At 43.2% G+C, this 72,089-nt stretch overlaps 1 protein-coding gene across 2 annotated transcripts; it reads left to right on the top strand.

The window, feature by feature from the left end:
* The first annotated feature begins 34,692 nt into the window (after positions 1-34,692).
* Positions 34,693-41,084, top strand: LOC147436510 (uncharacterized). Of its 2 annotated transcripts, XM_086489379.1 has the most exons (11): positions 34,693-35,015; positions 35,095-35,126; positions 37,115-37,196; positions 37,359-37,443; positions 37,660-37,726; positions 38,146-38,216; positions 38,478-38,537; positions 39,380-39,511; positions 40,275-40,373; positions 40,591-40,675; positions 40,804-41,084. In XM_086489379.1, exons 1-11 carry the CDS (start codon positions 34,989-34,991, stop codon positions 40,937-40,939), a joined length of 876 nt encoding a protein of 291 aa, XP_086345505.1. In that variant the 5' UTR covers positions 34,693-34,988; the 3' UTR covers positions 40,940-41,084. The 2 variants fall into 2 exon arrangements, 1 of the variants encoding a protein (XP_086345505.1); XR_015185198.1 differs by lacking the exons at positions 40,275-40,373; positions 40,591-40,675; positions 40,804-41,084 and having other exon boundaries at positions 34,730-37,726; positions 38,146-38,541; positions 39,380-39,725.
* The last annotated feature ends 31,005 nt before the right edge of the window (positions 41,085-72,089 follow it).

Below are 72,089 nucleotides of genomic sequence, written 5' to 3'. Positions count from 1 at the left end.
AAAGTATGTTTCTAAATGTGTGGTATGCCAAAAGATGAAGTTTGATAGAGGGAAGCAACCTGAATAGCTTCAACCTGTTACCATATACATGTGGTAGTGATGTGTGTGAACACACTAGGACCGCCGGGGCATTTTTTCCCTCTTTAGGAGTTTTTTTCCCCCGTGCATTGTATATACGCCCATCACTCTAGGGCTATCTATCTTTCCATTGCACACTAAGGAATACACTCTCTATTGTGTACCTTGAGCTTCCTTCGTCTTCTCCAAGCTGTGTGTGTTTCTCTGCAACCCTAATTCCAACAATTGGTATCAGAGCAGGTCACGTCCTCCCGGGCTTAGTCGCCAGCTGCTCCAGCACACGCCTGCTCACTTTCTCCGATTTCAGTGAGCTTTGGCAAGCGTTCGCAGGTCGACAAATATTTTGGGAGAGCTCGAAGAGCTTGGTCTGCTCAGAATTCTGATTTGGGCTCATTTCGGCCTCCGTTTCCACTACGGGCAGTACTGCACAGGTTATTTCGTCATTTTGTGCAGATTTTCAGTCAGTGCCGTTTTCTGCATAACAGGTGCCTTATAGTCTTCTACGGTTTGTGCTATATAGCACAAGTTGTTCCCGCTCCATTTCTCCTATTTTCGGGCAGTTTTCACATCAGGTGCAGCATTTACCATGGCTGACAACAACAACACAGATGTGTTCAAGATGTTTGCTGCTGAGGACAGGTTGGATGGGGACAACTACCCTATGTGGGCTTATATGATGCAACACGTTCTTGTGTCAAAAGGTGTCTGGAACATTGTGCAGGGCATTGATGTACGTCCTGGTTCTGAAGATGTAGGCGATATTGAGGATGTTGCAGGTCTTGCTGCAAGGATTGCAGCTGTTAGAGTTGTTTTGCCTACAGCAGAACAAGCTCGTTGGGATGTTAAGGATGCGCAGGCTCATGCATTGATTGCGTTGTCTGTGAAGCGCACCATTATTCCTCACATCCGTTCAGCAAAATCTGCAAAACAGGCTTGGGATATTCTAGCAGGTCTTTATGCAAGCCGCAATGAGGCTAAAATTGCTTTGCTGCGTAAAGAGCTAGAGTCGAAGATTATGCATGAGGAAGATGATATGGACACTTTCCTTGCTAGTGTCAAGGATATCAATGAGCAACTCATTTCTGCAGGTGAAGTCATTTCTGACAGTTCCCTTGTGCAGACTGTTCTTGATGCCTTACCAGATTCCTACCAGACTTTTGCTAGTACTTGGAGACTGATGACCCAAGGAAATCCTGAAGTTGTCAAGTTTGATGCATTATGCACATTGCTGTTGCAAGAGTCACTTTCTAGAAAAAACAGGACTAGGCAGCGTGCAGTTGAACAGGCTTTTATTGCTTCTCAAAGAAAGGGTGGTAACAGTAATGCAGCCACTTCTTATGGTTCTGCTACGAGTGGCAAAAATTCTGTTCCTAATGCTTCTGCTGGCAGCACTTCGTCTGGAAATTCTGGTGATAAGGGCAAAAAGAAGATGCGTTGCCATTATTGTAAAGCCAATGATCACTTGATCAAGTCGTGTCCTAAGTTGAAGGCCAAAGAGGCTAAGAAGAAAGAGGGTGGTTCCACTGCAAATGCTGGTTCCACTACAAATGCAGCCATTGTTGAGTCTTCTGTGAAAGGAGATTGTGATGCTGATGTTGATGCAGAATGGGCTTTTAGCGCAGAGTGCACTTACAATCCTGCTGTCCATGATGCATGCTTGTCAGTTGCTGCAGATTCACATGTGTGGTATTTCGACAGTGGTGCTACAAAGCACATTACCTCACATCGTGAATTGTTTACCTCTCTCGAGTCTGTCCCTCATGGGAATTCAGTCACTTGTGCCAACAACGCCTCTTATCCAGTTCAGGGAGTTGGAAAGATTGTGCTCACTGCTGCTAATGGCAGTTCCTTCACACTTGTTGATGCACTTTATGTACCTGGGATCAAGAAGAATCTCTTGTCTGTATCCGCACTTGCTAGACTTGGACTTGTAGTCAAATTTGTGGATGACAGATGTACAGTTCATGATCTCAGTTTTGGTGATGAAATTGTTGCATCTGGGCTTTTGTGCCGTGGGCTGTATAAGCTCACTTTGTATGACAAGTGTGGACAAAATTTTGCAAATGCTGTTGCAGATTCAAGGGCTATTTCAGATGCAAAACTTTGGCATGCACGTTTTGGTCATCTGAATTTTGCCAGTTTGCTGCGTTTGCAGAAATCTGATATGGTTGCTTCTTTGCCGCCTCTTGAAGCACCTATCAAACATGTTTGTGAAGGCTGTATTCTGGGTAAAATGCAGCGTTCTAAGTTTCCAAAGGATGGTTCAGTTAGGGCCACATGCAGGTTGCAGCTTGTGCATAGTGACGTTTGTGGGCCCATGCAAACTCCGTCCTTGGGCAATTACCTGTACTTCGTGACTTTCATTGATGATTACTCCAGGCATGCGTGGGTATTTCCGCTTAAAGCGAAGTCCGAAGTTTTTATGTGCTTCAAACAATTTTTGGCTATGGCTGAAAATGTCTCAAAATGTACTATGGGCACCCTCCGTTCCGATCGAGGGGGGGAGTATATGTCTCATGAATTTAATGCATTTCTGGCTAGTCGTGGGATAAAACACCAATGTACAGTGCCTTATACACCTCAGCAAAATGGTGTTGCTGAGAGGAAAAACAGGTCACTAACGGAAATGGCACGATGTATGGTCAAAAGTCAAGCTTTGCCGCATTCTTTTTGGCTTGAGGCCATCATGTGTGCCACTTATGTACTTAACAGGTGTCCTACGAAAGCTTTGCAGTCTATTACTCCATATGAAGCATGGCATGATAGAAAACCTTCTATTGAGCACATGCGTGTTTTTGGCTGTTTGGCATATGCTTTGGTGCCACAAGTGCAGCGCAGAAAATTGGATGATAAGGCTGTCAAATGTATTTTTGTTGGTTATAGTGCTGAAAGCAAAGGTTACAGGTTGTATCATCCGCAAACAAAACGTATTTTGGTTTCACGGGATGTAGTGTTTGTGGAAGATTCTGTTCAACCCTTGCTGTCATGTACTAGAGACAGTAATGTAAGCTCACAGGACATTTATGACACTTTGTTGCCTCTTTTCAGTGGTGGAAATACGAATGTAAGTTCCAATGAGGCAAATGTACAGCCTATGGGGGTTTCTGAAAATGTTTTAGAACAGCCTATTACTGATGCAGATGTACATGATGTACTTGATGAGGAAAGGGCTGAAAATGAGCAGGCTAGAGGTATGCCAAAATGGCTGGTGCACACTTTGCGTGACAGTAAATTGGATGCACCTTTATCTAGTCGTACTCGTTCAGGCTCTCGCCATGCATCTTATGCATCAGATTGTTATGCTTTGGCTGTGTCTAGTTTACATGATGTTGAGGAGCCTCTGTCTTTTGATGAAGCACAGAATTCAGAAAATTGGATTGCTGCCATGAAATCAGAATATGATGCACTTATAGAGAATGACACATGGACTTTATGTGATTTGCCTCCTGGCAAAAAGGCCATTGGTACCAAGTGGGTTTACAAGTTGAAACGCAAGCTGGATGGTGAGATCGATCGCCATAAGGCTCGACTTGTTGCAAAGGGTTATGCACAACAAAAAGGCATAGATTATGAAGAGACTTTTGCTCCCACTTGTCGTATGACTACTGTGCGTTTTCTATGTGCATTGGCAGCTCATTTTGGTTGGGATGTACATCAATCAGACATTGTTACTGCTTTCTTGAATGGTGACATATTTGAGGAAGTTTATGTAACACAGCCTCGCGGTTTTGTCATAAAAGGACAAGAGGACAAAGTGTGCAAATGTAAGAAGGCTTTGTATGGGTTGAAGCAATCTCCTCGTGCTTGGTATGAGAAAGCTGACACTCATTTGGTTAAACGAGGCTTTCGTAACAGTCCAACAGAAAGCACATTGTATGTAAAGCGTGAGGATGATGTATTTCTCATTGTGGTTCTTTATGTTGATGATTTGCTGATCACTGGACCAAATGAGAGACATATTGCTGAATTTAAGGCTGATTTGAATGCTACTTTCAAGATGAAAGATTTGGGGCTGTTGCATCATTACTTGGGTATACAGTTTAAGCAGTGTGATGGTGGTATTGCCTTGTGTCAGAAAAGTTACATAGAGACATTGCTATGTAAGTTTGGACTTGAGGATTGCAAACCTATTGCCACTCCCATGGAAACAGGTTTGAAGTTGAGTCTACATGATGCTGGCGACCCTGCTGATGTCACTCTTTACCAAACTGCTGTTGGCTGCCTCATTTATGTATGCAACACGAGGCCAGATATTCAGTTTGCAGTCTCGCAGGTCAGCAGATTTATGCATAGCCCAGGGTCTAAGCATTGGCAGGCTGTCAAGAGGATTTTCCGCTACCTTAGTGGCACTTTACATCTTCGCTTGTTTTATCCCAAGGGGGGATCATTGCCGCCAGACTTACATGCTTTTTCGGACTCAGATTGGACTGGTTGTTTTGACACGCGAGTGTCCACAAGTGGTTTTTGTTTCATGCTTGGCAGTTCATGTATATCATGGTTGAGCAAGAAGCAACCTACTGTGGCCACTTCGAGTTGTGAGGCTGAGTACAGGGTAGTCTTCACAGCTACGGTTGAGTGTGTATGGCTCAGACGCCTTATGGCTGACTTGGGTGTTGGACAGGACACTGCCAACACTATCTACACTGACAGTCAGAGCGCATTGGCAGTTGCGAGGAACCCAGTTTTTCATGCTCGCACAAAGCACATTGAGGTGCATTACCACTATGTCAGGGAGAGGCTCTCAGCAGGAGAGATCAGCTTGGCTTATGTGCCAACACAGGACAACCTTGCAGATCTTTTCACAAAGGCATTGTCTCGTGAGAAGCTTGAAGCTTTCCGCAAAGCTTTGGGCTTACTCCCCTTTGTGGACTGATCCTGTCCTCAGGGCATGGCACTTCCCTTTACTCATGTGCCAGCTCTCGTTCACCGCATCACTCCAGGGGGGATTTGTTACCATATACATGTGGTAGTGATGTGTGTGAACACACTAGGACCGCCGGGGCATTTTTTCCCTCTTTAGGAGTTTTTTTCCCCCGTGCATTGTATATACGCCCATCACTCTAGGGCTATCTATCTTTCCATTGCACACTAAGGAATACACTCTCTATTGTGTACCTTGAGCTTCCTTCGTCTTCTCCAAGCTGTGTGTGTTTCTCTGCAACCCTAATTCCAACACAACCTTTACCAATGCCTAATTCGCCGTGGGAGATCATATCCATGGATTTTATCTTTGGATTGCCTAAGTCTATCCATGGGAATATGGGCATATGGATGATAGTAGACCGGTTCAGTAAACAAGATCATTTTTATACCTGTCAAAAAACTATCAAAGCCCATCAAATGGCAACCCTGTTCATTACACAAATCTTCAAGTACCATGGCTTGCCAATGTCCATAGTGTCAGATAGAGATCCTAGAATGACTAGTAATTTTTGGAAGGGTCTCTTTGAGAATTTAGGAACAAGGCTAAACTTCTCTTTGGCCTATCACCTACAAACGGATGGCCAAAGTGAAATAGCTAACCTAACAATTCTTGATCTACTAAAAGCCTATGTAACGGAAGTGGATCAAAGATCCCAATGGGAGAAGTACTTACCCTTAGTGGAGTATGTCTACAATAACACTGTACATACTTCCATGGGAAAAGCACCTTTTGAGGTAATTGAGGGAAGATCAAAAAGTCCCTTGGTACTTAAGGTACACGGGAAGATCTTTGCTGCAAATGAGTATAGCCGAGACCTACAAGAATCTTTCCAAAAGATTAAGGATGCTATCTCTATCTCCCAGCAAAGGCAAAAGGTTGCTACAGACAAGCACAGAAGAGCCCAAGCCTTTTAAGAAAATGATTGGGTCTTACTCAAATTTCCCAAGGCTCGATTGACGGGCAAGAATCCTACGGGACACCAAAAGTACTATGCTAAGTTATCAAAAAGGTACTATGGTCCCTTCCAAATTCTTAGGCCAATCCATGAGATGGCCTATCAATCAAGTTGCCCAACCATTGGCTCATACACAATGCTTTCCATGTGAGCCTACTAAAGCCTTACAAAGGAGAGCCACCTCAAGAACCAACTATTGAAGACCCACCGGAGATCGAGGACCAAGAAGAGATGCTGCAGCACGAGTCCATTCTCCGAATGAAGACAAGGTACTAAGAGGTGGTAAGACTAAATTTAAGAATTATCCTTTTGAAGATGCTAGATGGATGCAAGGCATACAATTAAAGGATAACCTAAACCTTGTCAATGCTTACAATGCTTCCCTAGAGTAGCAAATGTACAAATGTTAAAAATGAACAAAGTTTTTGTCTTATAAGACTCTCTTTTTCTTTATTGTGCACAAAAATGAAGTAGTATGCATGCTTAGATCAAGTTTACGGAGACGACGTCTCCCAAACACCAAGTAGAGCTTGTCACTCTACTATGGAAGATTGATAGGACTAATGTGTAGACATGCTTGCGGCAGCTTTGGCTCTCAAGCGCCAAATGGACTAGTCATCCATTCGAGAAAGATGTCGTAGGGTAACATAGGGACCCTCTACCTGCTAGGAAAAGGACTAATGAATATGCTTTATCTTCTCTACCCCATAGTCGAGGATGACTATGCCATTTCAAGAGAGAGGTAATGTCATAATAATCAATATCTAATTCTCCTAAATGATTTTCTCATGTTAAACTGCTCATTTAATATGGGGAAGTGCCAGGGGAGAATAAGCTAGAATATTGGTTAAGCTAGCAGACCGGCCACATTAGGGATCCAAAAAAGGGAAAAACAGGGATCCAAAGGGGGGGCCATCTGCAAAAGAGCTATGTACAACAATGGGCTCAAAAGACCCTAAGGTTCATCCCATTAACACTTCCAAAATTCAAAGGTTGAGTCCAAAGGTCAAACATTAGGGGAATTGGATGCTTTGTGTGTGTCCCAAAAAGTCTTTGTCAAGCCCTACATAGGAGGGGGCGAGCCCAAGAAGTAGGGGATGAGAGAGAAACACCCACAGACACTCACAAGCTTCATTTGTACACAAGGGGAAAGATGGACACATGTCAGCTCCCTAGGCCAGATGCCCACAAGGTGTACTCAAATCCTATTGGATGGCCATGGAGGTGGACCAATGAGAATTAGGCTAGAGTAAATCTAGTTTAATTAATTTAAAAACACTTAATAAAAGAACCAATAAGAATTAAGCTCTCTAGAAGACTATTGGACAGTCTCCCAAGGAGACCAATGAGCATTCAGCAGCCCCATGGCTTGCCTAATTCCTATTGGCCAGGAGGCAAAGGGGTCCAATGAGAGTTTAGTTGCATTTATTAATTACCTAAAGCTCTCACAAAAGGGGAAAGGGGGACACATGTCAGAAGGCTATCACTTATGCTGCTTAATTTCCATTGGCTAGGCCTGGGGAGGTCCAATAGGGTTGTAGCATGAGCATTTAGCAAGGGGGGTCGACCAAGAGAGAGAGGGGGGGCTGATTTTTGCAAGGCATTATCACACACACACTCACACAATCTCATGTGCGAAGCAAAGAAGACTCTCTTTCCTTCTCAAGATTTAATGGAAAGCTTACCACCTACTCCAAGCTTGTGAGAAGGGATGCCTACACCAACAACTCTTGGCTTTGTGATGCAAATCCAACCGAGAGCCAAGCTTCAATGCATGCTCATCTCCTCTATCATGCTAATTACTAAGCTAAGCTATATTGCTAATATGAGTGAATATGTGAGGAGATGTACATCTTTCTCGTAAGAATACTCCTTCTTTCTCTCAATCTACTCTCATACCCCGCTAGCTCTCACCATCTTCGAAGGTGTATGAGGTCTTGGGTCTGAGACCGTGAGGGAATTGATGTTGTGTTTGATAAGTGTTTTGCTTAGTTCATGAAGTTTCCATCTTCAGTGCACTAGCTAGTATTGAAGGAACACAAAGAATTGGATTGTAAAATGTCTCTCTTGATGGGACAAACCATAATACAAAGCCTTTTGGAGGGCGGAGCGGCTCCATGCAAATCCGGTCCTCAACTATTGTCAATTGCTTAATTTCTCTCTCTTTTGAAGTATTGTTCATGCTATTTAACTAGGTGTTATGCTTTTTGTTGCTCTCTCCACCCCAAGCACTCTTGTTAATCTCATTAGGAATCTATTCTAATGAAATGCTCACTATGTTCATGCTATTTTCCGCTACACACAAGTTACTAGGCCATTAAATGTTACACTCCCTCTCTATCTCTCCCTTTCTCTCTCTCCACTCTCCCACTCTCTCACTTTGTCATACTCTCTCTCTCTCTCTTTTAACTCTCTCCTCGTGCCTTGTCGCTTACTCACACACACACACACACACACACACACACACACACACGTAGCCCACCCGTCTTGTCGTGTAGCTCTGTAGCGCGCCGTCAAGCAACTCTCCCTCTCTCTCTTCCCTTGCACACGTGCACGCCTTGCCAGGTCAGCACGTCATCGCTGCGCTCTCTCACTCTCTCGTCCCCCTCTGTGAGCGCCAGGTTGTCTGTCAGTCCCGCCGTCCTTGACGCTGACAAGACCCGCAATCAATGCAACTCCAACATCGTCAGCGCTGTCAAACATAGGTAAGTGACAGGTAAAAAAATATTATTTTTTGTTTTTATTTAATTTAGTTCTTATTTTTTTAAAAGGGAAAAAAGAAAAAATATATATATATATATAACATAAATAGAAAAACCACATAAAATTTTCAAAAACTAATAGAAAAATCAATAAAATTTCAAAAATTCATTGAAAAATCAGAAAAAATTCCATTAAAATTTTGAAACTCATGGAAAAGTCATAAAAATTTAAAAATTATCCCAAAAAAACAAAATAAATCACAAAAAGAGTAAAAAACTCAAAAAATTAATTGTCCTGAAAAAATAAAAATAAATCAAGCAATTCATAAAACCTTCAAAAATCCCAAAAATTTTAGAAAAACCTTTATTTTTATTTTTATTTTTTCAGGAATGTGCATTTATGATTTATGCTTTTATGATTTTAATGTTTTTTTTTGGAAGGTTTTGATTTTTTATACCTTCCAAAAATATAGTATAAAAAATCAAAACCGTCCAAAAAAAAAACATTAAAATCATAAAAGCAAAAAATTTAGAAAAATAAAAAAATGAAGAAAAGTAAAAAGAAACTCGTCGAAAGTACCAAAAAGAGCCAGAAAAAGACGGAAAAATCCAGAAAAGCAAAAAAATCACACGCCGAGCAAGTAGCACAACGAGCAAATCAAAAGCCGGAGAAATTAAACACCGCAAACCGAGCAAACACTGCAAATCGGGCAAAAACTATGCCAAAGCAAATGAGATCAACCAAAAAAAAGAAGCAAAACAACCAATTCGAAGCAGTAGAGGGAAATTCAAAAATTTTGCATGCGAGAAACGAGCAGGTGCAACTGTGGTATTGCAATTGAGCTTCCACGAACAGGGCCACAACTCACAAGTCTCCAAGTGAAAGATTGTTAAGTATGGAGCCTAATTTATCCCTTATAATTTTTTGTATTAAAAATGCACATTTGTAAGGCCCCTGTTATGAGGAGAAGCCATCGTGCGTGAAGAAAAATTACTCACCGAAAACCAAAATTTTCACGGCCACCACAAGGTCAGGAGAGTGTTGGGCAATATGAAAGTCTGTATAGAGACTTAAAAGAAGATATCCCTCTCACATGCGATATGACAAAAATAGAGTTGTGGAACAAACTATGGGAGGAGCAGAAGGTCAAGATGAAGCGGGTGAAAAATCTCAATATCACACTTCCTTACCCAAGAGATTGAAGATGGCCCAAGATGCGCAAGTGGCTATGGATGGTCAATCAGATGCCAGCAGCACTGGCACAATCATGCGCACGGTGTTGAATGCCAAGTGCGCTCATCTGATCGGCATTCCCCACGAGGCCCTAGTGGAAGGTGCAAGGGTTGGAGCAGGCTCTTTTGGTGTATGCACATTATACATCATCAAAGGAATCTCTTTCTTTCCAAAGCACATTACATATCTAGGAAAAATGCTACAAGGAAGGGAGTGAGGCAAATTTTAATAGATTTCAGACAGAGCAAGGGATGCAAACACTTCACCCCTCCATTGTAAGATGCATTAGCTTTACCACCGAGGCTCTCTAGACCACAATCTTTGTTAAGTATGGAGCCTAATTTACCCGTTGTAATTTTTTGTATTAAAAACGCACATTTATAAGGCCCTTGTTATGAGGAAGTGCCATCGTGCACTATAAGAGGAGTTGTCTATAACTGCTAACATTGCTGCGGAAAAACAAAGAAAAAAGGAGAGAGAAAGATTTGCGGGGGCAGCAATAAACGTGGCTATGAACGCGGTAGTGGTTTCTCAACAATAAGCGCGGTAATAGTTGCGGCAATATACCCGCTGCTATTACCGCGACCTTTGCCGTTGTTATTACCGCGCTTATTACCGCTACACGCCAATTCAAAAATAAAGGTGCTCATTTGGGTGGCCCAAATGAGCACCTTTATTTTTTATCTGCATAAAACAATAAAACATCAATTGTTTTTTGGAAGAGTATAAAAAATACCAAAGAACTAAAATTGAATTTACTTTACCTTGACAATTAAAAATGTAAAAGGTCAACTATTTAAAAAAGTTACAATAAAAAGTAAATAGTTGTATATACATTGTGCCACATTGGGACTTTACAAAAGTTTGAACAAAACATGTTTTTATCTAATCTTCATCGTCGTCTAGAGGCACGTATGTTGGATCACTTTGACTCTACATAAACCCAAATCAAATTAAACAATTATCCACAACTCAAAACAATTGATACAAAATTACTTGTTTAGACTTACCACTTGTAGTGGTCCAACCGCCCTGTCAAATTGCTCGCGAGAGATGTGTTTGTTTTCGAGCAACCATCGTCGTGTATCAAAATTTGTATGTCACTCCCGATACTTGACTATCTCTTTGGTTGGTCGAGAGAGAGTGGCATTTTCCTAAGTTAGCAATAACAATAACAAATCATCAACTACAATCTTTATAATCACCGATCGACGTAATAATTCAAATAATCTTACATATTTATCCTTCCAAGCTCCCTTGCCTCCTGGGCCATAGTGCGTGGGAGTTTGTCTTTGCGTGGGCCTCGCGTTGTTGTTTGTATGATGAGCCCGTTGCAGCTTGATCGCTCTTCTCTTGAATTGCCCACTCCCACTCCGCGTCTGCCATATTGCCACCATGGTAACTCCTATCTGGATCTCTGACCTGGATGGCCGCTGCGCGCCACACACTCGATTGCTTGTTTTGAAGAAATGTCTTTATGTAGCCCTCCAACCATTGTTGTGAAAAACGTTGATCAGGGGCGTTTGGAAATCTAGCTAACAGAGCGTCCTCAATGTACCCTGCATGATCGGACAGTTGGTCTCTAAACTTTATAGAACAATTATTATACGTTGAATGTATAAGAATTTGTAGATAGCGTCGAAATGCCCTGCCCTATGCTGTGCCAAAATCCACCTCCCCGCCATATTCACTACAACATAATCCAAAGTTATCGACGCTTTATATATCGACGCCCATGCCTTTCCACGCTCATATCGACGTACTTACAGTCCGTCGATATACGCGTCGATACCTACGTCGATATGACTGCGGATATATGCGTCGAAAGGCTAATTTTCCTACGCGTATATCGACGCAGATATCGACGGAAGTAATTTGGGGAAAAAAAGCCGAATCCACGCGAAGGGGCCATTTTCGTCCTCAACGCGCGCGTTCTCAGATCTTGGCCAAAACCTGCTGCGAGGTATTATGACACTCTTCCCCCCCTAAACCCCCCCCCTCTCTCTCTCTCTCTCTCTCTCTCTCCACATCGTGTGTGTGTGTGTAGGAAAGAGATAGAGAGAGAGAGAGAGAGAGAGAGAGAGAGAGAGAGAGAGAGAGCGGTGTCTGTGTGTGTGTGTATATGTAGGAAAGAGAGAGAGAGAGATGTGTGTGTGTGTGTGTGTGTGTGTGTGTGTAGGGGAGAGAGAGAGAGAGAGAGAAGTGTGTGTGTGTGTGTGTGTGTAGCAAAGAGGGAGAGAGAGAGAGAGAGAGAGAGAGAGAGAGAAAGAAAGAAATGTGTGTACGTGTAGGAAATTAAAGAGAGAGATAGAGAGCGGTGTGTGTGTAGAGGAAAGAGAGAGAGAGAGAAGTGTGTGTGTGTGTGTAGGAAAGAGAGAGAAAGAGAGAAGTGTGTGTGCGTGTAGGAAATTAAAGAGAGAGATAGAGAGAGAGAGAGAAAGAGAGAAGTGTGTGTGCGAAATCAATCTAGGTATCTGTCCTTGCGCATAATCCTGCGCTGTTAGCCTAGAGGGTATTAAACCTCTTTTGTCCTCCCACATAGGCAATGCCCAAGTCATAGAGCATTAAGCTCGATGTCTTTCTTTCACAAACAGAGTTTGCGATAACATTAAAGAAGGTTTTTGTTTCGGGCTGTCGCTCAACATAGGCAGACGGTTCCAATCCGAAGATTCCTTGTGCACGGCGGCACTTCCTTCCAATCTTTTCCTCCTGCGAGTTATTACCACCAGCAGTGTTTTCCAGACGCCCATTAGAGTCTCTTCCTTACAATATCATAAAAAATGATTCACCTTGCGAGCATCAATGACGCCTTGCAAAATCTCAGGCGGATAGGATTCTAGCCATAGCATTTTCTGAACGTACGTTCAAACCTCGTTCACAATAGAGTGAACCCTCTTTGATTCTCAGGGATGTTCTCCCATATGTAATTTTTACCATTTTGAAACGGTTGGTGAACTATATTCTTACGAACATAATAGTTGGAATTTTCAACAACGTGTAAATGCTACTTGACCTACTCATGGAGAAACATTACGTTGCTACTGTAATGGTAAAGGCACAGAGCGTACTCAATGATCAACGACCATCAGAAAACCTCTTCTCCGTAGAAAAAATCAAATTCCTTCTACCAAACACATCTCAAATAGATATTCTCGTGTCGGAATATCCTTGCGTGCAAAAAGGCGCTCCAGAGAGTATAACAAACTCTCGTCCAGTTCCTTGACATAGGTCTGCATCTTCGTGTGTTATCCATGTACTCAAAAGTGTACATAATTCTTACGTTGTGTTAGAGTTTCAATGAACCTGGGAAATTACCTTCCCTTCGTAAGATCCTTAGAGCAAAGACACTCAACCTGATGATCTCTTGGCTCAATCTTAGAGCAAAACCCGCTCATCAAATAATCTAGGATTTCAATCCTTGGATTCCTCGAGCACAGGCCGTAGTTGTCACTTGTTCCTTCCCTCGTAAAGAGAGTGTTCATTCACTTGTGCGAAAAGCACTACCATGTCTTCCCTGACCGGGTAGGGGGTGTGGGCTTAAAGAGTATTCAAGCTTGATGAAAGCTTTTCTTTGCTGGAAAGCTCAGAATGGTTCCTTCATAATTTTCCTACCCACAGTATAGCAGGTAATCTATTCGAGAATTACCGGATACCATATCAATAGTTGACCTTCCGGCTAGTTAAGCAAACCAATTCATCTCAAAAAACAATGTTTCACTTTGATCCTGCTCTCATAAACAATCGAGAGTGGTAGTCTCGGTTAGACATAACCATATCTTGTGCAAAAGAGCAAACAAGCACATTGCACTTTATGATTTCCTCAAAGATGTAACTTTGATTGAAAACCTACCCTCTCACTTAAAGTTCGAGGGTCTTCTATTCAAGAACTCAGGAGGTTAGATTGAATTCCCTTACTCCAAACTTTCTATGTTCAATGATTCTCATCCCACTACGGGGATTGGATTCTATGTACACTAAGGTGTACACTTTCAGCTTTTATTGTTGACTCTACCATCTGCTGCAAAGTATTTTGCAGATGCGTCTCCAAAATTCGGGCAAAAGTCCTTTGTTGAATTTCTTCATCTTTCCTTCCTCAGAGAGGATCGAAAGTGGAGCTACCTTGGCAAGAGTGAACCACTACTTGCTTTGACTCACTCGTGTTCCTATTAGGCAAACCCATCCCAATCTTCTTGGATGCATTCCTCAAAGGGTAGAGGAAAAAAAATTTGTCGAAAAATTCAGCCTTGAATTGAATCCAAGTCTTGTTGTAAGTTCCTTGCAGAGCTTTGGTGCAATCCCCTTGAGGTGTTTAATCACATGCCTCATCTTCGACGCTTTTTCAGAAATTGCCGTTTGCAAAGGCAACTTCAAACTTGTCGAATCAAAGCGGTAGCTTTCGGAGCATCTTCCCTTCCGTCAAAAGTATCAAACTTGACTGGAAGTGTTCCTAGGTCTAGAGACCTTCTTCACATCTTTCACAAACGGGAGCGCATAGCAATATAAAATATACTCAGATAAATAAAATTTATCACTTAATATTGAAGCCAGAGGATATAGAGAGAAATAGATAGAGAGTGAGAGAGAGAGATAAAGTGAGAACATCGACACAGTACTAGGGACCAAAAGATGGGCTGGTCCCCCCCCCCCCCGTAATAGTATCTTTATTACTGAGGAGAAGTCTATACAAGCACTTGAACCGAACGTATTACCACGTTCGTTCTAGAATAAGACTTGATGGTTCCCGGAAGCCTCAGCTTCCGATTCCTAGCGCAAAACCCTATTCCAAGGAACTTCCATTCCTTATTCCAATTCCTCGAGAATCAAGGTTCTCGCCCCTGGATCTCACCTTCCAGACTCAGGGCATGGCTCCTTGCAACTCTTTTCCAACTCTCTTTCCAGAGTCCTCTTCCCGCAGAACAACTCTGCTTTCCCGGACACGAAGTCCTTACTTGGGAATCCCAACTTCAGGATCACAACTTGAGAGACTACCTCTCTCCTATCCGTGGATCTACTTCCCAAACTCGGGTACAAAACCCCTGGGCTGATCTGGCTCTAGTTCCTCAGAGCGCTTTTCTCCTGCACAGGCTCATACCTTCCTCTTCTCCTACTCCCTCACTAAGAGGAAGTACACCTGCAAAAAAATACTCAGAGTTCATAACATGAAAATTGTTACCTTCAAAGTCTCGACGCTCGAAACGCAACTCCGTTCTCGAAAAGCAATTCCCCGGAAGAGATCTCTCCATATAAAATCCTCTCTTCCAATCCTACACATAAAAGAGGTGTGTTCTCGGGTTCCTTCTCGTAAATCAGCCCCGTCTGCGACGTTTATGGGCTGAAAACAGAGAAAAACAACAACTTGTCGCGATGGAAGCACGCTTCGTAGGCACTTCTTTGCGAGGGAACTCGCGCACTGGGTCTTGGCGACATCTGGTACACTTGGGGCAGCCATGGGCATCACCGGCAACGTCTTCTTTACGGCTGAAATCTGCAACAGCATCTCCTCCTTGCAAAGATTGGTCCTCCCCTCTGAGTGAGGGCATGTGATGCTTTTATAGCTCTAGCCACGGGCACGAATAGCTGCTCGCGTAGAGATCGCAACCGTTTTTTTTTTCATTTTTTTTTAATGTTCTGCCAGAAAGAGAGAGAAAACGCTGGCTGAACTGTTGCCTTATTTATCAGATGGCTACCCACTTATTTAAGTGGGTGGTCGGCGTATTTTTAAAATAGTCTGAACCTGCCCAAAAACTCAATAAAACCTTATAAGTTAAAAACGATGCTTTCACAGCACTTCCCAGGCGTCCCTGGATGCAATCACATGCACAGTTGCAATGCAGACATAGACTTCCTCGCGGGAAAGCATCTGCTTTCCCGAAAAGCAATCCCGCTTTCTCAAAAAGCATTTGTTTTTTCCTCGAAGTTTCCTCTGAACCCATCTTCATTCAAGTGCTTGCTTTTTCCTTGTGCACAATTCTAACACAATTCGGAATTTCCTCCCGACTATGGATATTCCCTTTCTGATGCACCCATCACCCAGCTTGTGACGCATCAGGAATACCCGTCACCTAGTCCTTTCCTACCGAACTTACGGTACAATCTCCTTCACGATGCTCTATGTCACCCATCCTATGACGCATCAGAGATGTCCGTTTCCAGATGGTCGGATACTTCTTTCCGATGCTGCCTATCACCCATCCGATGTGACGCATCAGAAGTACCCGTTCCTGGTGGCCTTACAGATATTCCCGTTCTCAGTGTTTTTGTCATTACTTTAAATGACGCACTAGAAATACTCTGTACTCGGATGTCTCCAGTGAGAAAAGCCCTCTCACTTAAAATTCCAATAATTCATTTAGAATTATTTTTCCTTGGTGTTCCAAGCGAGAAAACCCTCTCACTTATAAATCCAATAATTCATTTAGAATTATTTTTCTGTCAGATAAAGCCAATTTGGAAACATCCCTCTCACTTATAAATAGTTTTCCTCAACTGTAGAGGTCCAACTGAACTGCCGGGGAGAAACCGGAAAGATTCCAAATCTTGCTCAATGGTGAGTTGAGCTAGTCCTTTCTCAAAAGAGAACTTAAAAATTTAATTAAACAAAAATTCAATAATTCAATACTTACCTTACCGGTTCATGTCTTTCCTCTAGGACCTCGAGGATATCCTTCACCTTTCATTAAAGTTACGAGCCATGTAAGAACTCGTCATTCGCGTCTTTCCATCAGATTGGAAGTTTCCTCATCCGAGAATCTGTTAACTCAATTCCACCTTCTCAATTCTGAGAAGAATAAACCTCCTAGAAATCAATCTAGGTCTATGTCCTTGCGCATAACCTTGCGCTATTAGTCCTGAGGATATTAAACCTCTTGTGTCCTCCCGCATAGGGCATGTCGAGAGCATTAAGCTCATGTGAATCTTCCTGTGGCAGACAAAGTGTGCCACCTTACTAAAGTAAGTTCTTATTCTGAGCCTTTGCTTCGGTAGGCCAATTGTTCTGATCCAAAGTTTCGTTATCCGAGACCCTGTTAACTTGATTCCGTCTTCTCAAATTCAAGAAGAATAATCTTCCTAGAAATCAATCTAGGTATCTGTCCTTGCACATAATCCTACGTTGTTAGCCTAGAGGGTATTAAACCTCTTGTGTGCTCCCACATAGGCAATGCCCAAGTCATAGAGCATTAAGCTCGATGTCTTTCTTTCACAAACAGAGTTTGCAATAACATTAAAGAAGGTTCTTGTTTCGGGTTGTCGCTCAACGTAGGCGGACGGTTCCAATCCAAACATTCCTTGTCCACGGCGGCACTTCCTTGCAATCTTTTCCTCCTGCGAGTTATTACCACCAGCAGTGTTTTCCAGACGCCCATTAGAGTCTCTTCCTTACAATATCATAAAAAATGATTCACCTTGCGAGCATCAATGACGCCTTGCAAAATCTCATGCAAATAGGATTCTAGCCAAAGCATTTTCTGAACGTACGTTCAAACCCCGTTCACAATAGAGCGAACCCTCTTTGAATCTCAAGGATGTTCTCCCATTTGTAATTCTTACCATTTTGAAACGGTTGGCGAATTATATTCTTACGAACAAAATAGTTCAAATTTATTCCAGCAGCGTGTCAATGCTACTTGACTTGCTCATGGAGAAACATATACCACAACCAAAAGTTGCTATTGTAATGGTAAAAGCACATAGCGTACTCAATGATCAACGACCATCAGAAAACCTCTTCTCCGTAGAGAAACTCAAATTCCTTCTACCAAACACATCTCAAATAGAGATTCTCGTGTCGGAATATTCTTGCGCGCAAAAAGGCGCTCAAGAGAGTATGACAAACTCTCATCCAGTTCCTTGGCATAGGTCTGCATCTCTGTGTGTTATCCATGTACTCAAAAGTGTACATAATTCCTAAGCTGTGTTAAAGTTTCGGTGAACCTGGAAAATTACCTTCCCTTCGTAAGATCCTTAGAGCGGAGACGCTCAACTTGATGATCACTTGGCTCGATCTTAGAGCAAAACCCGCTCATCAAATAATCTAGGATTTTAATCCTTGAATTCCTCAAGCACAGGCCGTAGTCGTGGCTTGTTCCTTCCCTCCTAAAGAGAGTGTTCATTCACTTGTGCAAAAAGCACTACCATATCTTCCCTTACCGTGTAGGGGGTGTGGGCTTAAAGAGTACTCAAGCTTCATGAAAGCTTTTCTTTGCTTCAAAGCTCAGAATGGTTCCTTCATAATTTCCTACCCACAATAGCAGGTAATCTGTTCGAGAATTACCAGATACCAGATCAATAGTTGACCTTCCGGCTAGTTAAGCAAACCAATTCATCTCAGAAAACAATGTTTCAGTTTGATCCTGCTCTCATAAACACTCGAGAGTGGTAGTCCCGGTTAGACATAACCATATCTTGTGCAAAAGAGCAAACAAGCACAATGCACTTTATGATTTCCTCAAAGATGTAACTTTGATTGAAAACCTGTCCCCCTCACTGAAAGTTCGAGGGTCTTCTATTCAAAAACTCAGGAGTTAGATTGAATTCCCTTACTCCAAACTTTCTGTGTTCAATAATTCCCGTCCCACTACGGGGATTGGATTCTATGTATACTAAGGTGTACACTTTCAGCTTTTATTGCTGACTCTACCATCTGCTGCTACAAAGTATTTTGCAGATGCGTCTACAAAATTCGGGCAAAAGTCCTTTGTTGAATTTCTTCATCTTTCCTTCCTCAAAGAGGATTGAGAGTGGAGCTACCTTGGCAAGAGTGAACCACTACTTGCTTTGACTCACTCATGTTCCTATTGGGCAAACCCATCTCAATGTTCTTGGATGCCTTCCTCAAAGTGTAGAGGAAAAAAATTTTGTCAAAAAATTCAGCCTTGAATTGAATCCAAGTCTTGTTGTAAGTTCATTGCAAAGCTTTGGTATACCACCAAGTACTTGCAATCCCCTTGAGGTGTTTAATCACATGCCTCATCTTCGACGCTTTTTCAAAAATTGCCGTTTGCAAAGGCAACTTCAAACTTGTCGAATCAAAGCGGTAGCTTTCGGGGCATCTTCCCTTCCGTCAAAAGGATCAAACTTGACTGGAAGTGTTCCTAGGTCTAGAGACCTTCTTCATATCCTTCCCGGAATGACGGGATTTCATGGCTATAGTTTTGGATTGACGTTCATGGATATTTTCTGGATTCTGAAGAATCTGGAGCATTCCGCTCCTTGTATTCTCTAGGTTCTTGAGCATCATGCTCTTGTCGCCTTCTCAGAGAATCCCAAGCCTTGTGTTGACTTCTTGCAGAGAGAGAAAAAAATTTCCAAATCTGCGAGCTTTTCCTTGTAGGACTTAGGGTTCCGCCTGCTTACTTCTCTCTTGGCTTGTCATGGCTTCTTCCCGTATCTTCCCAGAGTCGTCCTCCTTTACAGAGAAAGAGAGGAGACCATGCTCTGATACCACTGTCACAAACTGGAGTGCATAGCAATACAAAATATACTCAGATAAATAAAATTTATCACTTAATATTGAAGCCAGAGGATATAGAGAGAAATAGATAGAGAGAGAGAGAGAGATAAAGTGAGAAGATCGACACAGTACTGGGGATCAAAAGATGGGCTTGTTCCCCCCCGTAATAGTATCTTTATTACTGAGGAGAAGTCTATACAAGCACTTGAACCGAACGTATTACCACGTTTGTTCTAGAATAAGACTTGATGGTTCCCGGAAGCCTCAGCTTCCGATTCCTAGCGCAAAACCCTATTCCAAGGAACTTCCGTTCCTTATTCCAATTCCTCAAGAATCAAGGTTCTCGCCTCTGGATCTCACCTTCCAGACTCAAGGCATGGCATCCCTGCAACTCTTTTCCAACTCTCTTTCCAGAGTCCTCTTCCCGCAGAACAACTCTGCTTTCCCGGACACAAAGTCCTTACTTGGGAATCCCAACTTCCGGATCACAACTTGAGAGACTACCTCTCTCCGATCCGTAGACCTACTTCCCAAACTCGGGTACGAAACCCCTAGGCTGATCTCGCTCTAGTTCCTCATAGCGCTTTTCTTCTGCACAGGCTCATACCTTCCTCTTCTCCTACTCCCTCACTAAGAGGAAGTACACCTGTGTGCACTCCTTGCCGCACTGTCGAAGCAAGGGACTTGCCGATACACCGTGTACGAGCCGCAGACGGCTCCAAGCACACAACTAGTTTAACTAATAAGCTCAAAGAGGGCAATGGTGTGTCACTCACCGCCTTATGCTCCTGCCGTAGAGGATTCCTCGCCGCGAAGAAGAGGGAGACGCCGCTACGCCGCACTCAACCGCCTCGCCGCCGTCGTGCCGCCACAACCGTCGATCGCACACACACTCTCACTCTCTCTCTCTCTCTCTCTCTCTCTCTCTCTCTCTCTCTCTCTCTCTCTCTCTCATGCACACACACAAGGAGATGGTGAAGGAGAAGGTGGAGATGGAGCAAGAGCAGCTTCTATTGCACAATGAGAGAATGACTCAATTTTAGGTTTAATTGGCTTTTATGTGAGCTCACCCCATTCACACTTGGGCGCCCATGCTTAGCCAACTAACCCTAGCATGTTCGTGTTAGAGTGCGCCTCTCATCGGCGATCACTCTACCTTTCCCTATTGGACCTAGAAGCCCGGTGCCTGAATCTACTTAAATAAATAATACGGTTACAGTGTCCGGCGTAGGCGATAGGGTGTCCGTGAGCCACGAGGGTTAACATTGCCCCCCTTCCTGATGTAGATTCCGTCCTCGGAAGCTATTGAGTTGAAGCTTGGTATGTCCATGTTGTAGAGCATCTAGATTTGAATCTGCAAGGCAAAGTCACTGTTTTAGCAAGCGGAATTATATTGCCATAAATCATGAGGGGAATGTAAAGTACATGTGGAAATGAGTAAATGCAAGATTTATGAAATGTTAGACTGCCATTAAGGACAAATAAATTGCACTTTGAGTAAATTAATTAATCAAGAGATTTGAGCTTATGGGTGAGTCTATCAATTAGTTAGCTATGACTAAGGTTAAAACAACTACTCTAGTACTAGCTAAGCTAAGAAGATTATCTAAATGCAAGATTCCCTAATTATGCTTTTCAGCTTTGATTAGCCAACTCGCTCTCACAACTGCAAACAAAAGCTTGAAATGTTAACTGTAAGCTCAATGGAAGTCTTTTAATTTTTTATTTTTATTTTTTAATACTTTTTTACTTTGGGTCACAATCATGTGACGTGTGTGCTTATTTTGTATGTCCGGGGTTTTTTGCTTCTCAAGGAAAAGCGCCCACACTGGGAACCTCTAGGGCTCTAGTACCATAGACAATACATGTGAGTGAAGTACCAATTCAAGCCAGGATTTCTCTTCCAGCGTAAGATTTTTCATTTGTGGCACTTATGTTTTTTTTTTTTTTTTTGCTTCCATTTCCTTGGTATTCGCACTAGTGTTTTTTGTTGTTTGAGTGAGCAAGCCTTTCTCTGCCTAAAACATTCCTAAGGTCTCAAATACTCGGATAATTATATTAGCTAGGCCTAGTGGTCAAGTAAATGAGTTAACCTAAAGTCACGGTCTCCTAATCTCCGTGCTTCTTGCAAGATATACAAATATTCATCCTCGCGGGCACAACGCCTAAGAATATCATCCTTGCCTAATCTATACAGAGTTCCGGCAATCAAACAATAGGGTTCACATTCTTTTACTAGCCTTCGAGCGATATCCTTACGAAGTTCCTTGGGTGGAAAACCATTAACTAAAAAGTTAACAATGTTCTCACTCCATTCAGGCATAGTTTCAACTATGAATAGGGAAGTATCGGGTAATTCATCATCAACTCCTGTAGGGGCTTCACCATTGGGTATGCGAGACAAATGATCATCCATGACGTGCCTTTTACCGGGTCTCACTACAATCGTGAAATCAAACTCCAGAAGAATTAACAACCATCCTGTGATTCTTCCCGTGGAGCATGGCTTGTTTACCAGATACAGCAACGCTTGATGGTCCACATAAAATACAAACTTGTTTGCCAGAAGGTAGTAGCGAAATTTCTTTACTGCATAAACCATTGCCAAACCTTCTCGCTGTGTAGTGGTGTAGTTCCTTTCAGCATCGTTCAATTGACGGCTTGCAAAGCTAATGGGATAGTCCAATTTATGTTCTCCTAGTTGAGTGAGAACACACCCAATAGCAAAGTTTGATGCATCAATATGCACATGGAAAATGACATCCCAATTAGGTGTCCTTAAAATCGGAGCACTTGCTAGTGTTTTCTTCAATTGTTCATAGGCCTGGTCACACTCTTCAGTCCATTTAAATTCAATGAGAAGCTTGTACAAAGGACGTGCTATCTCAGCGAAAAATAAAATAAACCGTCGATAATAACCCATGTGTCCCATGAACCTTTGAACTCCCTTGTAATTGGTTGGTGGTGGTAACTTTAGAATCACTTTAATTTTGCTCTCATCGGTTGAGATACCATTCTTGGATACTATATGCCCTAAAATAACTCCATGCTTGACCCAAAATTGGCATTTGAACGGGTTCAATGAGATATGAGATAACCTACACTTTTCAAACACCTTCCGCAAACATGATAGATGTTCTTTCCAAGAAGAGTAAACACAAAGGTCGTCTAAGAAAGCTTCACAAAACTCTCTCAAATATTCTTTAAAAGCAGTGTTTATTAATCGTTGGAATGTAGCAGGGGCATTTGTTAAGCCAAAAGCCATCACACGAAATGCAAACACGCCAAATTCTGTGATGAAGGCAGTTTTAGCTTGGTCCTCTAGCGCTATCGTGATTTGGTTGTAGCCTGAGTACCCATCTAGAAAGCTATAAGCTTCCTTGCCTGCAACTCTTTCGAGTACATGTTTGGAATATGGTAGGGGGTAATGGTCTCTTCTAGTAGCTGCATTAACTTTTTTGAGGTCCACGCACACCCTGAGTTTCCCATTCTTTTTTGGCACGATAACTATTGGAGACACCCATTCAGAGTGTTCAATAGGATATATGAACCCACATTTGATAAGCTTTTCTAGTTCTTCTTGAATGATCTTTGCGTACTTAGGATTCATCGGGTAGGGTCTTTGTTGTACGGGCTTCGCAGTGCTAATCATAGGGATTGTATGTTGGACCACAGAAGGTGGAACACCTTTCATATCATGGTATGTCCAAGCGAATACGTCCTTGAATTCCTTGAGAAGCTCTTTGAGGACCGCCTCTTCAACTTCTGTGAGGTCTTGGGCAATAAAAACAAGTTTTGATTCTTCACCGGGGTCAGCTAATTCTATTTCTGTAACTATTGCCGGACCATCATAGATTCCATTATTCCCATCGATAGGTATTCTTTGGGCTTTTGTGTACACAACGAATGCTTCCCCTGTGGTGTAAGATTTGAAATGTTCTGGTGCAGGATGCAAGTCTGTGGATTCTGGTTGTGCTTTGGTTTGTGCTTCCATTTCTGCTTTCTTGTGTTGTCGAGCTAACTCTTGGTTTTGACGCCTCCCTGCAGTGCGGCTCAACTTTGGCTTGTCTATGATCTCTAATTGGGCTATGTCATGGGGTCGTGGTCTACACCACATAACATTTTGGAGATATTCACCCCAATTGTCTACCAATTTTCGATGAGCATCACATGCCCCTATATAACTGAGCCATTCTGCTGAGGATCTCTTCTTTTTTATCCTAGCACGTACATTGGCTCGATATCGACGCCTCTTAAGGTTTTTCTTTTTCTTATTTGAGACCTGCTTTTGATTTTCATTTAGATCTGGCTCACTAAAGGAGTCCTCGTTGGTGTCCTCTTCACTCTCGGGGGAGCTATCATCGGTTGATGTGCTCGGTCCTTCCGAATGTTTTGACTCTGAACTTGCTCCACTCTCTAATTCATGAGATTCAGAATCCGTTTCACTCTGGGAGTCAGTGTCCAAGTCGTGTTGGTCAAAGTCTTCTATTGAGCTATCGGTGTCACTGTCAGATTGGTCCACAATTGCCTTGCCCTTAGAAGATGCATGTATGGCACTTATCATGTTCAGAGGTGCAATTTGTGGTACCTCTTCCCCCTCTGGTGTGACCCAAGTGGTTCCTCTATTTTCCCAGGTATCTATGGTTGCAGCTAGGTGTACCCAGTCTATGTTGTCTGATTCCGTCATACCCGGTAACACATCCATGTAAGGAGAATCTTGGCCAATGTCTGTATCCTTCTTACAAGTGTAACAATATTGTAGTGGGGCCGAGTGAACTGTGGTGTCAGAGCGATGATCAATAATGGTTTTACTCCCTAAGGGGTGTACCTTACCAGTCACCAAATCCACTCTAAGGACAGAGTCTTGGAATTGAAAATAGACATGATTTTTAGACCAATCATGAACCATTTGTGCTTCCCTCATGAATGGTCGTCCTAAAATCATTTCATATGACATAATGTGTTTAGAGAAATCCATTACAATGAACGTATGTCGTACCTTGTGTCCTAGAACTTTGATCTTAAGATCCTTGAGCATCCCCATAGGTTTGGCTATGGTACCATTTGCCATCTTTACCACAATGTTAGTAACATTGAGGCGGGGTTTTCCCATGGATTCCCAACAATCTTTTGTAACAATGCTAACTCTCGCACCACCATCAAGAATTCCCTTTATAGTTAATCCCTTGGTAGTGATGGGTAGGGTCGCATTAGACTCGTCGCCTTCAAAATACTGCCCTAATTCGTTAATGGGTACCTCGATCACAGACTCGTGTCCATCTAAGTCAAGTGATTGCACATGATTTTCCTCATCAATCATAATCGAGTCAGGCCTATTTGGTTGCGCAAACTGCGGTAATCCCGTTCGTAGCTCTCCGTTAAGGAATGCTCGAAGTGCAAGGAATAACTCAGGATCTCCATACAGCTTTGCTATGATCGTGGTTCGGACCTCAGAAGACATGAAGTCCACTAGTTTGGCAACATTCATTGGCATTTTGCAGGGTGTAGGTCCTTGACTAGGAACTGGTGAGGATGGAATCTCATATTCCTCAATGGGATCAGGTATTCCTTCGTTAAACATCCTTTCCAACAAGAAAGGTGTATGCTCACTTCCTGATGCCCCGTCCTCACTCCCTTCTTGGATGATACTAGATATGGCTAACGGTCTATGGTTCATGTGGGGTGGATGAACTTGCGTGGGAAACACTGTGTCATGAATTTTGACATGCATGGGTTCTGGTTCTAGTTTCCTTTAAGTCTCCTCCACTAAACCTCTTAGATGTTTCACTTGCTCAATCTCGTCTACTGGGTTTGGATACGTCCCAATCTTCTTTTTACGATTCTTCCCTTTTTGCCCCTGCGGTTTATCTTGGGGGTCTTGGATTGGATTTGGAAACACTTGTGGTGTTTTCAGAGGCTCTTTATGGTTTTCTCTTATTCGGTTTTCATTTGGTTCCATGTTACGGTTTTCTTTGTCGGTCTTTCCCTTTGTGGTATTGGTCCTAGTCTCCATTGTCTCGATTGAATCTAAATCATCCTCGAGGTCATTCATATACACGGGGTCATCTCCTGTTCCTATGTTTGTTTTGGAACTTGGCTTTGAATTTCCCGTATTCTGCGACCTCTTCCTTCGCGTCTTCTTTTTCTTTGCTTGGATAACTGACGCGGTATCTCTCTCTTCGAGGATATGGCCTGGCCCTTGAAGCATGGACCGTGTAATCGCATAAGCGGGTGCGACGGGTGGTATTGGCGATGTCACACTAGCAATTTCGACCAAATTTAGGGGTGTGATTTTAGGCGCATTTGGGTTATAGGGGCATTGGGCAATCAAGTGATCTATGCCACAACGATTACATGTGAGTATTGGCATTGCAGACGTGCTCCCTTGATTCATTTGCATCTGTGCAGCATTCTTTTGCAGCCTAATAGGGCACTCCGCTGCCCGATGTGGTCCACCACACTCGTAGCATTGAAGAGGTGGCCTCCTAGCCTGGGTGTTGATATTTTGACCTCTGGATGCGAGAGCAGCAGCTTGATAAACCGGCTTGACTTGCCCCCAACAATCTTCCATGTAGTATATAGGACACTCTTCCAATGTATCAAGTCCGTAGGCAATACTAGTGTCTATTTCCTCCTCACAGCCATCTGCATAAGCATTTGATGGCTCGCAACCCACTTGGTTCATAGGGGCGACTCTTGGATGCGGGGGCTGCGGTCCTAGCACAGGAGGTGGTAGCGGTGTAGCTTGTACAACATTTTGAGGTCTAGGGACCATGTGTTGCGATAGTTGCTCAACAGGTGGAGCAGGCATCAATACAGGAGCTCGAGGTGCATCCGTCCAGGCTACAGGTGGTCTATTTGCCATAATACGTTTGATCATTAAACAATCCTTAGCTTGGTGACCATACCTACCACATGCGTTGCAAGTTCCATTAAATTTTACTCTAAACGTAGGGCACTCACTAGTGCTATGTGGACCTAAGCAAATGGAACACCATTGTTGCTCCCTTCTTGGATACATGTGACTATTTTGAGGGGGTCGATTATCCTTAAGAGACTCTTGGATTGCCTTGGTGAGGTCTGTCAAGAATGTCTCAAATACCTTTGGCTCATTGGCAATGGGCTTTGCAATCATGGGTTCATACTCAATGGCTTGTGAGCTAGTGGATCTCGTGTCAGTAGACACCCTCATGCCTGCTATCATCAAGTTGTCTTCTAATTGGATTGCATTGGCAGTGAAATCTTCCCAGGTTGTGATACCTCTAATCACTAGTCCATTATAGATTCCTTCATTCCTCAACCCTCGAATGAATCGATGAAGCAGTTGGTTATTGTTGAAGCGCTCATTTACAGGGCAACGAGAGTTTAAGTGCTTTATACGACTAATGAAGTCCCTTACTGACTCTCCTTCCTTACGTTCGGCCTTCTGTAGCTGAGATGCTACACCCCAAAGCACACCTTCTCGTATGTACTCCTTTAGAAACAACCTTCGAAGGGTAGGGTAGATTGTTTTCTCGTCCACCCTTAAGGTCCTATACCAATCTCCAGCCTTCCCACTTAATGTCAAGCTTAAGGCATTGCACTTATGTAGTTCGTTGCGTTCCCCTAAGGAATCACATACTTGTTCAAACACTTCAATGTGTTTCCTAGCATCTTCGTCCCCATTGAATTTTTGCGTGAGTTTGGCAATTTGTACTGCCTTACTTCTAGGCTCTTTATCAGATGCATGACGCATATTTTCCGCGATAGATCGACCTATGGTTTGAGCAAACGCTGCCAAGTCACCTATGTGAGGAGGCAGGGCCAGTGGAGGTACTCTTGGAATCATATGTGGGAGAGGGACGGGTACCGGTCTTGGCATATGTGTGGATGATGCAGGATATGGAACATAACCGGGCATAGGTCCACTCGGATAAGGGCTAGGGAGCGGCACTCGAGGAGCATAAACAAGTGGTACAATTGAAGGTGTGGGGGCCATGTGTGCATAAGGGGCTAGAGGCACATACGGTCGAGGCCCCATATTAGGTACTACGACACTAGGTAGTGGCACTGCGCTAATCATAGATGTCATCGGTACATTCTCTGTCAAGCTTATCCCTGGAGTGAGCACTGGGTTTTCCTTAATAGAGGGTTGAGCCAAGTAAGGGAAGCTAAAGTTGTCGCTCGGAGGCTCAGATTGCATAGAGACCCCAGGTGAAATGACGTAAGATGGGTCCATGGGGCTCATTAGAGGAGTCTCCATTTGTGATAGAGTAGGCTGTTGAGCCTTGCTCGTATCCAGAAATCTCATGGGGCCAGTTGAGAGTATATTTACCCCTCGATTTTGCCTTTCTGATTGAATAATGCCATGGATAACATTACAGATCATTTTCTGTTGATCTTCGATGCTCGTGGCACTAGAGGTGGATTGTACAATCTCTATCCATCCTACATGGTAGGCGTGGCCAGAGTGTAGATCCGTCAACACCTCAGTGTCGAGGTCGTATGTCCAATGATCATTAATGAACAATCCTTCTAGAGTCGACGTGTTAACGGTTTCTTGTGAGGTAGAAGCAATGTTGCTCCCCGTGGTTTTACTTGTCACCAACGGTACTCTAGAGGGAACTTCTGAAGGAGGCAGCTCAACAGGGCGTTCTTGGTAAGAAGTTGGCAGGATATCCACATGGACACTCTTTGAGGGTGTGGGGTCCACGTGTGATGTGAAAGGAGAGTCCACTTCCCCACCCCCTTCGTGTGCTTCATTTGCATCAGGTTCCGAGCGAGTAGCTCTACCTAATATTTCCATGAAACGGCTAAACATACTAGTACTAGGCTGTGGAGCTTCGGGAGGTGCATGGCCTTCTCTCTCAGTGTTTTGGGTAGGGTATGCTTCCATGATTTCTGAGTCGGAGGAGGAATCACTAGCGCCTATTTTAGGGTCTTGGGTGGTGCTACCTTGTGTCCCCGCTGAGGGTCTAGATCCTATCATGGCTGGGTAATGGGTGTCCGTATGAACAGAGGCACCCTCAATATGCTCGTGTTCTAGCACCCGCCCAGAGCGTAAGTGCATGTGCTTTTGATACCCTAAGGTGTCAAAAAGCTGCTCTAGGAGGCCTTGTGACTAGTTTTTAGCGTGTTTTTTGTTTGTTTTTTTGCTAGATTTTTTAGAGCGTGTCGTGGAATGGGCCGTGTGATAGCTCGAAACGAGCGTATCGCTAGGAGGGACGCGTTGTGCTTTACAGCCCACCGTTTGGTTCTATTTTGCTCCAGAAAAGCCCGAACCAGTCTTTTTCTAGCTGGGGAACTAGGCTCCAAATAGCAAGTCTAAAGGTGCAAGTGGGAAGAGAAGGGAGGAGAGTGGAGGACTTGTCCCACATGCTCTCATTCCCTCTTGAGGAGGTAGGGTATATATATAAGAGTGAGTCTAGTATGTATCATAAGACTGAGGGCTTGGGCTTGGGCAAATGATCTCGATCCCGATCTAACTTTTATACAACCCAACCCGTCCGTTTTTATAACTCACGTTTTTTATTTTCGAAAATCTAACCTCCCCCTCGCTCACGTTTTTATTTTTCGATTTTTATTTTCAAAAAATATTTTTTTTTCCTCTTTTTTTTTTTGAGATATTATTTGGTACGCGTTTTGGTGCATGTTGACCTCACCTAACTATTTATTGTCCCACCTACCTACTGACCTGCTAGTCAGTGGTTCACCTAATTACTAACCTGCTTAATTAACTAACTGTGCACCTAACTGTGCACAAACCAGAAAACACAGAAAACACAGAAATTGAAACTTGACAGAACTGTGCAGTGAAAACACAGAAAATGCAAAAAAAAGCAAGAAATGCTAACTGTGTGTAAACAGAAAAACAGAATTTTGCTAACTGTCTAACTAATACTAAATGTACGCAGCAGAAAACACAGAAAATGCAAACTGTGCGCAACAGAAAAACAGAATTAACAACTTGCAGAAAAAATACGCCTTCCTCTCCCTCTTCTTTCCTACTGCAAACCACTCATACAAGAAGCACAAAGTGCCTCTTGGGCTTAGTGCAGGGCTATTCCCCGGCAGCGGCTCAAAAAATGTGCACTCCTTGCCGCACTGCGAAGCAAGGGACTTGCCGATACACTGTGTACGAGCCGCAGACGGCTCCAAGCACACAACTAGTTTAACTAGTAAGCTCAAAGAGGGCAATGGTGTGTCACTCACCGCCTTATGCTCCTGCCGTAGAGGATTCCTCGCCGCGAAGAAGAGGGAGACGCCACTACGCCGCGCTCAACCGCCTCGCCGCCGTCGTGCCGCCACAACCGTCGATCGCACACACACTCTCACTCTCTCTCTCTCTCTCTCTCTCTCTCTCTCTCTCTCTCTCTCTCTCTCTCTCTCTCTCTCTCTCTCTCTCTCTCTCTCTCTCTCTCTCTCTCTCTCACACGCACACACACAAGGAGATGGTGAAGGAGAAGGTGGAGATGGAGCAAGAGCAGCTTCTATTGCACAATGAGAGAATGACTCAATTTTAGGTTTAATTGGCTTTTATGTGAGCTCACCCCATTCACACTTGGGCGCCCATGCTTAGCCAACTAACCCTAGCATGTTCGTGTTAGAGTGCGCCTCTCATCGGCGATCACTCTACCTTTCCCTATTGGACTGACAAGCCCGGTGCCTGACTCTACTTAAATAAATAATACGGTTACAGTGTCCGTCGTAGGCGATAGGGTGTCCGTGAGCCACGAGGGTTAACAACCTGCAAACAAATACTCAAGAGTTCATAACATGAAAATCGTTACCTTCAAAGTCTCGACGCTCGAAACGCAACTCCGTTCTCGAAAAGCAATTCCCCGGAAGAGATCTCTCCATAGAAAATCCTCTCTTCCAATCCTACACACAAAAGATGTGTGTTCTCAGGTTCCTTCTCGTAAATCAGCCCCATCTACAATGTTTATGGGCTGAAAACAGAGAAAAACAGCAACTTGTCGCGATGGAAGCACGCTTCGTAGGCACTTCTTTGCGAGGGAACTCGCGCACTGGGTCTTGGCGACATCTGGTACACTTGGGGTAGCCATGGGCATCACCGGCAACGTCTTCTTTACGGCTGAAATCTGCAACAGCATCTCCTCCTTGCAAAGATTGGTCCTCCCCTCTGAGTGAGGGCATGTGATGCTTTTATAGCTCCTAGCCACGGGCACGAATAGCTGCTCGCGTAGAGATCGCGGCCGTTTTTTTTTTCATTTTTTTTTTCTGTTCTGCCAGAAACAGAGAGAGAAAACACTGGCTGATCTGTTGTCTTATTTATCAGATGGCTGCCCACTTATTTAAGTGGGTGGTCGGCGTATTTTTAAAATAGTCTGAACCTGCCCAAAAACTCAATAAAACCTTATAAGTTAAAAACAATGCTTTCACAGCACTTCCCAGGCGTCCCTGGATGCAATCACATGCACAGTTGCAATGCACACATAGACTTCCTCGCGTGAAAGCATCTGTTTTCCCGAAAGGCAATCCCGCTTTCTCAAAAAGCATCTGTTTTTCCTCAAAGTTTCCTCTGAACCCATCTTCATTCAAGTGCTTGCTTTTTCCTTGTGCACAATTCTAACACAGTTCGGAATTTCCTCCCGACTATGGATATTCCCTTTCTGATGCACCCGTCACCCACCTTGTGACGCATCAGGAATACCCGTCACCTAGTCCTTTCCTACCGAACTTACGGTACAATCTCCTTCATGATGCTCTATGTCACCCATCCTATGACGCATCAGAGATGTCCGTTCCCGGATGGTCGGATACTTCTTCCCGATGCTCCCTGTCACCCATCCGATGTGACGCATCAGAAGTACTCGTTCCTGGTGGCCTTACAGATATTCCCTTTCACAGTGCTCCCGTCATTACTCTGAATGACGCACTAGGAAAATTCTGAACTCGGATGTCTCCAGTGAGAAAAATCCTCTCACTTTATTCATTTAGAATTATTTTTCCTTGGTGTTCCAAGGGAGAAAACCCTCTCACTTATAAATCCAATAATTCATTTAGAATTATTTTTCTGTCAGATAAAGCCAATTTGGCAACAGTATACCGAGGGTTACAATTGTGGTGCGCCTGCGAGAGGGTAGTAAACTTGGTGTGTGGGCTCGACCACCTCGACATAAAGAAACCCTAGCATGGATATTTGCAGGCATAACTACTTTGATATGATAGATCGCATCATTGAAGGCATGCATTGGAAACATGAAGATGTGATTGCGAGTATCAAGATTTGTTAGCGGCCTATGACGACAAAGGAAGGCGCCATCCAGATCAGCCTATTAGCTTTGGTGTCTTGGCATTGTTTGAACAACCATCTCTCCCATCTACTTGGAGAATTTCATCATTCTAGAAGAGGCATTGCATCGTCAGTGATCTGCACACATCTTTGGCAGCACATCAAGTCCACACCATTTGCCTCTTCTTAGCAATTGGTAGCCATGAATTCGGAGCCAAAGGGTTCCAATCTGAGGCAATCACCGCGGGAGTTTGCAAGCATCATGAGCCTACATTGGCAATCACATCCATTGTAGAGACGAGGATTCATCTACAATCTCCATCATACGACAATCTAGTCGAAGCCCCAAGAGGAGCCTCTATCTTTGAGTAGTTACTTGGTGGTTTCATGAGACATCATACAGAGAACTTGTCATGGTTTGTGGGCATTCCAAAGAACATATCCATCTTCATCTCCCATTTGGCATTGCTCTCGCCAATCTTCTCGTGTAGGGGCATTATAGGCTAGCCGATAACCATGGACATCGGCGTTTGCATATCCCGCCATTTGCTCCACAAGCATCCATCCGGTTTGCAGTTTGGTTCACACCATCCAAGTTGGGGAAGCAAAGGTTATTGTTTGCCGTAACCAACAAGGGAATTGTTGATTCAGGCTACTGCCCTTGCTTGTGAGTAGATGCATCATCACCATCCTTGTGTTTTGGACATTTCCACATCACCCAGGGAAGCCTCTCTCAATATTCGCCGTGAAAGAAATATCTAGAAGGAACTTCATCCGAGACCATCTTATGGCGGGTATGGAGCTCGTAGCAGTACCTCACCTTAAGAAAGAGGGGATGTCACGTGCACATTGTTAGAAAATAAGACGTAGCTAAATAGATTTTTGAGTAGATTACTTAATGGAGAGGGATAGATTTCACACACAAGAGATTATAGAGTAGAGAGAGAGAGAGAGAGAGAGAGAGAGAGTACACACGATATACGTGGTTCACCCAATGTGGGCTACGTCCACGGGAAAGCAGCCACTCAATGGCTTTAGCACTTCAAAAGAAGAAGTAGTTTACAAAGGGATTAAACCCTTGATAGAGCTCCCGCCTTGCTTCACTCTCACCACCTTACACTCACCTTGTTGCATCAACTTCACACTATGAAATGTATGTAGAAATGGCCTCCTTTTATAGGCCAAAAGGGCTGCCCTCTCTTATGAGAGACAGCCATGTGTAGCCGCCCTTGTGCGAATAAGTCCAAATCGGACCCTCCAATCCGCCCATGTGTGGCCGCCCTTGAGAAGACAAGTCTGCTTTTGAATTCGGCCACCGGCCACCGGCCATTGACTTCCGACCACCGGCCATCGGCCATTGACTACCGGCCAACCGACCGGTTGTTTTCCGACCACTTTCCAGCCGTCGTCCGGCCATAATATTCCGGCAAAAAAAAAAGTCTCGGGGGCCTCCGCCCCCGAGGCCTCTAAAGTTGCCCCTGATTCTTGTCCATGAAAATTTTGGTTTCCGGTGAGTGATTTTCCTTCACGCACGATGGCTTCTCCTCATAATGGGTGCCTTACAAATGTGCGCTTTTACCACAGAAAATTACAAGGGTAAATCAGGCTCCATACTTAACACACATGGCTCTGTGTGCCATGTGGACATGCTTCATTGACTTCTAGAGCCAGTTTTCCACCTATCCCTAGATAGGAGTGTCTAGAATCCTAGACACTTGCATGTTTGGACGAGTCCATTAGATTAGGTTTTCCAGTTTTGGAACCCTCGTGCATAAATGGTTTGTTGTAAGGTGCAGTGGAAGTGAGTGTTGATATTGCTCAAGATGAGTGCTCCTAACTGTGCTCAAGGGTTCCTTTTACTTACAAAAGGGAGAGCCTTCCGTCCTTTAGAGAGAGAGTACAATGATCACAAACAAAGTGAATGCTACTGAAGTGCTGAGACTGAGAGAAAGAGAGAGAAGAATACGACACCAGGCGGTTCTCAAACCCTCCTCCAAGGGCCCCCTCTCTATGGCGAGAGAGTATAGATTGCACAAATTTGGTACAATGGTCTAAATGCAATGGACTTGGCGACGATGTCGAGGACAATGATGACGGCAACTAGGATGGACTGAAATCTGAGAACGCTAGGGCTGAAATGCTGAAATCTGCAAACCGTTGACACCCTGCTGAGTACTGACACTGTGTCAGTGAGGATGGCGATGACGACGACTTGACGACGATGCGCTGAAAACGCAGATGCTGAAATCTGAAAACATCGAGCTGAAACTGTAAACGCTAGCTGACTCAATGGTACGGTGAGGATCTGCCACGGGTAGGTGAGATCTGCGAGGCTATGGCTAAATCTGCAAATAAAGAGGGCTGAAAACTGAAAACACTGGTTGGTTTTGATGATGCTGAAGGCTAACAACTGAAAACACTGATCTATCTGCAAGTCTAGAAAACGTTGGGACTGATTTGTTGAGTTTGCAAAAACACCAGGCTGATCTTCGAACTGGGAAAACTCTAGGCTGATCTGCTAATGCAAAAATGCTGGGTTTCCTGCCGGTCTTGCTGAGAAGATGCACTGCAAGTTGCCTAAGCTCCTTTTGTTGCTTCTTCTGCTTCTATTGAGTGACCATTGGGTTTCTTTTATATTTCCTTAGCAATTTGCCCTACTTATTGGTCTGCTCAAAGGGCAAAGGCTGTAGTGATGCCTTCTCTTTTTGTTGACTAAAATAGAAAAATAGTTAAATTATATTTTCAAGCATTTTTTGATAGACCAAAAATGCTGATTGGTTGAAATAACATAGTGGGCACTCATTTAAATGAAGAATGTGTAAATCTAATGATGGACATGTCTTGGATTTTGAAATATGAAATGAATGCTCATTTATCAAGGAAAGAATTTTGGACTGCTTTTGAAAGGATGAAACGTGGAAAGCATTAGAGGTTAAATGCTAAAGATTGCAAAAAAATTCAAGAAAAGTAATTCTCTGGTGGTAAAGTGAGAGACAATCTTTACTTGGTGAGCCTAAGATGGTTTTCCGAATTCTTGAGCCAAAAAGAGGCCACTTGGCATGATCTCAGCCATTAGCTTTAACCCGAATCGCAGGGCAAGCAGCTCCCAAGGAGGTTTTTTTGTCTTTTCTTGACCGCGCACTCGTAATTGCTAATTTTTTTTCCCCAACTCCCTGCACGCACAACAGAGCCCCTCCACTTCTCCTAAACTATGCCTTGATTGACCGTCGTCTACCCGCAGGTCCCATGCTAGAAATTTTGCCAGGCAGCAAGGCGATATGAGGAAGCTCGAACCGAACACACACACACACACACACACACACACACACACACACACACAGATGTGGGCTTCAAAGGAGCATGTTCTCAACAAGGACAGGGCCAGGAAGCTCTGGGCTGTTTTTAGCGGATGCGAAACGAGGGCATTTTCCCAGATGTAATCACCTATGCTTGCATCTTGGAGGCATGGCCCTACGCAGGAATCTAATATGGGTAATGTTGATACTGTGAGACAGGCTTGCATGCTTGGCACTACCTTGATCGACATGTATGTCAGATGCGATGTCCTTCAAAAAGCACAAAAGGTTCTTGAGGAGCTACCTTCACGGAATGATAAGTCTAAGAATGCACTAATTGCGGGATTTGCTAAACAGGAGCAGGGCCAGGAAGGTATGGGTTGTTTTCAGCTAATGCAAAGCAAGTGCATCTCTCTTTACATCTTGAAGGCATGTGGCAATTTGGAAGACACTAAGATGGACAAAAGAACTCATGCCGATATTGTTAGTCAAGGCTGTTGAAAAAAAAAATGTTATGCTTGGCACTGTCTTGGTTGACATGTATGCCAAATGTGGTAGATCCGAGAATCCTCGGGCTGTTTTTAGCAAATCTGAAGTGACCGAATCTCTCCAGATGCAATCACCTATGCTTTCGACTCGAAGGTATGTGACACTATGCAAGACGCTGATATTGGCAAGAAAATTCACGACGGTATTGCTAGTCAGGGCTGCTAAAAAAAGAAGTTGCGCTTGGCATTTCCTTGGTCGCCATGTATGCCAAATACTTCAGAAAGAAAAATAATTACTTGAAAAGCTTCTTGTCCAGATGTGAACTCTTGGAACACGCTGATTACAAGATATGTGGAACAGGGCTTGATTAGGAAGCTCTGGGCTGTTTTCGGCAGATGCAAAGTAAGACCGTCTCTCTGAATGGAATCACCTATGCTTTTTCCTTCTAGTCTATGGTTACATCTTGAATTTCACAGGGGCTGTGTGCTTGGCATTGCCTTGATTGACATGTTGCGTACCCTGTTTTTGCTAGATATTATGTAACCTATGTCGATCTCCCTGAATCAATTTCTTCAATCAGTAGACATGGATTAAACATCACAACTTCATGTGGATGATCAATTCAAACATTGAAGGGCATGTGCGAAATGGTCAAAGCCCACATCTAAAGACATGTGGCATTACACAAGATGTTGATATGGGAAAAGGAATTCACTATGATATTTTATGGCAAGGGCTGTTAAAAAAAGACGTCGTGCTTGGAAATGCCTTGGTTGACATGTATGCCAAATAATTTGGAAAGCTCAATAAAGTTCTTGACAAGCTTCCTGTCCAGAACATTGTCTCTTGGAACGCATTGATTGCGAGATGTTCCCGACAAGGACAGGGCCAGGAAGCTCTTGGCTGTTTTTAGCGGATGCAAAACAAGGGCATTTCCCCAAATGTAATCACCTATGCGTGCATCTTGGAGGCATGTGCCCCTATGAAGGAGTCCAATATGGGCATTGATATTCTGTGAGACAGGGGCTGCGTGCTGGGCACTACCTTGATCAACATGTATGCTAGATGCGGTGTGCTTCAAAAAGCACAAAAGGTTCTTGAGGAGCTGCCTTCACGGAATGATAAGTCTAAGAATGCACTGATTGCAGGATACGTTAAACACAAGCGAGGCCAGGAAGCTATGGGCTGTTTTCAGCTAATGCAAAGCAAGTGCATCTCTCTTTACATCTTGAAGGCATGTGGCAATTTGGAAGACGCTAAGATGGACAAAAGAACTCATGACGATATTGTTAGTCACAGGCTATTGAAAAAAAAATGTTATGCTTGGCACTACCTTGGTCGACATGTATTCCAAATGTGGTGGGGCCAGGAATCCTCGCGTTGTTTTCGGCAAGTCTGAAGCGAGCAAATCTCTCTGGATGCAATCACCTATGCTTTTTTCTCGAAGGCATGTGACACTAATTCACGATGTTATCACTAGTCAGGGACTGCCTCAGCCTGCTGAAAAAAGAAATTGCCTTGTTCGCCATGTCTGCCAAATATGGTGTACTTCAAAAGCACAAAAACTACTTGAGGAGCTTCTTGTGCAGGATGTGAACTCTTGGAATGCACTGATTACAATATATGTGGAACAGGGCATGACCAAGAAGCTCTCGGCTGTTTTCAGTAGATGCAAAGTGAGATAGTCTCTCCAAATGAAATCACCTATGATATGGTCTTCAAGGCTATGCTTACATCTTGAATTTCACAGGGGGTTTGGTCTTCAAGGCTACGCTTCCATCCGGGCAGATCTCTTGGATGCTTTATTTGCAAACCATGAAGCCATCCGGGAGGTGATACAGTTACATTAGTGGCTGAATGTGAGGAGGGAAATGACAGAGGAGAGTAGTCAAATTTGGAGGTGCCAGCCTCCATGAGAGCAAGCGTGTGAAGTTGAGTTGTTGCGTTTAATTCTATTGACATGGTCGTCGAGATTCGGGTTGGCTCTACAGTAGTCCTACGTGCTCTATTTTATTGCAACTTCATTTTTCATGACAATTGTCGGGCAACAACCTGCTGCAGTTGCTCGCTCATGCCGAGGTTGCTTGGTGATGGGAGTTTTCCCCATGGCTCTTGTGCTAGTCTTGGCATCTTTTTTTTTTAAATGTGTTTTGGGGTGGTTTAGCACGACATAAAGATCAAAAGCAAAGTGCATCAAAATAAATAATAATAAACAAAAAAAATTGTTTCTTCTTCTTGGGTCATCGTAAAGTTACTCAATCCCTACATTTTGAGTTGACGACATGTTTTTTGTAGATCATGAAGGTCCATTTTTCTCCCACTCCTTCAAGCTCCTCCACGACTCATTGGATAGATCTTTGAGGTCAATGGCATATTTACCTTCGATGTTAAATTTCTAATTCTTCTTCTAGTTATAGTCTTTTTTAATAAACTCCTAGGAGGGTCTCTCGGGATCACTTTTATGCTCTTAAAAGTCTTCTTTGTGCCCTTAACTCTTACTTTGACACGATCACTTTTAATGACACTGTTAGAATCTTATTATACGTCATTCTAATATGCTTATGCAAACCTCGATTTTTAAATTGTGTGTTTGAAAGATGACGATGTTTTGTGCCACTTGGGTATTTTCTTTTCTCCAAGTCATCCCTAGAGCTTCGTGTTTGCTACCCATTGGATTCTTTTTGTCGTCAAATTTACCTGCGCTCACCAATTGGATGTTACGCACTTCTTTCACGTGAACTAATGCAACGTTGGTCTTAACGCGTGTTTTCTATTTGACAGAGACGAGATATATTCACAGCAGTGGACATTTCAACTACACAAGCACGACTCCAACTCAACAACACTGCAAGGTCCGTTATTTGCATTCAATTCCCCATGGCTATGGGTTGGCTTAGGGTTTGCTTGGCGCAACACATAAATGCTACGGGGTAGGGCACGGCTTCCGTTTCTTATAATTTTTGGAGAGACCACAGTGCCAACTCTCCACCATACCACCATACTTTTGTTTTGTATGGCACTTCTGCATGACGTGCACCATATACTTTGCATTTTCAATATGTGATCCTTCATTGCAAGGCGAATGTTTAACTATTCACACTGCTTTTTTGTAGCTTCACTCAAATATCGGCTTACAATTTGGACAATCGAAACATCCCTATACATCATTACAAGTAGGTAAAACACTTTATTTGTTATTGCAATTCATTGATGCTTTATCCAATTGTTTGTTATAGAATTTTACACATTGCTTCCTTTAGTTTCGTTTACATGCATGTTCAGAACTTTACACTCAATGTCGATTAGCATCTGCACATATTAATTAGAGACGCAAGTCTTTGCATACAATTGCTAGCCAATGCATGTAATGTACTACAACAGTGAATGCACCTTGTGTATCTTTACTTTAATTCTAAATAATTGATGCCACACTATATATATCCTTGTCTCTCCTATACCAAGTCTATCGAAATCATGTTTGTTTGATGTTTCCTTAAGTTTAGTTTAGCTACATGTTTTCTTCGCTAGTACATACTCAATCTCAATCATCATATCTATATATCAATAGATACACACTTCTTTTCTCATACATGCTTGATGTCAATATGTGTATGCCACATTATGTTTTATAGATGTTCTATAGCAAAGCCCACCAAGCAAGACTAGTTATTGTGTGTGTCGCGTGTGATAGGTAGGGCTAAGAGGATGTTTCTTATCACGAGTTGAATTTATCTTTTGAGGGGCTCTCTCTTCAAATTTTAAAACCCACTATTTTGAAAAGTTCCTTCTTCATCTCGCGAGCTCGCTCTTCTTTGTGTCTTTCCCTGCTCGATTTGGCTCTCAATTTGCACCGCCCATCTCTGTTTTCTCGCATCCCCTGTTTCCCTTCTACCTTTCATCTCTTGCTTTGCAAACTCCCATGGCGTTCTTCCTGCTTCGCTGTCTTCTACTTACTTTCTGCTTATGGTTGGCTGCTTTCTCTCATTTGATTTCGTTCTGTGGGTTGTCTCTGCAGGTCGTGAGATGAAAGGAGCCAAGCGGAAGAGCGGGCTCTCCAAGCAGGCGGCCAAAACATATGTGTTTCTAAATTCACTCTCCCGTTTTTGTAGCTCTAGCACACAGAGCTGTTTAGTAAATTTCTCTGACTGTCAGTATGCCTCACAAAAGGCCGTTCTAGTGCATACAGAACAATTTTATATGCACATTTTCAATTTCTGAAGTTCTTACACAGAATTTGTACATAATATGATTTGACGACGTAAATGTCTTGATACTCAGTTGGACATCTTTCCAGTAGAGTAGAGGTCATTTGGGAAGAACAAAAGCATCATTTTTTCCAGAGTACGTGCAGTTTGGATGCGCATGAAAATTGTGCAATCGTCAATAGATATCTTATGACTGGTTTTTTCCTTCTTTTGTGTGAGGGGAGACCTTAATGTGGCAATATACACTAATTTTATTTACGGAAAGTAGGAGAACCTCAGCCACCTAACTAATGGAAGGCCCACATTTTTGAGAATGAGCAAGGAGAACTCCCGAATGGTTTTGGGCATGCCATATTTCTTGCTTCCCACATGGTTAGCCGAAATGTAATGCACCTGCAGCTTGCTTGTCATGGTGTTGGTATTCCTTAGCTAACTGCCCTCCTCCCAGCAAGCTTTAGACATGCATATTGTGAGGTCCCAGATGGAGGCTGATAGTCCTCAACAAGAACCCTCAGTTAACTGCTCTCCTCCCAGCAAGCTTTAGACAGGCATATTGTGAGGCCCCAGATGGAGGCTGATAGTCCTCAACAAGAGCCCTCAGTGGTTGCACTATGGAGTGCCCCCATTTCCTCATTCCTTTCCCCCCGGGCCCCCTTAATCTGCCAGCCGCGATTCTCATTTGTTTTTGTTTGTTCACATCTACAGATGTGTCTTTTGTTCTTGGTTGTTCGCATCCATGGTCTTGTGTTTCTGTATTCTTGCAAGTGTCTGCCCTTAATGTTTCCAATGTAATGCTTTCTGTTGGTGAGCAATGGGTCGCTAAACCTTTGCACCTGCGAGAACACCCATCCTCGTTCAGGGAACATGATCTGAGCTCGATCTCTCACAATGGATCACCCAAGAAGTTGGTTTCAAGATTTTGGTCTTTTCCTTTGATAAAAGGAGTTGAGCAAATGGGTCGGTAAAGCTACACATGGAACATTTATGATACACCGTCACTGAGTGCATTAGTGCGGTTCAGGCAATGTCGCTTGGGATCACCAAAGCAACTCCATGGCGGGTGCCCCTACAGGCTCGATGACACCTTACAGACCGTTTGGGACAGAGTAGGGTGCTTCTCTCTTTTCCATTGAGCTTACTGTCTGCAGAGGCTATTCTGGATGTATGGGCCAGCAGGTTTGGTCTCTTGTACAGGGTATGCCAGGGGAACTGCATAAGTTGTGGATACTCACAGGACAGGTTTTTCTGTGGCAGTGGTTCAATTCGGGATGGTGGACCTCTATGCCTCCTCTCTTGAGGATCCTCCTACTTTGGTGTCCTTTTTCAAGTACAATGTGGATCTCACCCGCCACACTTACATCAAGGGCTAGTCAACGAGGTGTCAGACAAGTTGAAGCATTTCACATCGAGATGCAGGCTCTATAATGCGGCTCCTTTGTCAAAAACTTGGAGCAGCCTAGCGCATCACGGTTGGGACAGGCAATGAAGAGCACAGTTCACCCAAATCCGCCTCCATTTCTTCGTCTCTTCCCTCCATAATCAATCAATGCTACCCAAGATATAGCAAAATGTGATGCTCATCAAAAACTTAATGATGCCTCATATCTGGCTCAGAGACCGGCCAAAATAGCCCAAGCAACGTAGATTTCTTAAACATCATCAACTAGCAATTTGATCATGATTTCGCTCTTCCATTGCAATATAGGGCAGAGAACTTTAATGCACATATGGGAATAGACGTCTATTTCGTTTCTCCTATAAGAATTCACCGGCCCTCTGGAAAATAATTGGGATAATTACCAACATATATACCCCTCAAATTTTCCAAATTGCTCCCCATATTCTGCCAAAAATTCTCAAAATACCTTTGGTTTTGATATTAAATTTCTCCAAAGATAAAAAAATTTGTAGCTTTTCATAAGAAGATTGATTGTCTATTAATACAAGATGCTAAAACTAGAATTGAGTTGGTTATGTAGGTTTCAAAAACTATCTACTCCATAATTTCTAAACATAATTGCTCTTTTTTGAGAGGTAATTTGTGACAAATTACATGCCATTTAGATCTCAATCGTCAAAAAGGAATAAAATTAGAAAATCTTGAAGAATCCAACCAAAATAGATAAAGGGTATTTTGAGAAATTTTTGAAATTTGAGGGGTAGTTTGGGAATTTCCAAAAATTAGAGGGATATTTTTCAAATAATTTAATGGAGCCGGATTTGGATACTTTTCATCCCTTGTGAGATATTTGAGAAGGAAAGCTTTACCTACATAAAGACCTTTTCAACTAAAAATCGTCAAATTGAACTAGGCCTCGAAACCTTCTCGCTAAAATTTGAGCCGGTCATATTTTGATTTGGATAAAGCAAATGTACTTTTTTCGAGCCTTGGTAGCAGAGCAACTATTTGAGAGAGAGAGAGAGAGAGAGAGAGAGATAATGTTGTCCGACTGGGCAGAGAGGGGTTTTGTGATTGGGACTACCTACTGTGTCTATTTTGATATCCTTACCTTTGTCCTATGGACAAGGCGGTTACACTGATATAGAGGAAATTGCAAGGACCATAATAGTAGTCGCCTTATGTTCTCTACACTGTATACCAAACTCTCAGAGTATGTCTACCCTCAAGACCATCATTGACCTTCAATGGCATCACAACAAGGCCTACACAAAGACGATGGGAGTGGCAAGCCTAATAATTTGGACCAAGCCGAGAGCTCACCTATAATGATTTTGCATTCATAAATGCATAGCCCCCCATGTGTAGAGTCATGATTGGAAGCATAATCTAGTAGGGGTCACCAACCTTAGTGTCAATGAAAACCACAAGAGGTTCAAACCAATGGCAATGTCTTGTTACATAGGAGACCTGTCCAAATTGACTTGAGGACATCAACTTCAAAGGTTTTATTGCAATGAAATATCTATTCAAAATGGCTAAGAGAAAGCTAGATTGGGCAATGGGCATTCCGAGACTTGATGGATGTTGCTAAGAAGATGTCACTCGGGCATTGAACAATTATTTCCGCAATACACACTTAATGAGCTAACAGCTTGCAAAAAGAATCTCTTAATTTTAGACTTAAATGCAAAGCCTACATAATTGATGATCCAAGCTTTCTTTGCCCCTACTTATGCATTTTACTTAGTCGTTCCATTTTATGGCAGGCCTTGTGATTTTATCACTTGTTTTCCCAACAAAAGTCACATTTTTAAATAAATAAGTGAAAAATGTGTATTTTGGGAAAAAAGGTTCTAAGCTCTGAAAAATGCTCATGATGGGTACTGAATGCCATGCTAATGATTTTGCTATGTGCAATCAGAGGATATGCAACTAATCTAAGTGCCTGGACATGCACGGCCTGCGCACAGGTTCACAAAGGTGCCAGAACACTTCCTAGGCTAACTTGAACCCTAGACATGAGATAGCTTGTCCACATGCATATAGGGTTAGATGTGCACGTAACATTTGTACGCGCGTTTTGACAGATGTTGTTACATTACGGTGGGCAACTGGCATGACGTGCATGTAGTTTTAGGTTAGAGGAGCCATTCACCGTGTCGTTCGATTTCTCGGGTGGTAGATGTACAATAGTTTCACCTAGAAACTAAACCCCTAGTCCAATTTATAAATAAATCATTTTTACAGTTTATCTTCCTGGGTCTGGTGGACAACTTGTCCTACCTAAATCCTAAAGAAGTTATAACTCAATTTTCAGCCCTATATAGGGAACCCTCAGCCCATCGATTGGAGCAAGTCAGTGAGTGCTAGTGCATTGCAGAGCCTTGCGTTTGGAGGATGCAGATTCAGCCCAGCATTTTCATCAAGATCAGCCAGCGTTTTCAACTTGCAGCCCTAGCGCTACATCTACAGTAGCAGATCAGCCAACGATTTTTCCTTTAGCCCATTTCGTTGCCGAAATGTTTCCAATCTGCAAGCGCTAGCTTCTCCTAGATGCGGTCTGGTACTTTGGCAGCCCATTGAGCCTCCCCTCGGCTATTCCCTTGCTGACATTAAGTGCTCCATTACTATCCATTATCGGGATCGTTGAGATTTACGTTTTCAGCCCTTCACATCAGGAGCGTAGTTTAGCCCCCACAATCTCACATCGAGAATGATTCAAAGGTGCATCAAATCATCCTCCGAGGTGCCTCATCTTGAGGAGTTACCATGGCGACAATCATTATTCGAGTCAGTAGAGTTTGCACTTGAGGTATTGCATGTGTGTACATTCCTTTTACGCAATATAAAGCAAATACCACGTCAGTGTTGGGTTTCAAGCCCTCTACCCGCGAGAACAAACTCTATAGTATGCAGGCAAGGGTAGTTCAATGGAGTTTTTGCATGACACTTTTTAACTTGACATATATGTAAGGCTTTTAAAAAAAGATATACAATAGCGTTGCTTTTCTTATTTTGTGTCGAAGTCTGCTTCTCTCTCCCTCTCTCTCTTGTTTACCTCCTTCCCTCCCCTACACGCTATCTCACATGGCTTCTCCTTGTCGGCTTCAACCTCCCTAGCCGTAGTCCCAACATCTGGTATCAGAGCAATTGGGGTTCGAGTCGAGCTGCCATAGCCTCACAACCTTGAAGCTGTGTGGGAAAAGCTGCCTACAATGAGGGAAGGCCGGAACTTGACCTGCATAAAACTGATCACAACCACCATCAATAGGCTTGCCATGACGTATTACACAACTTTTGACATTGGAGTATTCCCCAACTGGGTCTCTGCTCGTTGCTCTGAAGCAAAGCCGTCATCAGCGTCGTTTATTGAATCGCCATCGACATCTTCGTTTTTATTTTTCATCCTTTCTATACTAGATTAAACGTTTTTTTAGGTTTTTGATCTTTTGCCTTCAAGCAAGTGGGCAATCACACAAAGCAAGAGAGTACTTTAGTACATTTGAATCTTTCTAATCGATTGTGAACTCCAGTTTTGCAAACATCTTGAAAAGCGTCAACCTCTCAAAAGCTGTTAAGCTTGTTGGAGGCATATAGCAAAGCAAGGCTTACAAGGCGAAGGTGTCATCTTGCATAGCTTCTCAAAGGGCAATTTGCAACAAGTAGTTGGCGAGAGTGCAACACATATTTGACCGAACTTGCAACATCTTGAAATGCCACAATAGACTACAATATGGCATTGAAAGTGGACAAATTTAATGGATCCGGCTTTCATACATGGCAAATAAAGGTAAAAGGTTATCTTATGTGGAAGAATTTTTGGAGTGTCATGAAGCCGCTATCAACCGACGAAGGAGGCACATCAGCTACAGTTACCAGAGCGTTATCTGCCAAGCAACAACGCAAGGACGAGCAAGCAATAGGTATTATTCAGACATCTCTCGAAGATGACTTTATTCATTATTTGGATGACGTGCAATCTTCTAGTGCTGCTTGGATAGAGCAAGAGAAGGTTTTTGGTGCTAAAGCTAAGTATTCAATGATGAGTTCAAGGATGGAGTTGTTACTCTCTTGCTATGCGTGCCAACGAAAACATTACATTTGTAGCTAATAGTGTGAAGAGTATGAAAACTCAACTTTCAGATTCATGTGATTGATGGGGATACCGAACCCCAAATACTTTCTGTTGATAGTGATGTTCTTTAGATCAACTCTTTTTATGTTTTTCTAGTCAAAATAAACTGTACGGGTTTTATAGACACTGCCACACATACAAAGTGGTAAGTTCTCCCAAATCATGAGTTTTTTGTTGAAGTTCTTCTATTTTGTTCCGCTTCTCATGAGGTTATTTACATCTTAAACCCAAGGTTTGGAAGTCAACCAAAAACTCCATATGTGGTAGCTATATTTTGACCTACACCCTATCTGTTCAAGGGAGGGTTTGTTGACCTAGCACCAGGTTATGGGTATATCAAGACCTTTGGTTGTGACAGAACCTAAAACTCACGGTTGACGAGTGCACCAAAAACTCGAGATATCATGAGAGTGGTGTATCTAGTTCGGGCTTGGAGGGGGAGGTTGTTGGGTTTCAACTTCAAGCCCTCTACTCGCACGAACAAACTCTATAGCATGCAGGCAAGGGCAGTTTTTGCATGGCACTTTTTAACTCTACATATATGTAAGGCTTTTTTTTAAAGATATACAATAGCGTTGCTTTTGTTATTGTATCGAAGTCTGCTCCTCTCTCTCTCTCTCTCTCTCTCTCTCTCTCTCTCTCTCTCTCTCTCTCTCGTTCACCTCCTTCCCTACCCTACACGCCATCTCCCATGGCTTCTGCTTGTGGGCTTCATCCTCCCTATCTGCAGTCCCAATAGTTGGCACCGGTGTGGGGGCCCTTGAGAGGGATGGTGGGGACCCCATCGAATCTCATTTTCCTCTTTCTCTCTTTGTCTACACATCTCTATCACACTCTCTCATTCCCTCTCTTCAAGGATAAGAAAAAGGAACCATCATTCAAGCTAAAAGGAATGAGAAAAAGAAGTAAATGATTGGTGGAATTGTAAAACCTAGATCTTCACCATTTCAATTTCGCTCCACCCGACATTGGTATTAGAGCTTTGAAGATTTTGCACGAATTCGCTTATCTTTGAATTTTTTTTTTAGGAGTGTTTGAGTGTTTTATGTAGCATTTCACCCAAGGACGCTTCTGTCACCCTTGGACAGCAAGACCTGCCATTGCACGTAGGACCGGGCGTCTTGATCATCGGAAATGCAAACACTATATATTGGGGATTATAGTTGTGGTGCATGAAATCGGCCCGTGGGGCGGTAGGCTTTGGCTTTCTCTCGAAATTCTTTACTTCAAACTTTACGACAAAGAGGAACTTCACGAATAAGCTTGTGACTGGAATTCAACACTTCAAGACAAACCACGGCCTGGCAGCTAGAGCGCTACCAAGCAGACAACGACGCCCTATTGGCTCCAAAGACTGGCATCCCTTTTGGCATTTCTTTATTCTTATTATACTTGAGAAAAACTTGTAAACTTCTATAAGCTGTTCCACTTTTATCGAGCTAAAATTCCTCTACTCCAACCCGATTTCGACAACATAACCACATTAGAAGTCTCCACGGGCAAAATCCCAAGCAAACATAGACTTTCCACGCACTTTAGAGCTCTTTGCAAAACCTGGCGAGAAATTGCAGCTCGTTGAATTCTCTATTTTGCGCTCCGATCTGCGTGCCGATCACTTTTCTGGGTAGCCCTCGAGCTCTCGCACCTATAGAGTCACTTGCCCCTTGAATTAGACGAGATTCCTCGCGGGAAATCTCTCTAAATTTTCCTGTACAAGCACCCAATGCTTTCCCAAGGCTCCTCTGGCAAATAAACGATTCGAACGCTTGCACCTACCTAACCCTCACCAAGCTGTCCAAACCTATCCATGGCTGTATTTGCAAGTTTTGACCCAATTTCGCCAACATAATGGCGCAAAAATCACTGTAGGTCAAAAGTACACGTCGAGGACACTTTTCCTTGCGGTATGGAAGCTTTCCAGTGAGCTACAAGTCACTTTCAGCATGCTGTAATTTTCTATTTTGTCACTATTAGGAGCCTACTGCCCTGTCCACGCATCCCAAGGCCTTTTCGAGGCTCCCCTGGCGATTCCCTGCAGTTTAGGTGCGAAACCCTGAACCTGCAAAAAAGCACAGCATGTTGTAATCCTCTGTTTTGGACCGTTTCGAGCAGAGCGAGCACGCCTATGCGTGTCTCGGGTGCTCCCGCACGCAATGGACCAGTTTCCTGTAAATCGGACAAGTTTTTACGCAAGAGAACTCTCCATTTTTGCATTCCTTTGCGATGGAACTGTGTGTACCTGAAGGGGATTAGCAATTAGCTAATCCGGCTCCTGTACAGAAGGCTCTTGCCTTGGCAATCGCGCATAAAACCCCCCAAAATTGTACATGGTCATCTAAGAAGCCCAACTAGTGGGGCATTACCATATGTGCAAAGGGGAGAGAGAGATGTGTGAGAGCAAATTGTCGCGCTACATAGAGCAAGGGAGAAGGCAAGCTTTCCATTAAAGCTGTGATCACTTGCACCCACTACTCACACACACTGTAGCATTTAATGCACAAAATCATCCTCCTCTCTCAATTTGGGCGTCGCCTTTTCATGTTGATCTGGCAGAATGATATGGAACCGCCGTGTGTCCCTTATGCCTCTTTTGAGTTAATTCCCTAGTACCCACCAACTTATAAGTGTCACGAGGGGCCTACATGACTTTGAACTGAGCCTAGACACCCTTTTACTACTCGGATTCCATTAAAGGTGTGATCACCTGCACCCACTACTCACACACTGTAGCACTTAATGCACAAAATTAGCCTCCTCTCTCAATTTGGGCACCGCCTCTTCTTGCTGATCTGGCATAATGATATGGAGCCACCATGTGTCCCTTATGCCTCTTTTGAGTTAATTCCCTAGTACCCACCAACTTATAAGTGTCACGAGGGGCCTAAATGACTTTGAACTGAGCCTAGACACCCTTTTACTGCTCGGATTCCAGTGCCGATTAGCTTGACCAACTCGTGGTGACCTGCACTTCCCAACTGCGGGTGAACCTTTTGGTCGTCAGCCGTTTCACGCTAGCCATACAATGTCTGACCATTTCCAACTTTAAAAAGAGATTCCCACAAAAATCATCCGAAAGAAACCAACAACTCAAGTTAGCAATTGCCACGTCCTCGTGAGAGTGCACCTGAGAGAGGGTAGTTGACTTGGTGTGCGCACTCGACCACCTCGACATAAAGAAAACCTAGCATGGATATTTGCAGGCATACATTCTTTGACATGACAGATTGCATCATTGAAGACATGCATTGGAAACATGAATATGTTTATTGCGAGTATCAAGATTTGTTAGTGGCTTATGACGACAAGAAAGGCGCCATCTAGATTAGCCTATTAGCTTTGGAGTCTTGGCATTGTTTAGACAACCATCTCTTGGAGAATTCCATCATTCCAGAAGAGGCATTGCATCGTCAGTGATTACCGTAATCTCTGTCTAGCTTGCCTTTGTCTTTGTCTATGTGTGAATTCCTGCTTTTGCCTTTGGATTCAAACTCCCGAGCCAAACAAAACGTTGTGCCACATTTATAACAAGAATTCTCGGACCTCGTGGGTACTAAGGCGGCTAATTGAGTACTGGTACTGCCATCCTTGTCCAGCTTGCCTTCGTTGCTGTCCTCTAGGAAACTCGTCCATTTGCTTTTGACTTCATAATCTCGAGCAAAACAATTTGCTAGGTTCCTTGAGAACTGTGTCGGTGCATAGGCCACTAACTAAATGGTGGATCCATGATCCATAGCCACTTGTTGGTTTTGGTCGTTGTCGTCGCGGGCGCTCGAGCAAGGGGGGGCCATGATGAAGTTGCAAGATCTGGAAGTCTTGTACCTTCTTGCACTCCAAGGGTGGTCGCATGAACCAAGCCGATTAAATTCCCAAGCCACATCTACTTCTCTGCTACTACCAAACGGCTCTGCCAAACTGCTCCACACCCTCTGCTATCCCTCTCTTCAACTCCAAAGTCCGCCTTCTTCGTCTTCCAAACCGCTCTTATTGTCCCTCTCTAGAGCTCCAGGTTCTGCTTCTCCCAAGCCACTCCACAACATCCGTAAATTGGTCACAAAGCCACACCTTCCCAATCTTCTTCCAAAAGGTGCCCACTCGGCCCTCAACAAACATTGGGCTACTTGAAAGCGGGGGGTGCCGCTTCTGCCAAGAAAAAGGGGAATTTCAAAACTCAGGAGACGGGGGAAGCGTCGCCAAAGGAGGGAACACAACGTTTCAACACGCAGGGGCTAGCCTTGAGAAGTCGCCAAGGGCGCTGCCCTTTCCCGTTGCCTAGGTGTTGCCTGTCGCCAATTCTACTCACTGCAGCATTTTAAAACATTAGGGAAGAAGCTCAACTAGCACTGGCCGTCGACGACGCTGGCGGGCTATAGCGTTTCGGCAACGATGAACAAAGAAACTACGGCGCTGGGACCTCACCACGAACTAGGGTTTCAAAACGCAAGGGCAACGGGTGAGTGGCTCTTTGGGGGTTGGGGGGGGGGGGGGGGGGGGGGGGTGTTCCGATAGGGTGCATTTTAGCACGCCAACAACAGAGGGGGGAAAATTGGATGCCGATGACTAAAGAGGTTAGACTCCTCGCTTGCTCTTCTCCACTATGCAGCTCCGCCTCCACCAAGGCTCTTCAAACACGACACATGGCTCTGATACCATGTCAAACTCGGCTACGTGGAAGCGTAGAGACCAACGGGGGGGGGAGAGAGAGAAATGAAATGTTATATTAACGTCTTCAAAAGCCAAAGTGACCTATGAGACCAGAAAGTTACAATGCGGTGTATCTGATACAAAGTTAGATTAACAAAATAAATTAAACTAGGATAACAAAATATAAATACTGTGGGATCCTAAACTAAGCAATACAATGTGAAGACGATATGGGAGGGTAGTAGAGAGAGAGAGAGAGAGAGAGAGAGAGAGAGAGAGAGAGAGAGAGTCTGTGAATATCTGAATGTGTATACAATGGAGGCAAGGGGTTGCTTATAGAGAAACCTCATCAAATTGCCCTACCCAGACTTTGTCAAATAAGCAAAATAAATACCTAAAAGCCCAACTAAATAATGGGATCACATTGGGCAATTCACTTGAGATGCCAAAACTCTTAGCAGATGCATCATCACCATCCTTGTGTTTTGGACATTTCCACATCACCCGTGGGAGCCTCTCTCTCAAAAGTCGCCGTGGAAGACATAATCTAGAAGAACTTTATCCAAGACAGGCTGCTCCACGAACTCCAAAAACCGGATCAGAATTGAATCTTTGATACTAAGTTAAGAGTTCCACAATCCTTAAGTCAGAGGGATTGGCCAATCCTTAAGTCACAGGGAATGGCCAATCCAATAGAATCTCGTCCCGTTTCACGTTTCTTTTTCCTGTTCTGGTCCCTATTGCATGAGATAGTTGTGAGTAAGTGGAACGGCAGTTGTTGCCACTTTTGGTTTTGCTATTCCATTCCCTTCCCATTTTCCGTTCCATGTGAGTATGCAACGACCTCCAAGATCAGATCCGGGTTGGAGAACACAGAACCAATGTCAGGTGCAGCGAAAAGGGAATAGACATGATCTAGAGATCACACCTTCGTAGATCTACAACCCTTGTGCAACTCTGGGTTAGTGTAGGTGGATTTGTGTAGTTGGTAGCTTCTTTTTGTGAATGGTGAATGATTTCTCAGAATGCATGGAGAAGAGATCTGGTGTTAAAAGCGGTGCAAAGTATAATTTTTTTCCGAAGTACACGCTTTTTTGAATTTTCTGTGGCTGCAGCGTCAAATTATGGTGTAATTCTCAGTTGAAAACTTAGCTTAAATTTCTTAGTATGGTTTTTGCACCAACAGCTAAAAAATTGGTCAATGTATTTCATCGCACAACATGAACAAGACCTAGAAAGCTTGTCGTTAGCCTAACAAAATATTACAAAAGTTGGCTGGACAACAATTCATTAAAGCGTCCCAGGACGCGTTCATGCCAAATTACAGAAACTTTGTTAAAATGTGAGGTGCCTGTGCCGCAGTTCCAAGTATCTTATCTTTGTGGTAATGGTGTATCAAATGCATTTTGCCTGCTATACTTAATAACTCCTTATTCATTGTTCAACTATCTCCTTATACATTCTTTTAAAAGCGGGCTGTTCTGAGTTAGCTTGCTATCTCTCTTTTTTGAACTGAATTTAGACTGCGGGGCTGATAATGCATTGAAGCCCGGGGATGTGATACAGTGTCGAGAATGTGGTTACCGTATTCTTTACAAGAAACGGACTCGGCGCAGTAAGTGCCATGAGGGTTTAGTTTGATAATGCCAGCAATGCTGCAAGAAATTTGTTGGTGCAAATGAATGCTGGACTTACATGGGCCTCTGTTTTTTTGCAGTTGTTCAATATGAGGCTCGGTAGCATGCGATTCTTGGGACATATATGCAATGTGATTGGGAGAGGCATTTGTTGGCACTACATGTGAATATGCTGTGTACAAAGATTTGCCTCCTTGGGAAGAGTTGCTATTCATACAGGTCTGTTTCAAACTTTTAGGCAGGGAGGTCTTATCAGTCCCATGAAGTTAGCCTAGAAAGATGCCCCTATGTGCCCATGCTATTCTTGGTTTTTGTGTTTGTCTTTGTTTGTGTGTGTGTGTGTGTGTGTGTGTGTGTGTGTGTGTGTGTGTGTGTGTGTGTGTGTGTGTGTGTGTGAGAGAGAGAGAGAGAGAGAGAGAGAGAGAGAGAGAGAGAGAGAGACATGCATGCATATCTAGAATGTGTTGTGTTTTTGTGTATGCATGGGACCAAGAAAGCATAATGTATGTCTAGTTCACAGGCATGAAATGGCCACCTTGATTTGCTTAAGATCTCTCTCTCTCTCTCTCTCTCTCTCTCTCTCTCTCTCTCTCTCTCTCTTGATATGTACCCTTTAGGTTCTTGTTACTGACCTTTTATAGCTCTAGTAGTGCTGTGTCTGTTTAGTTAGTTTCTTTTTCTTTCTTTCACCAAGATGTAACTCTTTGGTCTCATAGGTCTTTTTGGCCTTTAGAAGTTGTTATTATAACATTTCATTTCATTTCATTCTCTCTCTCTCTCTCTCTCTCTCTCTCTCACTCTCTCTCTCTCTCTCACACACACACACACACACACACACATTTTGTACTTGTAATGTAAAAGAAATCCACATGGTCAGACAACCAATCAAACCAACATGTACCATCTTCCCCGTTACTTGCAAGAGGACATTTCACCATCCACTAGTGTACGTCCTTTCTTCTCTATAAGATGGTCAAAGTGATCTTGGATTACCTTAATTTACATTTTATAGCATGATATAAATTCTTTTGTTTGGTTGGGTCTCTTGTAATCTATTGCAAATGTTGCATGCATTATTTTTGCATTCCCTTAAACAAGACCTGAATATATTATAAGTCAGTGGCGACCAACTTAATGATATTGGAAAATAGACTCGGGGGAAAGGACAATGCAACAATTTGAAGGTATCACTTAAGGTGTAGGGAATGTACCTCTAGCTTCTTCTCCTTGTAATGAAACATATTAATTTTTGAGATTCGATTCCTTTTGGAATCCTGCAATTGGAAGGAAAACGACTAGAGCCGATTCTTATGGATGTGCACAACAACGATTTCACTCTTGTCCTCGTGTGCGATCGCCCATCCCCGACCTTGCTCCATTGTCTGAGCATACTGGCATTGGATCCGCAGCCTCCTAGCTTGCACACAAACAAGACGCAGAACCCTCGGCTTTGCTGCCCTGCATGCCCTGACGCCATCCCCCTTCCTTTGCAGATTGATGCACCTTTGCATCCCTCTCTCCGCCTCCCCCTCGCCCTCGATCGCTTGCGTTATCAACTCGTCTGCAGCATGAAACACACACACAACTTGCGGATGCTTGCTTGCTCTGCAGTCTCGCAAAAAAAATCAATTTGAAAAGAAAAAATCTGGCAATCATTGCCTCTGTGCCATTACTGGCTCTGCGTTCTCTCCTCGCTGGCTTGCTCTTCCGATTGCCTCCTCGCCTCGGCCCTCTGACAGACAATCTCCTCTCTCATCCCATTCGCCCTCACTTGGGACCTGCCCTGCAAGCGGACAAAGCCAACAAAACAAGAAGGATTGGAGCACCTGCACTTACCCGCCATCTCCCACCCCATCCGCCCCTGCCTAGAGATTAGAGAGAGAGACAAAAAAAGAGAGAGAGAGAGAGAGAGAGAGAGAGAGAGCCCATGCGAGCCTACGGTCGACAGCAAAAAAAACCTCCCACTGTTTCGCACACAAAAATATCCCACAAAACTGTTTCTCTTTCTTCTTTCTCTCCTTCCCTTCTCCACGTGCTGCCTCCTCCCTTTTTCCCGCCTCAAAGCCACAATAGCATCTCCTTGAGATAGCCTTTAGTACAACCCAAAACGAAAATCGGGACGACCTACTAGCTTCTTTTCCTTTAAATGATTGGGACCATGTGATGATTGTGACCATTGCGTGTCACTACAAAATCAATGCAGATTGCTTGACCCCTCTCACTCTCTCACTATAAGTCTCCCAAATGTGGTGGATTTACACAAATCCCCACCATGCACTTTTGTCTCTGCATCAACATTGAGATACTGATGGTGTCAGCTTCAATCCCCACCCCCTATGTGCAAAACAACTCTAGGTTTTTTATGAAGCTTTACCACCTCCCCCTCCCCCCCCCCCCCCCCAACGACACTAAGTGACACATAACATTAAAGAGGGGGGGGGTAAGGGGATCGACGGCGCGGAAGTGGATGCGGAGAGCTCGAGGCAGATTAAACCCGGACGCACGGCAAGTCAACGCGAAAAAGAACCCGGGCGGCGACTCGACTTGAACCCAGGGCCTCGTCGCCCAGATTGTGATGCATGGGGTAACCATCCCACCCGCGCGCACATGTTGTACCCATGGCCCAGGTTTTTGGGGTTTTATATTTAAAACATAGGCGTTGCCCGGGTTTAATCTGTGGCCGGGTTTAGTTTTTAAGTGCCCATCTACGGCTGCAACCTCTCCGATTTTCGTGCGCGTACTTCTCTATCCTCAATCCCCTTACCTCCCCTCATTAATACTATGTGTTATTTAGTCCTGAGCCCCCCCCCCCCGTGCGGGGGCCCACACACACATGATAAATAGATGATGCTAATCATGCTCAACAGTAAACAATGATCTATGGTCCAAAAGAAATAAATCGTTTCATGCTTTATGTTGACCAAATTAGGTTCTCCTGGTGGTTTTGGATGGTACAGATGATAGTGAGTTGAGAAAGTAGATAATAGGAGAGGTACCTACAGAAGAGTACCTTGCTCATTCCTCTACTCTTGTTTGTAGACCTATTGCATAATAGGGGAAAAGGCATATGGATGGTGAGGGATTTCGACCTACTCCATAAAAATAACGTCTATACAGAATGTTCCTTCTTCAAGTTATAATGCACCCAATGTTTTTGACATCCTAAATGATGGTTGATATTGAGGTTGATATTCCATGCCTAAAACCTTGGTTGATATGGAGGTTGTTGAAACAATTTTGCTAAATACCAAGATAACAAAGCCGTGCACAAGATACTTATAATAAATTAGCACAATATGGGAGGTTGAGTCCATGCCACAAAGCATAGCCACAAGATGATAAGAAAGTGGAGACAAAAGATATTGGAAGCGAAAGTACTTTCACATATGTAAGTGCGGATCTAGAGCTTCAACTATATGCATGGGTATAATCATGAGTATATACTTGCACTCAAATGGGCACTGCTCATGCTAATAACCGATTATATATCTTCTTTTATACTTGCACTTGGAGCTGTTATATTATGGCTAATTTAGAAATAAGGATACCCATTTGGATGGCCTGCCAAGTAAACCATCCAAATAGGTATCTTTTATGTTTTCATCTCGCAAATAAACATTACAACTTGGCACATAAGAATTGATGACATAACATATAACAAATAGGGAGACAAGTGAAGTTAAAATTTCTCATTAAAATGAATCACGTTTTTATAGAAAGTTGTGCAATTGCAATATGTACAAGGTAGATTTGGCTTCTAAAGACCTCCAAAAAGCATTGATATAAAATACTACATTCACAAAGGTTGTGTGATGGATAAGTCAAACCCAAAGGACCAGATTGGTCACATGAGAATCCTTATCTTTTATCACAAATTCCACTCACTCCTTAGCTCTACATCAATAATAAAGAATTAAGTTTTAGTAATTAAGTTACATAGCTCTATAGAAAAAGATAACAACTTTATTGCATGTAAAATTTTGAAGCAACATCAAACTACTCATGCAAAACAACATATCCTCGTAAAGCCATCCCAAGTCTTGTATTTTGAGTCACCCGCTTTGTACTTCATGGTCTCTCTTTAGGGTCGCATGCCTTTGATATGCTCCTAAGGTCCAAAAAATCAAAGCTTACGTTATACTTTACCATAAATTGAAAGGATTTGAAAAACCTTAAATGCATAGTTAAATTATTTACATATTTATCCTTCCAAGCAGCCTTGTCCCTCGAGCGAAAATAATTTGAGTTTGGCTATGCCTCCTATTGTTTATGGCCGACACCTATTGTTGATTCTTTGGTCTTTGTTGTATAGAGGTATCCCATTCTACATCATGCACATTATCTCCTCTACGATTAGCAAGTAATATATTCTTGCAACTCAAGTAATGGTTGAACACTTGTTCTCTACAAATTATTTGATGTAGACTTCTAACCGCTGACTATTGCAACACTCACTTTCTGGGTTAAGAAAGGATGCATGCAATGATTTCTCGATATAGCAAGCATTATAATGATTTTGATGTTTGAACCTCGCAAAGCAATTGTCGTGGGTGTAATGGATGAGTGTCTTCAAGTGATGCTTAACGAGAATTCCTTTCTTAGTCGTAAAATTGACCTCACCATTGTATTGCACATGATAATAGTGACTAGCATTGTTGGCATCATGTGTATCATGGTCCCCTGACTCAATGAAAGGTGCAAGGCACTCTATTAAACCACCTCTCTACCAAAGCAAACTTCCCCACAAGAGCAATGGAAATCACTACCCTACGAGGATTGACAATCCTTAGATGACTTTGAAAATGTGAGTTGCCTACTTGAAGGTTGATGACACTCGTGCTAGTGCTGTGGTGAAGGCATGGTGGAAGTGTCTAGTGTGGAACCATGTGACGCTGGTATCATTGGAGGGACCATCATAGGTGATGGTAATGAGAGGGTATTATTGAGAGGGACTCTCTATGAGAAAGGTGCACCCCATGGCAATAGACTCTCTATTAGTCCATACACTCCAAGCTCTAATGCGGTGTATACCTTTAGGTCAATGTCTATGTGACAAGCTTGATGTGTTAGTCTGCACTTACTGTCTCCAGATTTGGGTCCATTGAAGGATAACTCTACCCACCTTCGTGTCTGTTAGTCAACTAGGACATGAACCAACCAAAGTCAGGTCCCCCCTTGTCAGATGGTCTATTTCCTCTGACCCCAACAAAGACACAAATGACCACATTCAAAATGTCTCTTGGATGCACGTCAAATTACCTCAAATAATAAGTAAGATCCATTTTCTAGTGGCTATCTTTGCTTCTTTCCTCGAATATCCAACACTCACAAGGTCGCAACTAGAACTTATTTTGTCATTTATCTACATAAATGAGCAAATTGTTAAATGTCTTCTTCCCTTCTCTATCTCTCATCCTCTCTCTATTTCTCTTTCCTTCTACCCTTACCTCTGCAAACCTCTCTCTACCCCCTACCTCTATCCCCCTGTATGCTCCTCTCTACCTCTCTTTTTTTGATGCTCTCCTTCTCTCTATAATCTCATTCTCTATTCTTCTTTAACTCTAACCCTATCTTTACTCTTGATCCTTATCTCTACTAACCCTCTACCTCTCTTTCTCTGCTCTCCATCTCTCCCTTATCTCTATCCTCCTCTACACCTCTACCCGTATCTTTACTCGTCATCCCTATCTCTACTACCTCTTTACCTCTGTCCCTTATCTCTGTCTCTACTCTTGTTTAACTCTAACCTTATTTTTATGCTTTATCCCTGTCTCTATTATATCTCTTCCATCTCTACCTTGCTCTTTATCCCTATCTCTACTAACTCTCTACCATCTTTACCTCTCTCTTTATCCCCATCTCTAATAACTCTTTACCTCTCTACTTGTCTTTCTATCTCCCAATCTAATCTCTATACCTCTCTCTGATTATCCCACTACTTTTTGGAATGAGATGATCACTTTTGACAACTATTCCAAGTTGGATTGCTAGAGTTAGTCATATCAGGTTAGGCAAGCAACTTCAAATACAAAATTAGACAAAGACTAAACTGAAATGAAAACAATAGACTGAGACTGAAAGTGGAATGTATATTTAGATAAGGAAAGTACAAGTGATGTCAAGTATAAAAGTGAGAGCCAAGTAATGCTGAGCTAATGCCAAAAGAGTGCAAGAGTAGCCTAAACTCCAGAGTAATAGTAGCAATAATAGCGGTACAACAATAGCCTACAAAATGAGTAATGGACCCTATTTATAGGTGTCAGAATGGGCCTTTGACAAACTATTCCTATACATTTATAATGGTAACTAGGATGGGTAATTACCAGTTCCTACTGTTGGTATGACTCTTGACTGGGGTCTATTCCTACCGTCTACATTTCCTTCCCCCTTTCTCTGAATTTTGGAATATTTCCAAATTTTCAGTATGTAGATGAAAATGACTTATATCCTTAGGAAATGGATCTAAAACCACCCATTTTCTTTCCAGCTCGTTCTTCTACAACAGATCACAAGCTGCTCCGGGTATACCATACTTCTTGCCATCTAAGGTTAAGCCTCTTAGGTCTCTATGCTTGTTCACTAGCTTGCATATCTAAACACTGTTTGGATGTAATGGAAATGGCCTATGAACTTTGAGAATAGCGAGAATTAGAGTGAGCATTTTTGTGAGACTACTTGGAGAACATAGAGGGTGGACTTAATTAGCGGTAGTGACATAACCATAATACTTAATTAACTTGGCATAAACGATACTTTTGCCAGAGAGAGAGAGAAATTGACAACAATTGAGGACCAAATTTATGTGGAGCCAGTCCCCCCTCCAATAGGCTTTTAGATTATAGATTCTCTCATCAAGAAAAACTTGGTACAATACAATCTTTGTGTTCCTTGTGACCTAGGTGATGCAATGAAAATGGAAAGCTTCATGCATCACGAGCATATCATAAACTTTGTAAAATCATTAACCATCCCCGGCCTCAATCCCAAGGACTCAAACCACCTTCAAAGGTGGAGAGAGCTAGCGGGGAATGAGTGTAGGGAAGAGGAAGAAGAAGCATTCTATAGGAGAAAGAAATAGTTCCTCACATATCATCACTCTTCTTGCTTAGCATAGCATAATAGCATATTAATGAAGATGAAGAAGATGGAAAGCTTAAGCATTGAAGCATGGCTCTTGGTTGAATTTGCATTCCATGGCTAAGAGTGTTGGTGTAGGCTCTCAACTTTTCGACAAGCTTGGAGAAGGAGATGGAGATCTTGCACTTTGCACTTCACACAATGAGAGTGTCGGTGTAGGCTCTCAACTTTTCAACAAGCTTGGAGAAGGAGATGGAGATCTTGTACTTTGCACTTCACACGATGAGAGTGTGTGTGTGATGCCCAAATCAGTCCCCTTCTCATGCTTGGTCCACCCTTCTCTCTCTCTCTCTCTCTCTCTCTCTCTCTCTCTCTCTCTCTCGTATTATTTAATTTTATCATTTAAACAAGTGTCCTCTTTTCCCCTCTTTGAGAGAAAGAGCTTAATTATTTATTTAAATGCATCTAAATTCTCATTAAACCCCTTTAAAGCCTATCCAATAGGATTCAAGCACATCATGAGGGCAAAATGGGGAGGATCTTAACATGTGTCTTTTATGCTTCTTAAGAGATCATGTTTGAATTGAGCATTTCAAGCACCTTAGTCATTTAAGCATGACAATCTTTTATGCCTCTAAAGAGATTATGTTTGAATTGAACACTTCAAGCACCTTAGTCATTTAAGCATGACAATCTTTTATGCCTCTAGAGAGATCAAATTTGAATTGAACACTTCAAGCACCTTAGTCATTTAAACATGAGAAGCACCTCAAGCTTGGGCAAGGTTCCCACAAACACCTTAAGCACCTTAGTTAGCAAATACGACAAGCACCTCAAGCTTGGGTAGGGTTCCCATCTCAAGGTCAGCCTCAACTTGCTTAAGGTCCTAAGTCTAAGGACTTTTTAATACTAACCTTTGGAGGTCTTTAACGAAGCTAACCCTAAGGTAGCATTGCTGTTTGACAGACCATCTCTCATTTGGACCCTTTTACCTTGGCCCCATGTTGAGATAGATCCATAAGCACATGTCTATATCCTAACCCTTGTTCCCGTTTATTCTCCCACATTAAATGATCATTTTAATATGAGAAAATCATTTGGGTCGGTTAGATATTAGACTTTATGACATTACCTCTCTCTTGAAACCATAGTCGTCCTCGACTATGAGATAGAAGAGATAAAGTCGTTAGTCATTAGTCTACGTTTCTTAGCGGGTAGAGGATCCCTTTTTACCCTACGACAACATTCCAAGATGGATGACTAATCCATTTGGTGCTTGGGAGACAAAGCTGCCTTAAGCATGTCTGCTCTTTAGTCCATATCATACTCCCAAAGTAGAGTGACAAATTCTGTTTGGTGTTTGAGTGATGTCGCCATCACAAACATGATTCTAAGCATGCATACTTATTATTACTATTTAAATTTGTGCATAAAAGAGGATTAATCTTATAAGACAAAAACATTTTTCATTTAGAAAACATTTACATTTGCTTACTCTAGTGTAGCGCTGTAGGCATTGATAAGGTTCATACTATCCTTAAGCTGTGTTCCTTGCATCCATCTAGCATCTTCAAAAGGATAGTTTTTAAATTTAATAAGATATCGTCAGATAATCTTACCATGTCTTAGTACCTTGTCTTTGTGTCAAAAAATCGATACGCGTTGCAACACCTCTTCTTGATCTTTGATCTTTGGCGGGTCCTCAATTATTGGTTCTTTTGGTGGCTCGCCTTTGTAAAGCTTGAGTAGGCTCACATCAAAAGCATTGTGAATGAGCCAACGGTTGGGAAACTTAAGTTGATAGGCCATCTTGTTGATTGGTTTTAAAATTTAGAAAGGACTATAGTATCTTTTTGCTAACTTAGCATAATACTTTTGGTGGTCTGTGCGCTCCTTGCCGCACTGTCGAAGCAAGGGCCTTGCCTAACACTGTGTGCAAGCCATAGACGGCTCCAAGCACACAACTAGCTTAACTAGTAAGCTCAAAAGAGGGCAATGGTGTGTCACTCACCGCTCTATGATCCTGCCGTGGAGGATTCCTCGCCGCGAAGAAGAAGGAGACGTCACTACGTCGCGCTCAACCGCTTCACCGCCGTCGTGCCGCCGCAATGCTCGATCGCACTCTCTCTCTCTCTCTCTCTCTCTCTCTCTCTCTCTCTCTCTCTCTCTCTCTCTCTCTCTCTCTCTCTCTCTCTCACACACACACACACACACACACACACACAAGGAGGTGAAGAAGAAGAAGATGGAGATGGAGATGGAGCAAGAGCACTCTTCTATTCCACAAATGAGAGAATAAGTGAATTTTAGGTTTAGTTGGCTTTTATATGAGCTCACCCCATTCACACTTGGGCGCCCATGCTTAGCCAACTAATCCCTTGAATGTCTCGGATAGAGTGCGCCTCTCATCGGAGATCACTCTTACCCTTTTCCTATTGGTCCGACAAGCCCGGTACCTGACTCTACCAAATACATAATACATGTCCGTCGTAGGTGATGGGGTGTCCGTGATCCATGAGGGTTAACATGCCCCCCTTCTTGATGTAGATTCCGTCCTCGGAAGCTATTGAGTTGAAGCTCGTTCGTCGAGGTGGAAGAGCATTTGAAATGAATGTCCTTAGCCTTCTTCAGTCACTGCAAAATCAAACAACATTGGCACAGTAATTGCATTCTCATAAGTGAGTAAAAAGCATATGCAGTTTTAGGTAGACAAATTGATTGGTAAAAGAATTTCAAACAATTTGTCAGCAATGAACATTAAATTGCAATGTAATCAAATGCATAAACACATGTAAAGGTAAAAAATTAAACAAGTCTGGGGTCGCTAATTTGACGGTCGAAAGGCACTAGAGATCGAATATTCATACCATGGGTAAGCTTCTTAATTTTCTGTGGTCAATTAAGTTGTTTAATCGCGAGAGCCAAGTATTCATGTTCGAGGGCTGACTAGAGGCTATATCTAGAAGACCTTGTAGTTAATCTACCATAAAAGGAATTTCTCATGAAATCATCTCCTGACTGATTACTTTTTCTTTGACCCCCCAAAGTCTTTTCACATTGATTCAATTTGATGTGTGTGCTTATTTTGTATGCCTTGGGTTTTTTGCTTTTCAAGGAAAAGCGCCCACACTGGGAACCTCTAGGGCTCTAGTACCATAGGCAATACATGTGAGTGAAGTACCAAATCAAGATGAGATTTCTCTTCCAGCTTAAGATTTTACAGTGTGGCACTTTGATTTTTTGTTTGTTCATTTTCAGCATTTTAATTTTGTAACTTTGGGGGGTCATATAACACTGATACACCTCCCCAGGCTCATCACACTAGTTAACTCCCTTTATAATACTTAAGCTAAAGGTCAATAGGGTCAAGCCCACTAGAAAGCCCTAGTACATTTCACACAATGCTGCCTAAATCGGATTAGGAACCTAAGTAACCATTGATTATTAGGAAGGCATTCCCCATGGTATTAAAAGAAGATTTCTAACACCTAACTTGGTCAAACTAGCTTAGTTGGATTGCTTGATTTTTAAACCTAGACAAGTGATTATGACAAAAAATTACATTGAATTAAATGTTTGATACTAAGCAAATGCGGTGAATATTAAGCTACCAATCATAATTAAAGCATACAATCATAGATGCAAAAAAGATAAGGGGCAATGCTAATGGACAAGAAACACCTGTTTGTGTCGATGGTCGCGCTTGATTTGAAGAGTGAGTCGAGATAAAGATTCCATGAAGGTCCAAATCCTACCAATAGCAACACGCTCCTGTACATACTAGGAAACAAAAGGAATACCTCCAGGAGACACATTAGTGGAAAAAGGTACCAACACTTATTGAACACCACAAAAAACATAAGGAATTCTAACCTAATTATTTGCACTCCCCCTAGAGAGTGAAGGGAATAGGATATTGTAGAGGTTGGGGGGAAACCCTAAGGCTAAACCCCTATCCTCGTCGTCGAGATAAGCAAAGTCATCATCCATGAGACTATATGTGCCATCCGTGTAGTCATGTAAATTTTCTTCTTCATCATAGGTGCCCATGTTTACTAAGAAGGTCACTAGACGCCTATAGTCATCTTGGTCAAAAGGGTAGGCTTATGCAATGGGAGAAACGCTCTCTACTAAGTATGGATCAGACGTGGTCAAGAGACGTATCAGCCATTCTAACTCCTCAAAATTCCTCTCACATGCTAGCGTACCTATCAAATCCCATTCACATGCAAGCACTGGAAAGACCATGTGAAATATTTGTGAAAAGTAACGAGGGTACCTCTCACCCAAGGCAGGAGTGGATGACTGTAGCGTACTAGCCATATCTGTACACGCAAATAGATGATGGTTAGAGTGTAAATATTACAAGAGTCGTGTTCTTGTGCATAATTTGTTTTTATGATTTGTGTTATGGCTCTTGCTCTTTTACCTTTTTATCTTGTTTTTGTGAGTATAAGGCTTTATATATACATTCCCTAAGATTGGAGATTAAGAGGTCAAGGAGAAAGGTTGAGAGGGAACCAAGTGAATGATGGATGTCCACAAACACTCCCCCCTTCCTTGGGTAGGTCATACCGTTTGAAATGATGTCGTCACCCTTTGAAACCAATTGTTCCAGTTGGTAATAGGTGAGGATTTTTGCCAGTAGTTTTCTATTACCCTAGGTGCCCCGTCAAGTTGCAAGGGTGGTAAGGTACTCTCCCATGATCGAACTTGAAGTGGTTCATCAGGTGATTCTTGAACACTGGGAGGTGTGGATTCTTTTGTAGCTTTATGGAGGTCCACTACTATAGATGGAGGCTGTGTAGAAGATTTTACCTTTATGGATGTATTACATGAGGAGCTAGAAGCTTCATGGAACTCCCCCCTTCTTGAGCTAGGTGGAATAAATTGGTTTTGCCTTGGAGCCCAAACTAGATATGGACTAGGTGTGTAGCATTTTGTGATCTTTCCCTTCCCACGGTCTGCCATTGGCTTTAGCGTTACACTGTTGGACTCATATGGGTTTGTTGTCGATAGGGAAGGACACATTTTACGTTTAGGTACCCAAATTTACTCATTTCCATCATAGTAGCGTTGGGCTTCTAATAGTTGTTTTGGAATCCATCGTGATTTGGTCTTGACTCTCCTAGGGCGCGCTCTTGGTTTTCCCGGGAAATTTTTTCTTGGAATGGATGGGAGGGTTGAGGTAGTTGGAAGTAAGGCCTTGGGGACCCATTGATATGTACTCTTAGGTCGTGCAGGTTGAGTACTTGCAATATTACTGCTTGCTGCAACTACAAGTGTTGAAGTGCTAGGTTCATGGGTAGCCGGCAAAGACGAGTTAACCACCTTGGCTTGTGAATGTTGGCTATCCTTCAACTTTGCTAGAGTTTGCAACGTAGGTGACTTTTCTTGAATGATAGGGGTAAGAGTCGGTGGTCGCGTCGTGACACTACCAGTATCCCAATCAATAGTGCATTTGGTTGCCAACATCCACGTGCGTCCGATGTTTACGTTGCCTTCCATAGCTCCCGCGGGCATGACTAGAAACCTCTGCACTATGCTTCCATTGTCATAGACAACAGGGGTCTGAAGGACTCCAAGAATAGCAGTTTTCTTTTTATTAATGCCCTTGACTTGCATCGTACTCGGGGATAGGGTCGGTTTCCCTAATGGACACCAAACTCCATAGGATAACAAATTGTGTTTAGCTCCCATATCTAATAAGGCATTGTATAGCACTTTCCCATAGGGGCTTGTTTACCAAATATAGCAATGCTTGATGATCAACATAAAACACAAACTTGGTAGCAAGAAGGTAATAGCGAAATTTTTTTACTGCGTAAATCATAGCTAGACCTTCGCGCTCTGTAGTAGTGTAGTTCATCTCGGCATCATTTAATTGGCAACTTGCAAAGCTAATAGGGTAGTCCAATTTATGTTCTCCTGGTTGAGTTAGAACACACCCAATAGCAAAATTTGATGCATCAATATGCACATGAAAAGGTACATTCCAATCAGGTGTTCGAAGGATTGGAGCACTTGTTAGGGCCTTCTTTAATAACTCATAAGATTGATGACATTCTTCTGTCCAGTGAAACTCGATAAGAAGCTTGTACAATGGACGCGCTATCTCGGCAAAGTTTAAAATAAACCTTCGATAATAACCAACATGGCCCATAAATCTTTGAACTCCTTTATAGTTCGTAGGAGGTGGCAAATCGGCAATGGCTTTAATCTTACTCTCATCTGTGGATATCCCGTTCTTGGACACTATATGCCCTAGAATGACTCCATTCTTAACCCAAAATTGGCATTTGAAAGGGTTCAATGAGATGCGATAAAATCTGCACCTTTCAAATATTTTTCGTAGATATAACAAATGCTTCTCCCAAGAAGAATAAACACAAAGGTCGTCTAGGAAAGCTTCACAAAACTCCCTTAGAAATTCTTTAAACGCGGTGTTTATTAATCGTTGGAATGTAGCAGGGGCATTCGTTAAGCCAAAAGCCATAACACGAAATGCAAACACTCCAAACTCTGTGATAAAAGCAGTTTTAGCTTGGTCCTCTAATGCAATTGTGATTTGATTGTAATCAGAGTACCCATCTAAAAAGCTATAAGCTTCCTTGCCTGCAACTCTTTCAAGCACATGTTTTGAATATGGCAAGGGATAATGATCTCTCCTAGTGGCTGCATTAACTTTCTTGAGGTCCACGCACACTCTTAGTTTCCCATTCTTTTTTGGCACAATGACTAGTGGAGAAACCCATTTTGAGTGCTCAATAGGGTATATGAATCCACATTGGATAAGTTTTTCAATCTCCTCTTGTAAAATTTTGGCGTACTTAGGATTCATTGGATAGGGTCGTTGCTGGACGTGTTTAGCAGTGTTCATCATGGGAATTGTATGTTGCACCACAGAAGGTGGAATGCCCTTCATGTCATGATATGTCGAAGCAAAGATATCCTTGTATTCCTTGAGGAGCTCCTTAAGTACAGCCTCTTCAGTTTCGGGAAGGTCTTCAGCAATAAATACTGGTTTATACTCCTCACCTGGTTCTGCTAATTCTATCTCTTTAACTACCGCTGGACCATCATAGACTCCACTGCTTCCATTGGTAGGAATTCGTTGGGCTTTGGCATACACAACCTTTGGCTCCCCGGTGGTATAAGATTTAAAATGTTCAGGAGCCGTATGTAAGTCAGCAGGCTCTTGTCCTGACGGAGACCTTTCTTTTAGTTCTGCCTCCTTTTGTTGTTGTGCTAACTCTCGGTTTTGACGTCTTCTTATAGTTCGACTCAATTTCGGCTCTGTAACCTCCAATTGAGCGAGGTCAATGGGTCGCGGGCTGCACCACATGACACTTTGGAGATGTTCACCCCAATTGTCTACTAGCTTTCGATGAGCATCACATGCCCCTAGATAGCTAAGCCATTCTGCAGTAGATCTTTCCTTGTTTATCCTAGCTCTCACATTTGCTCGATATCGTCGTCTCTTATATGACCTTTGTTTCTTGTTAAGGTTTTGATTTTGGTAAATGTTTGAACTCGACTCGCTTGATAGGTCTTCGCTTGTATCTTCTTCACTCTCATATAAATTACCATAGATGGTCGTACTAGACCTTGAGTGTTCAGTTTCTATACTTGGCTCACTCGATGTTTCCTCAGGTTCGGAATCCATTTCTCCCTGAGATTCCGTTTCTGATGTGTATTGGCCTGAAGCCTTTGAGGAATCATCGGTTTCACTCTCAGGTAGGTGTGCCTCTTTCTTATCATCGGATGTTACATGCGCTATACCTAACATGTTTACTGGTGCAATGTGTGGTATCTCTTCCCCATCTGGTGTTACCCAGGTTGTTCCTCTAGCTCCCCATGTATCTATAGTTGCCGCTAGGTGTACCCAATCGACATTGTCTGACTCAGCCATTCCGAGTAGGATATCCATATAAGGAGAGTTCTCCCCAATATCCGTGTCTTCGTTACACGTGTAACAATACTGTAATGGAGCTGAGTGAATTGTTGTGTCTGATCGATTATCAATGATGAATTTATTTCCTAGAGGATGCGTTCGACCACTTAAAAGATCAACTCGAATGACAAAGTCTTGGAACTGTAATTAGACGTGGTTTTTGGACCAGTCATGCACCATTTTTGCTTCCCTCATGAATGGACGTCCTAAGATCATCTCAAATGACATAGGATGCTTGGAAAAATCCATAACAATGAAAGTTTGCCTTACCTTGTGTCCCAAGACCTTGATTCTGAGATCCTTTAGCATTCCAATAGGCGTAACAATAGATCCATTAGCCATTTTTACCACTACGCTTGTGGCTTCAAGGTGAGGTCGCCCCATAGACTCCCAACAACTCTTTGTCACCATGCTGACTCCCGCACCACCATCAAGGACCCCCTTTATAGTTAATCCTTTAGTAGTGATTGGTAGAGTAGCATTAGATTCATCACCTTCAAAGTATTGCCCCAACTTGTTAACGTGTACTTCAATTACAGATTCATGTCCCACTAGGTCAGATGGTGGTGCTAAATGTTCCTCATCATTCATTACCGAGTCAGGTTTGTTCATATGTGCAAACTGTGGTAGTCCGGCCTGTAATTCTCCATTGAGGAAGGCTCGAAGAGCTGAGACTAGCTCGGGGTCTTTATATAGTTTGGACATGATGGTGGTTCTAACTTCTGAAGACATGAAATCCATCAATTTGGTAACATTTAATGGCATCTTGTGGGACGTAGGACCCTGACAAGAGAATGGTGAAGATGGAATCTCCACTTCCTCAAGGGGGTCGGGCATTCCCTCACCAAACATTCTCTCTAGTAGGAAAGGTGTGTGTCCACTTTCAGATGTCCTACCCTCACTCTCTTCCCGAATGATACTGGGTATAGCTAACGGCCTGTAGTTCTTGTGAGTTGAACTTGTGTGGGAAACACTGTGTCCGATATCTGGATATGCTTGGGTTCAGGTTCTAATGTTCGTTGAGTTTCTTCCACCAAACCCCTCAGTTGTTGGACTCGTTCAATTTCCACTGTTGGGTTTGGATAGGTTCCAATCTTTCTCTTGCAATCCTCATTTTTTGTCTCTCGTGGCTTATCTTGGGGGTTCGCAACTGGGTGGTTTAACCTTGAATACTCTTTTGGTGTTTGTCGTAATTCCCTCTCGTGATCCTCCTCACTGGCTTTTTCCTTTGTAGTAACAGTTTTGGTCTCCGTGGTCTCTATCGAATCTGAGTCATCCTCAGGGTCATTCATATACATGGGATCCTCTCCTGTCCCTATGTTAGTCTTTGAACTAGGTTTTGAGCTAGAAGCATTAAGGGATTTCTTTCTTCGTGTTTTCTTCTTTCTCGCTCGGCCAATGGATGCAGCATCTCTCTCTTCGAGGATGTAATTTTGCTTTTGGAGCATCGACCGTGTGAGTGCATTCACTGGTGCTATGTTTATAGTTGGTGGTGTCCCATCAACAATCTCTATTATGTTCAATGGTGTGATTTTCGGTGCGTTTGGATTGTTAGGACACTGTGCAATCAAATGATCTATGCCACAACGATTACAAGTGAGTATTGGCATTGCCAATGCACTCCCTTGACATTCTAATGGGGCACTCAGCTACTCGATGTGGTCCACCACATTCGTAGCACTGAAGAGGTGGTCTCTTGGTAAAACTATTAATGTTTTGGCCTCTTGCTGCTAGCGTAGTAGCTTGATATACCGGTTTGATTTGTCCCCAATGGTCTTCCATATAGTACATGGGACACTCCTCAAGCATGTCGACTCCATAGGTGATACTAGAGTCTATGTCCTCTTCGCAATCTACATAAGTACTAGATGACTCGCAACCTATTTGGTTCATAGGTGTAACTCTTGGATGAGGGGGTTGCGGTCCTAGCACTGGAGGTGGCAACGGTGTGGTTTGGACCACATTTTGGGTTCTAGGGACCATGTGTTGTAATGGCAACTGTTTCTCCATGGGTGGGGTAGGCATCAATGCAGTAACTCGAGGTGAGTCTGCCCAAGCTATAGGCGGTCTATTTTCCATGATGCGTTTAAGCATTAGGCAATCCTTCGCTTGATGGCCATACCTACCACACCCGTTACAAGTCCCGTTAAACTTTACTCTGAAAGTAGGGCATTCACTCGTAGTATGTGGGCCCAAGCAAATTGAGCACCATTGTTGCTCCCTTCTTGGATACATATGAGTGTTTTGTGGAGCACGATTACCCCTAAGGCTTTCTTGGATGGCCTTTGTGAGATCTACCAAAGTCATCTCAGATATTGTTTGCTCTTTCACGATTGGCTTTATCTTCATTGGCTCATGCCCTGATGCTTGCGAGCTACTAGACTTCGGCTTGGCAGACACTCTTTCTCCTGCAATCATTAAATTATCCTCCAATTGGATTGCATTCATGGTGACTGCTTCCCAAGTAGTGATACCTCTAATGACTAGGCCATTATAAATACTTTCATGTCGTAGTCCCCTAATGATCTATCGAGCAATTGGTTGTTGTTGAATCGCTCGTTTGGATTGCATCGAGAATTCAAATTCTTTAGGCGACTAATGAAGTCTCTCACGGATTCACCTTCTTCTCGTTGGGCTTTCTGGAGCTGAGAGGCTACACCCCAAAGTACTCCCTCTTGTATGTATTCTTTTAAGAACAGTCTCCTAAGAGTAGAGTAGATCGTTTTCTCTTCTACTCTTAAGGTTCTATACCAATCTCCAGCCTTTCCGCTTAGGGTCAAACTCAAAGCCTTACACTTATGTAGCTCATTGTGCTCTTCCAAGGAATCGCACACATGTTCAAAGACTTCCATATGCTTTCTAGCATCTCCGTCTCCACTGAATTTCTGTGTGAGCTTAGCTACTTGAACTGCCTTGCTCCTAGGCTCTCTATCAGGTGCACTACGCATGTTTTCCGCAATAGAGCGATCGATAGTTTGAGCAAATGCTGTCAAATCTCCTATTTGAGCAGGTATAATGGGTGTATGTGCTCCTGGAACCACATGTGAGATGGGAGTTGGCCTTGGCCTTGGCATACGCGCGGCTCTTGGGTCCCAAATTTCGTATGGTGGTGTACCAGATGGTGGTCCAAAGTTTACAAGCGTGGCCCTAGGCATAGGGGGTGCCTGATATGGCATGTTATTATTAAATGGCATGGCTCCACTTGTATAAGAGCTTGGATAATTCCATTGTGGATTGTAAGCTCTTGGAATAATCGGAGGTGTAGGAGCTACATGAGGCTGAGGTACGACAAGTGCACATGATTGATACATACATGTAGGTATAGTTGGGGGCACTGTGTTGCTAGGCATCGGCGCAGTGTTAGCAAATGAACTCCATGGTGTACTTCTTGTCATGCTCACCACTGGGATATGCATGGTAGCCGTAGTGTCATTAAGAGAAAGATGAGCTAGATCTGGGAAGGTAAAGCTGCCACTTGTGGGCTCAGATTGTACTGAGGCTCCTTGCGAAACAACATATGGAGGATCAATAGGGCTCACTGAGGGAGTCTCCATTTGTGACAGGGTTGGTTGGTTGGCCTTTCCCGTATCCAAGAATCTCATTAGGCCTGTTGAAGACATGTTGATCCCTGTGTTCTGTCTTTCTAACTCGACAATCCTATGGAGGACATCACAGACTTTCTGTTGTTGCTCATCTATGCTAGTAGCACCTGATGTGGATTGTAGAACATCTAACCAACCCACATGATAGGTGTGTCCTGTGTACCGATCAGTTAAAACTTCTGCTTGTAGGTCATACTCCCAATTTTCATTTAGGAATATCCCATCTAGGCCTGGCGTGCTGGAGGTTTTCCTCAAGGTGGAAGCATTATTGCTCCCCATCGCTTGCCCCTCCGTGACTGCTACCTTGGGAGCACTCGGTTGCTTGGCTGGCATGATTGTTGTCATAGGAGCCTTTGCTTTCAGGGTTCGACTTTGTTCTAGCCTTCGTAGGTTCTCAATTTCCCTCTCCCTTGTTGCTTGCATATAGCGTTCGATCTCTTGTACTTCAGCAAGACTCCTACCATCGGGTAGTAAAACCTTAGAGGGAGATAATCCTAAAGGATCAGGAGGTGCAGTGGATGGAACATTCACATGCACACTCTCAAGAAGCATAGGGTCTATTTTAGGCATGAATGACGAATTTACTTCCCCACTCCCTTCATTTATTTCATTAACCGCATGTTCGGAGCGAGTAGCTCTACTAAGGGTCATGGGCCCATGGCATGCATGTCTTGACTTGAACTATCAGGGTTTGGTGTAGGATACCCCTCCATGACTTTGTAGTCAGAGGAAGAATCACTAGATGCGATATGAGGATCTTGGGTCGCGCTACCTTGAGTCCCGGCCGAAGGTCCAGAACCTAGGGTGGAGGAATAATGGGTGCCCGCGTAAATGGAGGCACTACCAATATGCTCGTGCTCTAACACTCATCCAGAGCGTAGGTTCATATGATTTGGATCTCCTAGAAGTGTCAGTGAGTGCCCGTGAAGGCTGCTCACCTAGTATTTTTGGGTGTTTTGCAACCCAAGTCTTTTTTTTTTTTGCGACGACCGCGGGCGGTTCTTGGCTACACACACTGTCACCTACCTAATCTCCTAGACAACAACTCACAGCTCACAGATAGCTCACTACCTTATCTACTTCCTAACAGTGCTGCTAACCACTAACTAATCTGTTAACTGCTTACTGACAGTGAGCTAACTGTCCACCTACTTCCTCTCTCACTACCTTACTATGCAAAGACTGTGTGCAGGCGAACCTTGACAGAAAACTGTGTACAGACTGTGTGCAAGCAGAAATTGCTAATTGCCTTCCTACGTATTCATTCAGTGCAAACAAGCTAACGACTACTAATTGTGCAAAGACTGTGTGCAAACAGAAAACACAACATTATGCAGAAATCAGAGAACTTGCTTACAATACAGAAATTAACAACTTGCAGAAAAACAACTCATTCCTCTTCCTTTTCCTCTTCCTCTTCTTTCCTACTACAAACAACTCATAGGAGAAGCGCAAAGTTCCTCTTGGGCTTAGTACAGGGCGATTCCCCGGCAGCGGCGCCAAAAATGTGCGCTCCTTGCCGCACTGTCGAAGCAAGGGTCTTGCCTAACACTATGTGTGAGCCATAGACGGCTCCAAGCACACAACTAGCTTAACTAGTAAGCTCAAAAGAGGGCAATGGTGTGTCACTCACCGCTCTATGCTCCTGCCGTGGAGGATTCCTCGCCGCGAAGAAGAAGGAGACGTCGCTATGTCGCGCTCAACCGCTTCACCGTCGTCGTGCCGCCTCTCTCTCTCTCTCTCTCTCTCTCTCTCTCTCTCTCTCTCTCTCACACACACACACACACACACACACACACACACACACACTCACACACACATACACACACACACACAAGGAGGTGAAGAAGAAGAAGATGGAGATGGAGATGGAGCAAGAGCACTCTTCTATTGCACAAATGAGAGAATAAGTGAATTTTAGGTTTAGTTGGCTTTTATATGAGCTCACCCCATTCACACTTGGGCACCCATGCTTAGCCAACTAATCCCTTGAATGTCCCGGTTAGAGTGCGCCTCTCATCGGCGATCACTCTTACCCTTTTCCTATTGGTCCGACAAGCCCGGTACCTGAC

Source organism: Adiantum capillus-veneris, chromosome 18, assembly GCF_014529385.1.
Source record: "Adiantum capillus-veneris isolate H3 chromosome 18, ASM1452938v2, whole genome shotgun sequence".
NCBI lineage: Eukaryota > Viridiplantae > Streptophyta > Polypodiopsida > Polypodiales > Pteridaceae > Adiantum > Adiantum capillus-veneris.
This window is presented reverse-complemented; position numbering and strand designations above follow the sequence as displayed.

Coding starts and splice junctions, on each gene's coding strand:
- LOC147436510 (XM_086489379.1), top strand. CDS start 34,989: ATGCGAAACGAGGGCATTTTCCCAGAT. Junction 35,127..37,114: donor GGCACTACCTTGATCGACAT/GTATGTCAGATG, acceptor TGAATTTCACAG/GGGGTTTGGTCTTCAAGGCT. Junction 38,217..38,477: donor CAACTCAACAACACTGCAAG/GTCCGTTATTTG, acceptor GCTTTTTTGTAG/CTTCACTCAAATATCGGCTT.